Source organism: Coffea arabica, chromosome 3c (genome assembly GCF_036785885.1).
Source record: "Coffea arabica cultivar ET-39 chromosome 3c, Coffea Arabica ET-39 HiFi, whole genome shotgun sequence".
NCBI classification, from domain to species: Eukaryota; Viridiplantae; Streptophyta; class Magnoliopsida; order Gentianales; family Rubiaceae; genus Coffea; species Coffea arabica.
Genome location: NC_092314.1, coordinates 37,799,383 through 37,871,471, shown reverse-complemented (window position 1 = coordinate 37,871,471; position 72,089 = coordinate 37,799,383). Strand labels below are relative to the sequence as shown.

General features: G+C 34.1%; 4 protein-coding genes across 4 annotated transcripts in view; all 4 read left to right on the top strand.

Annotated features, from left to right (window-relative positions):
- Window positions 1-451, top strand: part of LOC113737615 (F-box/LRR-repeat protein At3g26922-like) — a 1,987-nt gene extending 1,536 nt beyond the window's left edge. The window contains exon 3 of the mRNA XM_027264816.2: window positions 1-451. This exon is cut by the window's left edge and continues 74 nt beyond it. Coding sequence (XP_027120617.2) covers window positions 1-451 — 451 coding nt within the window.
- Window positions 452-17,428: 16,977 nt separating this feature from the next.
- Window positions 17,429-19,415, top strand: LOC140037949 (F-box/LRR-repeat protein At3g26922-like). The gene is made up of 3 exons (XM_072083131.1): window positions 17,429-17,482; window positions 17,921-18,763; window positions 18,891-19,415. Exons 1-3 carry the CDS (start codon window positions 17,429-17,431, stop codon window positions 19,413-19,415), a joined length of 1,422 nt encoding a protein of 473 aa, XP_071939232.1.
- A 16,974-nt stretch (window positions 19,416-36,389) lies between these two features.
- Window positions 36,390-38,376, top strand: LOC140037948 (F-box/LRR-repeat protein At3g26922-like). Its single transcript, XM_072083130.1, has 3 exons — window positions 36,390-36,443; window positions 36,882-37,724; window positions 37,852-38,376. The coding sequence occupies exons 1-3, from the start codon at window positions 36,390-36,392 to the stop codon at window positions 38,374-38,376; spliced, it is 1,422 nt and encodes a 473-aa protein (XP_071939231.1).
- Window positions 38,377-55,350: 16,974 nt separating this feature from the next.
- LOC140037945 (F-box/LRR-repeat protein At3g26922-like) lies at window positions 55,351-57,337 on the top strand. The gene is made up of 3 exons (XM_072083129.1): window positions 55,351-55,404; window positions 55,843-56,685; window positions 56,813-57,337. The coding sequence occupies exons 1-3, from the start codon at window positions 55,351-55,353 to the stop codon at window positions 57,335-57,337; spliced, it is 1,422 nt and encodes a 473-aa protein (XP_071939230.1).
- Window positions 57,338-72,089: the final 14,752 nt, after the last annotated feature.

The following is a 72,089-nucleotide window of genomic DNA, read 5'->3' as shown; positions in this document are numbered from 1 at the left end:
TGTAGCAGTTGCCGATGAAAGTGCTCTCTTCTTCAGCTCCATCATAGGTGCATCTCCTGGACTAATTACGCTGACATTGAAGTATGACATTGATTGGGCAACAAGACACCAAACCTTATCAAATCCAGAAGTATTTAGAAACCAAGGAATGTTAGACGTGTGTGAGAAGGAGTGGGAAGAGCAAGCAAGGAGATACAGTCACAAGTGTCTCAACGTGATCGAATTTGTTGGTTGGGCTGGGATCAAGACCGATGTTCAGCTTGCCAATTATTTGCTCGAGACTGCCATTTCACTAGAGAAGATCATAGTTGATTGCCGAATTCCTCGTTATACTCGAACATCATGGAATGAAGAGCTCTGTCCAATGCCAGGGAACAGGGAAGCTGCTTTACTAAGTGCGAAGGAGCTTCAGAGGAAACTACCTCCCAGAGCCCAGTTGATTATAGTTTAGCGTTTGAAAATCCAATTCAACAGAGCTATTCTGTTGTTATTGAGACCGTCATGTTTGGAGTGCTTGTTTATGTGTAGTTTCTTTATGTAAAATCAATTTCGTTCAGTTGCAACAAATCCCCCTTTTATTCAGTTCTCCATCTCATTCGCTCTCTTTCTCCCTTTTTCTTTCAATAACATTGCTGAATTACATTGATAATTCCTCAAGATTCATCTCTTTCGTCAGAGTTCGGACATAGCTCAAATGTTAAAGCACTAATCATGCATGATATGATGATCATCAAGAAGTACAATATATGCTTGGTGGTAAAAAGAGGAACGGGTGTGATCCGAATCAGATGGATTTGCCATTGTCTTTATCACTGCCTGTGAGGCATGACAAAGAAGAAGAAGAAAATGAGAGTTCCGGCATGATGATCAAGAAGAAGTCCGAAATATCTGCAACGGTTCCAGCATGTGATTTGTTTGCGGGACGAAGCCAAAAGAATTAAGCCAAGCAAGAAGAACTAGATTTTAAGGAAATTGGGGCAAAAGCAGGGGCTTTTAACTGCAGATTCAAAGATGATGCCAAGCTTGTTGAGAAATGTGCCCCGTGTTGAAGATTCGGAGTTCCATGAACTTGAACAACTTATGGCTCCTATGGACGAGAAGGAAAAGAAGGTATTGGATCGAGGTAATCAGATCAGGAAGAGCAGTGCTAATCCTTCTTGTGACTTCTTGGTTGTAGTTGGTTTCTTTCTGTAAGCTTCATCAGTTTTCTAGATGACTTCAAACATGGGATTTGACTATCATGACCAATTGCCATACAGGCATTTCAACCTGTAGAAAGGTTTCTTTTTATATTAGTATTAGTTGTGAATTTATGTAAGCATGAAGAGTTCAAAAGAAAAATAATTTTCTTATATATTTGTGAATACTTATATTTTGTATCTAGGTTTTCAAGTAGTGTATTAATCTTTGAATAAATTATTAACTTTATATATAATTAAAAGCCAAAAACTATGCGTCTTTATTCAACTAAATATCAAAGATGCCAAAGCATATTTTCTTCACGAAGGGAAGTTTCTAGCAACATTAATGAAGTAACAATTAAAATAACACCAAATAAAATGATATATATGGATAAAATAAATTAAGTCAATTTATAAAAAAAAATAATAATAAAGTTTGTTAGAAGAGAGAGGAAAATGTAACAAAATATAATTAAAATTTATTTAAAATGATTAAGTTGTTAAAAGAGAGAAATTATGGAAAAAGAATTGGTTAGTGGAGAGTTGAATATGAACATGGGTAAAACCCGAATATCCATACGACTGATTAATTCGTTTTAATTAGGCATGCTAAATAGGAGACAAAAAAATGAGTAATTAAGTTTACGAGATTTATCGCTATTTCACTTGTCTCCCCCCAAACTTTTGAAATGCTCATATACCTCCCTTGATAGAAAGAATATTAGGACCTATTGCTGATAGAAGGTGTTACGGATTGACTACAGTACCATTTCTCTTTGGTGTTACTAAAGACACAATTTGACATAAAACATTTCTATGACAAATAAAAGAAAAAAATGTTATGGTATACAACCAGATTACAGCAATGGTGACAGATTATTTGCAGCAGCAGTGAACTAGTTCTTAACAAGAAATTGAATGGAACAGGAATTTGAAAGAAAATAATGAATTCGGCTTCTCATTAATAACTTGGGAAATCAATTACAGAAACAGAAACAACGGATTCAGAGTGAAGGGGAAAGAATGAAGCAAAAAATGTGAGAGAGAGAAAGGAGGGAGACTAGCAGAGCCAAGTCTCCTTTTACAACCAATTGGAAAAAATGACAAAACTTAGCTATCACTAGGATCCTTTGATGGCCATTTCCGGACTAACTAACTTCTAAACAGGCCAATAAGGTAAGGACATGTGGGATTCTAGAATAATCAGCTCCACTTGCTCATAACAGAAGCACAATTCAGTTGTGCTAGGAAAAGGCGTGGTTTTAAAGTCACGCCTTCTCCTTTCTTCAAGCTGATCGACACCGCCTTCTTTGTAAACTGGAACATGCCTTCTTCTTTTTTCAAGCTGGACTGGGAAGATCTCCCTGCAATTTCTCTACACTCCATGACAAAAAACAGAATTAATCTGAATCAAAAAACTTATTCGACTGTCTTTAGAAAATTGGGTTTACAAAGGCACGTTATTCTGACAAGACATACAAGACATCAAATTGGTTATATCTTATATCTACTCGTGAGTCATGGCACATTTTACGTTAATGAATTCATGATCAATAATTGGTAGGCAAGTGACAAGATGGTTGTGATTTTAATCTCATATGTTCTATTTTAACAAGTGATAAAGAATGAATAAGGAGGGGTTAAATCCGCATCCCACCATCTTAAATCTGCACAAGATACAACTTTTAATACTAATAGCATAAGTAATCAATTTACATGGCACAGGTGATTAATACATTAAAGGTGTAGATTTAGACGGTAGAGATGTGAATTTAATTCGTAACAACATGGTGCATGGTACATGTTTAGGTTATAAATAATTTACATGGTTCATGTTCTAATCACGCTTAGATGATATTGTTTAGGTTATAATCAGTTGTAGGTGGACAAGTAACATAAAACCTACACTTTTTTTAATACTTTTTATTATTGATCATGGAAATAATATGTTTATGATGTGGACAAATAGCCATTGAGTGATATAAAGGGATTTAGTTGCAACATAAACTATTAAATACAATAGTACATGGCTTAGATGTTGGACTTTTATTCTGTTCAGTTAGCATGAAAATTAGCCGTAACAAGAAGTAGCCATTGGTGCTTCTAATCATCTTAAGATTGCTCCTGTAAATGCTACATTATGCATAAAATTTCACCTATGCCCTATTTATTTATTTATTTTTGTATTTCAACTTTTAATTGACATAATATTTTCTTTAGAAAAATTGTTGGAGGAAATAAAAAGAGCATTCTTGGTACAAAATTCAATTCTCTATCCCAAAAACAGTTTTTTATTTCACATTTTGCAAAATTAGACCGATATATTACAAAATTATTCCAAATAAGAGGGGCATATGAGATTTTCAAAACTTCACAGAAACATGTGAAATTGTAACAAAACCTCACAGGAGGTTTCTAAAATTATCCCACAAACACATGTATTGACTCCATAAGAAGTACAGCTAACTAGTAGAGTAGTATTTAAGTAAAGATTGTGTTTTCCTCATCAGGCAGCTCTTTTCCCTAGAATTCGTTCCCATACCATGAAGACAAGTTCAAAAGCTTCACAATCGCAAACTTGTTCCAGTCATATAACCATTAGGATTAGAAGATAATTAACCATAACTTCTGTCCCGTTTAATTTATGGTGTTATGAAATAGCTTTAGTATGGGGCCAATTATATCTCTTCCTGACACATTTTGTACTTGCAACCAAAAAATCACAACTTCGGAAATTGTATTAATTAAAATCACTACTTATTAGGATTTGGGAATAAACTTTAATAGAAACGGTGGTATTTGATGCTTATTTTCAAAACAGAATCCAAACCAAAGCTGAGGACGACTGTACATCTTTATCTACATTTCTTTCTTACAACCGCATACTTTCTACTACAATTCTCTGCTTATTAAACCAAATCATCAGTCTTATACTCTCTGTAATCCAAACTTTTCTTCTGCAAACACCTTCCTCTCGCTTCCCCTCTTCTATCTCTCTTCATCTTCATTAAGTATTGATACAGAGAAACCTTTTCTCTTCTCCCATTTCCATCCCTTTTCAAGTTCTACTCTCCCCCTATTTCGAATCTTGATCTCTCAAGATTCAGTATCAAGGAGTTTTTTCCCTCCCTATATCAACAAAAAACAAAAAACAAGAAGCAGTTGTTTCTTGTGTCTGCATATCAACGAAAATGACCACTCCTATGAGCTTAAGGGATGACTATCCTACACTGAAACCCATATTGCTCCATCTTGCATGGTTGCTGAACCAACAAGAGACTCATTCACAGAAGATACAAGAGCTTGGGATGCAAATGAAATTGGCTACACGAAATCAGATCCCATATATCAAGAAAGATATCAAGAAGCATTCCGATCAATTCAAATTTTTCAAGAATCAATGGAATGGTATGGTAAATGGTGACTTAAGAGGCAAGATGAGAATAATTGGAGATAATCCTATTGGAGTGTTATCAGATGAACCATCTGATGTTCGGTGCGTTTGGGTACTGAGGAAATTAGGGACTTACACCCATGAAGTTGTTTACAGTCCCACCAACCCCCAAAAGAGTGCTATTCTTGATGAAGCTAGCAAGTACGGTATTCCGGTCAAAGAATTGAAATGTAGAGAATCCAGTGCAGAAGAGCTTGAGCAAGCTATTGAAGTAGACAAGGAAATCAGGAGGGAGAAATCGCGGAAATCACCAGATCATTGGCGGTACTCCAAGAGCTTTTAGGGCCGGACAGAAAATGCATTGCATTTTTGACGTTCAATTTTACGTCAATATTTATGTCTACACTGTGTTTTCAGGATATTTTACCCCAAAGTTTTGTTTCACAAACTTTTTCTTATTGTATCATCAAAAGAATTAGTTTTTAAATACCTCACAATAGTATGATGGATTTCCCAATTTATTCATTTGGGGTCAATTAGCTGATTTAACAGTGTTGCCTTTGGGGAAAATAACAAATATGTCTGCTGTAAGCATGATAGAATTCGTAAATGCTGATAGTGTAATTTGCTAAACTTATAAAATCAAAGGGAAAAATGCACTTTTCATCCTCAAAGTTGGGTTGATGACCAATTTCGGCCTCAAAGTTTCATCAAGAATACATTTCATCCTCAAAGTTCCTGAATTTTGGCCAATTAGGGACAATTGACAGAATAACATTCAATTTGGATGGAAAGTTACATGTGAGAAGTATGTTCTGTTAGAACCAACAAAAAAGGGATAAAACCCGTTCGGAAGTGCAGACACTAGTGTTATAACTTTTGGATTCTAAATTTTGTACCATTGCTTTATTTTATTTATGGTCCTTATTCAGTAGGAGCCATGTCAAGGACCACTTCGAATGCACTTTTGACAAGTCTATGCCTCTTCTTTTTTGATCGTTTTAGTTGGTTATATTAATTTGTTTACAATATCCAGTTTGGTTGCTACTTCGGATTGTTAAAATTTAAGGCAGAAAACTCTACCAACATTTTCCTTCTTACGTTATTGACATGTAAATCAGCATGAAGATAAAAACAGCTAGTGGTTTTTTTTTATATAATGCCTATTTTTGTTTGAAACTGAAAATCATACCCATAAATAACTTGTAGTTTTTTCAAATGGACGAAAGCAACAAATAGCTGATAGTTTATGGGAAATAAAAGAAGGCCATAAAGAATCCCATGCATAGCTAGTATTTTTTTCATTTCTAGAGAAGGTAAAAAAAGAAGTTATAAAGAGGTGATAATTTTTGGACAAGATAAATGAAAGGGATAATTTCAAAAACCTCCCCTTAAGGTTTCTGACAATTTCACTCACCTCCCTTAGTTTTGAATAATTACACTATTCTCCATTCATGCAGTAAAATGGCTATAATATCCTTCACTTATAGATAATTTCTAAAAAGCCTACAACTAAGACTAATCTTTCATTTTAAAACAACGGCTACCACATAAAACAAACTCTTATTCTCTCTCTTCGATCCTTTCTCTTATCTTTTCTCTCCTGTATTTCATAGTCCAATTTTTTCTATAGTCACCATCTACACAACCATCTAATACATCCCGAATCCTCATTATCATGGAAATAGATCCTCTCTTTTTTTTTTTTGTTTTCCTTTTTTGTAAGTATTATTGAATTGAAATTGCTAAATGACAAGTTGTCAAAGCATATTTATTGTCAAACTAAATGAAGATGAAAAGAATGGTGGTGATACAGAGTATAAACAAGAAAATAAAATGATAGCTAAAAAAGAAACATAGATTGAGGAAGATTACATTATTATACCAATTGTGCAAAAAAAAAAAAAAAGAATTTTGGTATACAAGAACTATAATCAAATTTGCCTAAAAACATAGAATGTGGTCTCTAATGTTGCTTTTGGTTGCTCCATGTTGGTATTTTTGGTGGGTTAGATTATTTTAGCATCAACAAGGTTGCATCCATTTTAATTGTTTGAATAATGACATTGGTCAATTTAGATGCAAAATTCAGGCAAAAAAATTTGAAGATAAAGATTAGGTTGAATGCAAATGTTAATTGTCATAATTGATTTGCACAGGAAACTTTAGAACTGCAAAGTTGGGCTTTCGAAATTATCAGAATATGAGGATTAAGTTAAAGTGGCTTATTGACTTCGTTAGGTTGGTAGTTATGCCGATTGCAGTAGTCACGATGTGGAAGAAATTCATGAGTGAGTTTTCCCCCTTTCTAACTAACAAAGGGGTATTTTAGGGTTTTTAGGACAAATTTAGTATAGTGGGTTTATATTGTTACTGAAATGCTAATGGTAGAGAAGGTAGGTGTAATCTTTTAAATTAGAGGGGACCTACCTGCAATAGTCAAAAACCTCCTCTGAGGTTTCTAAAATTATCCCTAAAATTAAAGTTATAAACATTTGGTAGTTTCTATACAAGATAAAGAAACAACAGCCTACCAGCTTTTTATGGCTTTCCTCTATTTTTGCAAATAGGGTTTCCTCTATTATATATTTTTTTGATAGGTAAAAAATAAAATTTAAATTAAATTAAATGGGCTGGGCTAATTTAATGCATTTGTATAGATACTCAAATCCAAGTAATCTATAACCCATAAATAAGTGGATGTCGACCATTTATGTCAACCTTCTTGCCAGCAAATGACTAGATTTAGAATGGTGAGGGTGGCTAGAAATTTTTTTACGACTACAACAAGTAGAGGAGCGGAGAGGACATAAATGAAGCAAGAACAGGTTTTACCCGTTTTTTGTTGGGTGCAAAGTTGGTTCTAACGGGGCATGCTTCTTACGTGCAGATTTCCGTCCAAATGGAGTGTTATTCTGTCAATTGTCCCTAATTTGCCAAAATTCAGGAACTTTGAGGATGAAATGTATTCTTGGTGAAACTTTGAGGACGAAATTGGTCATCAACCCAACCTTTGAGGATGAAAAGTGCATTTTTTCCTAAAATCAAATTCGACAGGATCATGTTGCTTTAATCTTACAAGTCCACCCATCTTGTTGTATGTGATCACCACACCCCATAACTTATCTGGTTTCAGTAAGCTGATGAAAAGAATTTTATTGTTACCGTATATCATGTGTTAGATAAGCAATATGGAGTATAAATATTTCACTACTATAAATTTAGTATCCAAAACTAGAAAATTAAATATTTAACTACTGTTTTTTTTCTTTTTTAATGTAGGCCACTAGTCAATTGTTTCGAGACTAGTCAATTGCCTCTTGTTGAGAAAATTGCTCCATGTTGAAGATTTGGAGTTGCATGAACTTGAACAACTTATGGCTGAGATGGAAGAGATACAAAAGAAGGTATTGGATCGAGCTAATCAGATCATGAAGAGCATTTTGCTGATCCTTCGGGTGACTCTGGAAAAGATTCAAGTATCTGAAATAGAGAGAACTCATCAGAAGCATAATTCTTGAATTTTTTTTGTTGGTTTGAGAGTTGAAAAAGTAGGGGATTTCAACTGCAACGATTTCGTTTACATATGCAGCACAGATTCTGATTAGTCATCTCTTGAAAAATTCGTAGTGTAAAATTCATCCATTCTTCTTCTTAAAGTTTCAACAGTTTGAAATTAGTTCCTTTGTTTCTCATGGAAGCTAGTCATAACACCAGTAGCATACAGTTTTTTTATGCCTAAGGGCATTAATTTGCAATCTGGCTATAAATGTAATAATAAAATGCACTAAGGAAACAGTTCAGGATGGTCTTTCCTACCTTCAACCAAGATAAAGGACTGTGCTACCACCAATTAAGGAATAGCTTTAAAAGTAAGACAAGCTGTTAAGGTCAAGGGACTTTTGTCTTATTATTGGATTTAATTCAAGGCAAATCATGTTCCTGTTACAATGCATTGCATTTTAACAGTCTATTTTATGTTAATATTTGCATCTAAACCGCATTTTTTTTGGATATTTTAGTCTAGTTCACTGACTTTTTACTTATTGTATCATCAAGAAATAGTTTTGAATATGTCATAATATTGTGATGAAATTTCCCAATTTATTCATTTGGTGCCAATGATTTACTAGTGTTGCCTTTGCGCCTAGCAAAGAGATTTATGGAAATTAAGAAATATGTCAGGTGTAATCACAAAAAAATTCATAGATAATGGAATAGTAAGTTGCTAAGACTATTAAATCAAATTCAATAGGACCGTGTTGCTTTATTCTTAGAAGTCTTCTCACCAAAACCCCTTCCTTGTTAGGCGATTACTATTTACCAAATGTGGGGATAGTGTAATATTTATATTTTAATATAAAGTGTAGATGGCCCTTATATAAGAGCACCGATGTTGGCTCCCTTTCCCAAATAAATATTCATCAACTTCAAGTTTGAATTAGGGTAAATATCTTCAAGCTCAAACTCAAATATATTAGTAGTTGAATTTGACTTGACTCATTGGCATCCTTACTGTGTATTTTATTTGGTTCATTTTGGTCAAATTACTATGTGCTATATGTGACAGGTGTCGACTCTGTACAATAATAAATAACTATTCGAGAAAAATACAAATTTTGCATATAGGGTGAGTAGGGTCAAATCCACAGGGATTGGAGATAATTCATTTCTTCTAGAGCTCAAAGTTCGTGGAATTTATATATAATTGAGGATAATTAAACAACTCAGATAAATTAAATAAAATATAAACTAAATGACAATTTAACAAAATTAAATCAATTATGGATAATCTCTAACCACGAAATATTTTCGAAAATGGTTCACTCAATTGATAATATATGTAATGATAATTTCATTTATTCGCTGATAAACAAGTTATAATTATCAAACACGCGATGACAGTCAACTTCTCCTTACTGTATTAGTGATCAAGGTATGACCGTTAATCACTTCTCTAGTCAAGAAATAACCCTAGGTACGATCATAGAGTTCAATTTTCCAATTGCCTTAAAAATTAAAGAAACCTGTTTTAACCAAATAACACGCTATGAGAGTTATTTTAAGTTAGCTCATATGCCCCCCTGACACAAACCCAATTATGCCAGTCACCACTAATTTAAATCAATTAAATAATTATGAATTTAACTGCTCTAACTAGTTTTAGGTAATTAGATTAAATTAAATATCGAGCGCCCTTGATATCCAAAAAAAATAATAACCATAATAAATTAAATCAAAGAACTTACAAATACCAGTAAATAAAAGAAATAAAAATAATCAACTCGATTTCACAATTTTTGATGAATCAAATCCTTTGTTGTTTCTTGACTAGAATAAGATGTTTAGCTCATTTTCATGGAAAACGCCACGCACAAAATATTGGAGCTTATTACTGCGGCCATTCTCCCCAAAAAGATGAGATGAATTCTTGAGGAAAAGAGAAAGAAGTCCATCGTTTGTTTTCTTCCTTAAAATAAAAACAATACAAAACCCAAAACTACTACTACCACTACTCTATTCGGCTCGAGAAACAAGAAAAATAAGGCAAAAGACAATACCTTTCTGGTCTTGCTTCCTAATATTAGTAAACTACTATTACTTAGCCGAATCAAAGTATAACAAATCTCATCCTATCAGAAAGGAAAGAATACGCCTCAATAGACAAAATAGCTAGCGTCCTAGTAGAAATCAAATACTATCTATCTGATGGAGCATCCGACTCTTGCAATTTCAATTCGAATTTTGGGGATCATGTGCCAAATCCCAATCTTTCCGGACATGTAGAGTTAGACCTTGACGTGCCTACGTCGAATTACGCAGAAATCTAGTAAAAATCATGTTTTTAATTCCTTTTTTGTTTCGGATCCTTGCAACCAACACAATTACCAAATATAAGTAGAATCCGTCAATTAATGCAATATTTGGTCGAAATTAAAGAGAAAACAATCATGAATTTTATGACAAAAATACAACCTATCAACTTCTCCCACACCTAAGTCATGCTTGTCCTCAAGCATGAGAATAACTAATGAAATACTACTAAGTCATTGAGTTCAAACAATGGTTATTACTCAAATTATCTATTGTCACGTTATAATTAAAATACATGTAAAGCATTAATGACTAATCTCTAAAAAATATCTCTCCGGTTAGCTTTTAAAACCCAAGACTTTTCCAATTCCCGATTAACTAATCTAAGAATATAAAATATTCAACCAACATTTGTCAGCAAATAGTTCGACTATTAAGCAAAATCTCAACATTAAGTTCCATGGATCAGCAGGCTAACAATTCATTCGCATTCTTCCACGTTTTTCACTACTAGCACATCTTTTTTTCTTTTCTAAAATATCCCTACACTTGAGTTTTTTTTTCACTTTTTTTTTTTTGAGGAATGTTTAGTCTTTAGCCATTCAAACCTTTTGACACGAAGTCTGATATCAGCCAAATAAAGGAACCCAGTTACTCAACTCTCATCACTTAAAAACCACATACTCATAGTAATCACCATTTTTTAATGTGAAAGTCGACATTTTTTGTGAAAACCCCCGATTACTAGGCAACGACAACTAGCGGAGTGCAGCCAAACATAATCCATAAATAAGTACCAAAATAAAACTAAAAACCACACGTCTTCTTCATTTTTCAAATATGGAGAACTATGGTTAATAGGTAAACCAATTTACATGAAAAATGTCAGAAAAATATTTACAATACCTAGAAAAGCTAACTAAAAATTGTAAAAGTTACAAAATCTAAAATATTTCCCAAAAAGACTCTCTTAAACTTAACCATGTCATCCTTAACGCGTCAAAGTATAAAATCTTAGCAATAGAAAATTTTGAGATGTCTAACCATCATTTATCAGGGACAATCACAAATATGCACAAAGATAGGCAAAAATTGGATAAAATTTGAAAAAAAAAAATCAAACAAAAAATTTTCCAACAAAAATGCCTACATTTGCATTTTTCTAATATACTTCTCCCCCTACACCTAAATCTTACATTGTTCTCAATGTAAGAAATAAAGAACAAAATATGAAGTAAAAGGGACAACGAAACTTCTCTGAAAACTGAGGGGGTAGCAATCGGCTACGAGTCTGGAGCAAAAGAAGGGTTGAATCCCACGTGATGAAAATAGATGTCCAAGTTCTTGCATCATGTTTGATGACACAAAATTGGCAGGGATGACGATGATGGCGCTGGGAGTAGCAAGCGACAGAGATGAGCGGTGAACAGGAGCCCTAGGTAGTCCGTCATGTAGCTGGAGAGTGGAAAGAGAGAAAGAAAAAAGAAAGAAAGGAAAGATAGAATGCAGAAAGAAAGAAAAAGCAAAAGAGAAGAAAAAAAGGAAAAGAAAGAAAAAGAAAGAGAGAAAAAGAGAATGGAAAAAGAAAAGTAAAAGGAAAAAGAAAAATCTTCTCTCTGTTTTTTTTTTACCCTTCTCACTGAAACAAGACGCTGGCACATCAAAAAGTGGAAGAGTCTTCCGACCATGACGTTGGGGTATTTCTTCCTAGTGCATGATCAGAAGGCGCGGGCACGTCAAAAAGACTGGGAGTCTTCTAACCTTACATTGTGAAATTTCTTTCCTAGCTCGTATTTAGAAAGCACGGGCACATCATAAAGACTGAGAGTTTTCTGATCATGACTTTGGGAATTTTCTTCCTTGCACATGTCCAAAAGGCGCAGACACGTCAATCTTAAAATTCTGCACTTGTGAAAATAATGGACCCGTAAGTCAAATGCAGATGTGCCTTGTGAAGGGCTAGTCTTTTGTCCACTAAATTAACACAATCAAAATCAAACACACAAAACACAAGAATTCTGAAACAAAAATAATAAAAATGAACTAAAAACTAATTGAGTTGCCTCCCAATAAATGCCTTTCTTTAATATTTTTTGCTAGACATAAAGTATCATTTCTTAATTCGGTTGTAATTCGAGCTTTCTTTCAATTCGTGGCATTTTTTCATTGAATGCAACATTCTTCTTTAACTTTTTGTATATTTTCACATTATAAGTTGCTTTCAACCCATGATGCTTGTTCGTAGCAACTTTCAATTTACCGCTACAATTAAATTCAGGAAATTCTCGCGCAAAAGGATTAATAGAATGAATGGAAAATACAGAATGAGAGTGAATAGGATGTGTCATTGTATCAAAAATATAAAAATGAACTACTTTTTCATCAAATTCCATTATAAGAGTACCCTTACTAACATCAATTTTAGTTTGGGAAGTACTCAAGAAGGGTCTTCCTAAGATAATGGGTGATGGACTTGGAGCACTTCTAACATCCATGTAAAGCACATAAAAATTAGCAAGAAAAATTAATTCATCTATTGGCACTAAAACATTTTCAATTACTCCATCCGGATAAGCAAATGTACGATCAGCCAATTGAATTATTACCCTTGTTTCTTTCAAAAGTCCTAAATTTAGAGAATCATACATTGATTTAAGCATCACGTTAATAGAAACCCCTAAATCTAGCATGACATTTGTAATTTTAGAATGTCCAATCTTACAAGGGATAGTAAACATATCTGGATCCTCACATTTAGGTGGCAGTTTTCTTTGTAAAATCGTTGAGACATTCTCACCTACCACGATCTGCTCATCCCCTCTCAATTTCTTCTTGTTGACACACAAGTTCTTAAAGAATTTAGTGTATTTTGGCACTTACTTGATCGCATCCAACAAAAGGATATTGATTGCTACCTTTCGAAACCTCTAGAATTTCTTTCTCTTTGTCTTGCTTTTCTGGCTTTTCCAACCTATTAGGAAAAGGCGGTGGATTAGATCTAACTTTAATTATAGAATCAGGAATTACCTCTGAATTCACATTTCTCATTCCTTCCTTTTGAAACTCCTTTTTTATCCGATTTTTATTCTTATCTTTTGAAGTCACGAGTTTGGGTCCCTTAACTTCGTTCCCACTTCTTAAGGTCATGGCGCTTACATTCTTCAGGTTCACTTCAGATAGAGATAGCAATTTTTCTTGAACTTGGGATTCCAGATGATTTGATTGATATTGCCATCTAACTTATTTATCTTTCATCTGATTAATTTAAGTCTTACTATTTTGCATGTCAGACTTCATTTTCTGTTGGAACCACATAGTGTTAGCAGTTAGTTCTTTCATCATATTTTCTAATGATGGGCTTGAATTGGAAGAAGGAGCTTGTGGTTGAGACTGATATTGTTGTTGGTACCCGTGTTGTCTGTTTGGCATAAAGTTCTGTTGTCTGTTTCCTCCATAGATGAGGTTCGGATGATCACTCCAACCTGGGTTATAGGTACTAGAGTATGGCTGATACTCCTCTCTTGGCACGGGCACGTGACTAGTCATATTTACATGTTCAACTCCTTCATCTTGTAATACTGGACACCTATTTGTGGGATGACTCGTGTCCTTACAAATGCCACATGCTTTGGCCTGCTGCAAATTTCTTACAGCCAACTGTCGAATAACCGAAGTTAATTTAGATAATTGTTGTTGAATTGATGAGCCATTTACCTCATTTACTCTGCGAGTATGGACATCCTTTCTTGTGCCAAATTGTTGAGAATTTTCTGCCATCCTTTTTATTAATTCCCAAGCTTCTTGAGGAGTATTATTCACCAAGGCACCTCCACTAGCAGCATCTAAAAAGCTTCTGTCTCTAAAGAGTAAACCCTCGTAGAAATACTGAATCAGCAATTGTTCACTTATCTGGTGCTGAAGGCATTAGTACACAGCTTCTTGAATCATTTCCAGTAGTCATAAAGAGACTCCTCAGGATGCTGTGTAATGCCATGTATCTCTTTCCTCAGACTGGCAGCTCTGGATGCAGGGAAATATTTTTCTAAAAACTTCTTCTTTAGCTGTGCCTAGGTTGTGATACAACCTGCTGGCAGATAGTACAACAAATCTTTTGTCGAATCCTTAAGAGAAAAAGGAAATGCTCTCATTTTTATCTGTTCTTCAATAATCCTAGGTCATACTTGTGCACACAACATCAAATTCTCGCAAATGCTTATGGGGTTCCTCACCTGAAAGACCATGAAAAGGCGGTAAAAGGTGAATTGTACTAGATTTTAATTCAAAAGGGGTATTATCAGCTAAAGCAGGAAAAGTGATGCAAAGTGGTTGTTGGTGTAAATTTGGGGTAGCCAACTCCCTCAAAGTTCAAGCATTAACCATGACGACGTATTCTTGATCAGAATCGCTCAAGATGGCACTAAAAGAATCCGCCAATTCGAGTTCTAAATGGAACCTCGGAGATGCAGCAATTGATTGCTCCTCTTTGTGTTTTCTAGTCTCCTTTCTTACTCTACATGGAATCTTCTCTATTTTAGAATCGAAAATTAATTCACCTGTACAAAAAAATGGGGCATAAAATAGAAAAGTACCAGAAAATTAAAAATAAAATGAATTTAAAAATATACAAATTAACTAACGCCAGTCCTCGACAACGGCGCCAAAAATTGATAGGTGTCGAGACTGTACAATAATGAATACCTATGAGAAAAATATAAATTTTGTATATAGGGTGAGAAGGATCAAATCCACAGGAACTGGGGATAATTCATTTCCTCTAAAGCTCAAAGTTTGGGAAATTTTTATATAATTGAGGATAATTAAACAATTCAAATAAATTAAATAAAATAAAAACTAAATGACAATTTAACAAAATTAAATCAATTATGAATAATCTCTAACCAAAAAATAATTTCGAAGATGATTCACTCAATTGATCATCGATGCAATGATAATTTCATTTATTCGCTGATAAATAAGTTATAATGGTCAAACATGCAATGATAATCAACTTCTCCTTACTATATCAGTGATCAAGGTACGACCATTAATCACTTCCCTAATCAAGAAATAACCCTAGGTACGATCATAGAGTTCAATTTCCCAATTGTCTTAAGAATTAAAGAAACCCTGTTTTAGCCAAATAACATGCTACGAGGGTTATTTTAAGTTAGTTCATATATCTCTCTGACACGAATCAAATCATACCAGTCACCACTAATTTAAAGTAATTAAACAATTACGGATTTAACTGCTCTAACTGGTTTTAGGTTATTAGTTTAAAATAAATATCAGACATCCTTGATATTTAAATAAAATAATAACCGTAAGAAATTAAATCAGAGAACATACGAATATCAGTAAATAAAAGACATAAAAATAATCAATTCGTTTTCACAATTTTAGATGAATCAATTATCCTCTGTTATTTCTTGACTAGAATAAGAAGTTTATCTCATCTCCATGGAAAACGCCACGCGCGAAATATTGGAGGTTATTGCTGCGGCCATGCTTCCCAAAAAGATGAGATGAATTCCCGAGGAAAAGAGAAAGAATTCCGTCCTTTCGTTTCTTCCTGAGAATAAGAACAATACAAAACCCAAAACTACTACAACTACTTTATTTGGCCTGAGAAAAAAAGATAAGATAAGGCAAACGATAATGCCTTTCTGTCCTTGCTTCCTAATATTAGTAAACTACTATTACTTAGCCGAATCAAAGTATAACAAATCTCATCTTATCCGAAAAGGAAGAATACTTCTCAACAAACAAAGTAGCTAGTGTCCTAGTTGAAATCAAATACTATCTATCTGATGGAGCATCCGACTCTTGCAACTTCAATTCGAATTTTAGAGATCATGTACCAAATCCCGATCTTCCCGGACATATAGAGTTAGACCTTGACATGCCTATGTCGAATTGCATAGAAATTTGGTAAAAATTATGTTTTTAGTCCCATTTTTCTCTCTCGATCCCTACAACCAACACAATTACCAAATAAAAGTAGTATCTGTCAATTAATGGAATATTTGGTTGAAATTAAAGGGAAAACAATTGTGAATTTTATGACAAAAATGTAACCTATCAATATGTGAAGTCAAAATCCAATCACCTTTTAATCCTGCTTTTTAGATAATGTGTTGTATACATACTACTTCATTACAGGATATAATTTGGTAGATTATGGATTTTGATTTTCTTTTTTATTAAAAATTTATAATTTAAATACAAACAGAAAGAACATAAATTAAATAATTATTCAAAATTAGAATCTATAATCAGTATAAGTAATCGAGTAAGAGTGACATTTCATAATTTGTATGACGCATTTTTTTAGTTATCTAAGATAAGAAATGCATGAATTTGTGTTAACGACTTACACAAAAAAAATGTATTTGTGTGATTTAAGATACAAAGAGATAATTTCCAACTCAGCAAATAGATTTTTAAGTAGCTAAGTATCAGCTCAACATCTCAAGTATATTGATAAATTTATATGTTGCTAGCCATAGAAAAATTGAGTACAAAATATTCGTACCCAAGAGCTTTTAGTGTTGATCACATGAATCACATTTTAGTGCAGTTAAAAAACAAGCTCCAAAAATACTTCGGAACTAGGGGGTTTGGGATCTGCCAACGTGATATTAGTGTTTTTTTTTTTTACTTACCATACATGCCTGAAAACTTATTACTAAAACAACGACTTTTATCAATACCTGTTCCCTATAAATAGAGGCTCTTTGCCATTTAGTAAAAATTGAAGGAAATAATTGTAATCATACGAAACCTCAAGGGTTGTCCGTGCAATTTATTGTTTTAACGGTTGGTTACCCACTTCTGCTTCAAATATGTATCCAAATCCGCAATTATTAAGGATTACTAATTCCTACTGCTATGAGGAAAAAGATTTCCCCACGCTAAGCTAACCAGGCTGATGGTTGGTTTTAAGGATCATTAAATCATCGATTGAAGTTTGGCTATTCTAAGTTCAACAAAAACGTCTTGAAGTTTGGCTATTGTAGCAGCTAATTGTGTGCATTCCATGGAGAAAAAGGCGAAGAAGGCCCGTAGTGCACCACCGCAGTCGCGCCAGATGGTGAAAGCTTCTCTCCTCTCGTCTCCCTTTTCTTTTGAGATTGTTTATTCATGAGTTTATCTTATTTGCCACACTGCTGCGTCTTGGGCTTATCTTATCTATCAGCTTCTTTAATTTTTAGGGGTTTTCATTGAAAAACAATCATAAAAAGATGAATTGTTCATTCTCCTTTGTTGCCTTTTAAATTATCAAGTACTTTGGAATATGAAATCACGTCTTCTTTCGCTAGCTATATATCCAATATTGGATATTGGCAGCGGGGGCATATTACTTTGCATGTTAATCTGCACCTGCGTTTTTGTAGATAAATATCTGATCAAAACTTGTATTTCTTACTATGTTGATTGTGTCTTAGAGACTAAGCTTTACTTTTTTTTTTTTTTAACTATACAACTTGTTCAAACCTGTCTTTTGAATGTGGAAATATTGCTTTTGCAGGATTGGATTGATCAGTTGCCGGAAGAAATTCTGGGAAACATATTGTCACGCATGGCGATGAAAGAGGCAACAAGGACAAGTATCCTTTCTCGTAGGTGGAGGAACCTCTGGAAAGTTTATGGTAGCCATTTGGATTTTGATGCATCGGAAACAATGCGGCTTATGTTCGATGGGGTTAAAGAACGCCACATCGAAGCACCAAAATATCGAGATTGGGTTAATCAAGTCTTAGATTCCCATGAAGGTTCATCATTAGAACGACTGAGAATTGCTTTTGACTTGGGCGGGTCATATATTTATGCAACTGCTGTTGATAAATGGATCGACTTTGCCATCGTGAAAAGAGTCCAAAGGCTTGAAGTGGATCTGACTGCAGCTGCCGGATGTTATACGTGTTCTGATAGTGTCTATACTTTCCCGTCCTGGTTGCTGGATTTACCTTCTGATTTTCCGAGTTTTGACAGACTAACAGTCCTGTGCTTGAAGTCTGTTTCGATAACTGAAGAAGATCTGGCATACTTCTTATCAACATGTCCTTTCCTCGAGCAACTAACGGTGGAAAATTCTTCCTCTCTGCAAAACTTCAGAGTTTCGGGTCAGTCACTCAAGTTGAAGCACTTGGAGATTGGATATTGCCAGAAGTTGCAGAATGTTGAGGTTTCAGCTGCAAGTCTTGTATCTTTCAAATACGCCGGGCCAAGGATAAACATATGCCTAATAGAAGTTCCAGAACTCGCTTTAGTTTCCTTTAGTAATCAATACTGTGAGAAGTTCATCATCAATTCTCCAAGTTCTTTGTATCTCTCTCGGCTGGAGAAACTGGAATTGGATCTGAGGTTCACGGTAATATCGATTAACAGTTTCTGCATTTTTATTTATGTGCTACTTGTTTGTCTTTGTTTCCTAAATTGTTCGCTAGTGCTGGTTTGCTTTTAACCATTAACTTCTGCTTTTAACATCTCGAGTGTAGGGTTCAGCAAGATGCGTAGGTTTTCCATCTAATTTTCCGAAATTCAGCAACCTTAAGCACTTGGAATTGAAATTTGTAGCAGTTGCCGATGAAAGTGCTCTCTTCTTCAGCTCCATCATAGGTGCATCTCCTGGACTAATTACGCTGACATTGAAGTATGACATTGATTGGGCAACAAGACACCAAACCTTATCAAATCCAGAAGTATTTAGAAACCAAGGAATGTTAGACGTGTGTGAGAAGGAGTGGGAAGAGCAAGCAAGGAGATACAGTCACAAGTGTCTCAACGTGATCGAATTTGTTGGTTGGGCTGGGATCAAGACCGATGTTCAGCTTGCCAATTATTTGCTCGAGACTGCCATTTCACTAGAGAAGATCATAGTTGATTGCCGAATTCCTCGTTATACTCGAACATCATGGAATGAAGAGCTCTGTCCAATGCCAGGGAACAGGGAAGCTGCTTTACTAAGTGCGAAGGAGCTTCAGAGGAAACTACCTCCCAGAGCCCAGTTGATTATAGTTTAGCGTTTGAAAATCCAATTCAACAGAGCTATTCTGTTGTTATTGAGACCGTCATGTTTGGAGTGCTTGTTTATGTGTAGTTTCTTTATGTAAAATCAATTTCGTTCAGTTGCAACAAATCCCCCTTTTATTCAGTTCTCCATCTCATTCGCTCTCTTTCTCCCTTTTTCTTTCAATAACATTGCTGAATTACATTGATAATTCCTCAAGATTCATCTCTTTCGTCAGAGTTCGGACATAGCTCAAATGTTAAAGCACTAATCATGCATGATATGATGATCATCAAGAAGTACAATATATGCTTGGTGGTAAAAAGAGGAACGGGTGTGATCCGAATCAGATGGATTTGCCATTGTCTTTATCACTGCCTGTGAGGCATGACAAAGAAGAAGAAGAAAATGAGAGTTCCGGCATGATGATCAAGAAGAAGTCCGAAATATCTGCAACGGTTCCAGCATGTGATTTGTTTGCGGGACGAAGCCAAAAGAATTAAGCCAAGCAAGAAGAACTAGATTTTAAGGAAATTGGGGCAAAAGCAGGGGCTTTTAACTGCAGATTCAAAGATGATGCCAAGCTTGTTGAGAAATGTGCCCCGTGTTGAAGATTCGGAGTTCCATGAACTTGAACAACTTATGGCTCCTATGGACGAGAAGGAAAAGAAGGTATTGGATCGAGGTAATCAGATCAGGAAGAGCAGTGCTAATCCTTCTGGTGACTTCTTGGTTGTAGTTGGTTTCTTTCTGTAAGCTTCATCAGTTTTCTAGATGACTTCAAACATGGGATTTGACTATCATGACCAATTGCCATACAGGCATTTCAACCTGTAGAAAGGTTTCTTTTTATATTAGTATTAGTTGTGAATTTATGTAAGCATGAAGAGTTCAAAAGAAAAATAATTTTCTTATATATTTGTGAATACTTATATTTTGTATCTAGGTTTTCAAGTAGTGTATTAATCTTTGAATAAATTATTAACTTTATATATAATTAAAAGCCAAAAACTATGCGTCTTTATTCAACTAAATATCAAAGATGCCAAAGCATATTTTCTTCACGAAGGGAAGTTTCTAGCAACATTAATGAAGTAACAATTAAAATAACACCAAATAAAATGATATATATGGATAAAATAAATTAAGTCAATTTATAAAAAAAAATAATAATAAAGTTTGTTAGAAGAGAGAGGAAAATGTAACAAAATATAATTAAAATTTATTTAAAATGATTAAGTTGTTAAAAGAGAGAAATTATGGAAAAAGAATTGGTTAGTGGAGAGTTGAATATGAACATGGGTAAAACCCGAATATCCATACGACTGATTAATTCGTTTTAATTAGGCATGCTAAATAGGAGACAAAAAAATGAGTAATTAAGTTTACGAGATTTATCGCTATTTCACTTGTCTCCCCCCAAACTTTTGAAATGCTCATATACCTCCCTTGATAGAAAGAATATTAGGACCTATTGCTGATAGAAGGTGTTACGGATTGACTACAGTACCATTTCTCTTTGGTGTTACTAAAGACACAATTTGACATAAAACATTTCTATGACAAATAAAAGAAAAAAATGTTATGGTATACAACCAGATTACAGCAATGGTGACAGATTATTTGCAGCAGCAGTGAACTAGTTCTTAACAAGAAATTGAATGGAACAGGAATTTGAAAGAAAATAATGAATTCGGCTTCTCATTAATAACTTGGGAAATCAATTACAGAAACAGAAACAACGGATTCAGAGTGAAGGGGAAAGAATGAAGCAAAAAATGTGAGAGAGAGAAAGGAGGGAGACTAGCAGAGCCAAGTCTCCTTTTACAACCAATTGGAAAAAATGACAAAACTTAGCTATCACTAGGATCCTTTGATGGCCATTTCCGGACTAACTAACTTCTAAACAGGCCAATAAGGTAAGGACATGTGGGATTCTAGAATAATCAGCTCCACTTGCTCATAACAGAAGCACAATTCAGTTGTGCTAGGAAAAGGCGTGGTTTTAAAGTCACGCCTTCTCCTTTCTTCAAGCTGATCGACACCGCCTTCTTTGTAAACTGGAACATGCCTTCTTCTTTTTTCAAGCTGGACTGGGAAGATCTCCCTGCAATTTCTCTACACTCCATGACAAAAAACAGAATTAATCTGAATCAAAAAACTTATTCGACTGTCTTTAGAAAATTGGGTTTACAAAGGCACGTTATTCTGACAAGACATACAAGACATCAAATTGGTTATATCTTATATCTACTCGTGAGTCATGGCACATTTTACGTTAATGAATTCATGATCAATAATTGGTAGGCAAGTGACAAGATGGTTGTGATTTTAATCTCATATGTTCTATTTTAACAAGTGATAAAGAATGAATAAGGAGGGGTTAAATCCGCATCCCACCATCTTAAATCTGCACAAGATACAACTTTTAATACTAATAGCATAAGTAATCAATTTACATGGCACAGGTGATTAATACATTAAAGGTGTAGATTTAGACGGTAGAGATGTGAATTTAATTCGTAACAACATGGTGCATGGTACATGTTTAGGTTATAAATAATTTACATGGTTCATGTTCTAATCACGCTTAGATGATATTGTTTAGGTTATAATCAGTTGTAGGTGGACAAGTAACATAAAACCTACACTTTTTTTAATACTTTTTATTATTGATCATGGAAATAATATGTTTATGATGTGGACAAATAGCCATTGAGTGATATAAAGGGATTTAGTTGCAACATAAACTATTAAATACAATAGTACATGGCTTAGATGTTGGACTTTTATTCTGTTCAGTTAGCATGAAAATTAGCCGTAACAAGAAGTAGCCATTGGTGCTTCTAATCATCTTAAGATTGCTCCTGTAAATGCTACATTATGCATAAAATTTCACCTATGCCCTATTTATTTATTTATTTTTGTATTTCAACTTTTAATTGACATAATATTTTCTTTAGAAAAATTGTTGGAGGAAATAAAAAGAGCATTCTTGGTACAAAATTCAATTCTCTATCCCAAAAACAGTTTTTTATTTCACATTTTGCAAAATTAGACCGATATATTACAAAATTATTCCAAATAAGAGGGGCATATGAGATTTTCAAAACTTCACAGAAACATGTGAAATTGTAACAAAACCTCACAGGAGGTTTCTAAAATTATCCCACAAACACATGTATTGACTCCATAAGAAGTACAGCTAACTAGTAGAGTAGTATTTAAGTAAAGATTGTGTTTTCCTCATCAGGCAGCTCTTTTCCCTAGAATTCGTTCCCATACCATGAAGACAAGTTCAAAAGCTTCACAATCGCAAACTTGTTCCAGTCATATAACCATTAGGATTAGAAGATAATTAACCATAACTTCTGTCCCGTTTAATTTATGGTGTTATGAAATAGCTTTAGTATGGGGCCAATTATATCTCTTCCTGACACATTTTGTACTTGCAACCAAAAAATCACAACTTCGGAAATTGTATTAATTAAAATCACTACTTATTAGGATTTGGGAATAAACTTTAATAGAAACGGTGGTATTTGATGCTTATTTTCAAAACAGAATCCAAACCAAAGCTGAGGACGACTGTACATCTTTATCTACATTTCTTTCTTACAACCGCATACTTTCTACTACAATTCTCTGCTTATTAAACCAAATCATCAGTCTTATACTCTCTGTAATCCAAACTTTTCTTCTGCAAACACCTTCCTCTCGCTTCCCCTCTTCTATCTCTCTTCATCTTCATTAAGTATTGATACAGAGAAACCTTTTCTCTTCTCCCATTTCCATCCCTTTTCAAGTTCTACTCTCCCCCTATTTCGAATCTTGATCTCTCAAGATTCAGTATCAAGGAGTTTTTTCCCTCCCTATATCAACAAAAAACAAAAAACAAGAAGCAGTTGTTTCTTGTGTCTGCATATCAACGAAAATGACCACTCCTATGAGCTTAAGGGATGACTATCCTACACTGAAACCCATATTGCTCCATCTTGCATGGTTGCTGAACCAACAAGAGACTCATTCACAGAAGATACAAGAGCTTGGGATGCAAATGAAATTGGCTACACGAAATCAGATCCCATATATCAAGAAAGATATCAAGAAGCATTCCGATCAATTCAAATTTTTCAAGAATCAATGGAATGGTATGGTAAATGGTGACTTAAGAGGCAAGATGAGAATAATTGGAGATAATCCTATTGGAGTGTTATCAGATGAACCATCTGATGTTCGGTGCGTTTGGGTACTGAGGAAATTAGGGACTTACACCCATGAAGTTGTTTACAGTCCCACCAACCCCCAAAAGAGTGCTATTCTTGATGAAGCTAGCAAGTACGGTATTCCGGTCAAAGAATTGAAATGTAGAGAATCCAGTGCAGAAGAGCTTGAGCAAGCTATTGAAGTAGACAAGGAAATCAGGAGGGAGAAATCGCGGAAATCACCAGATCATTGGCGGTACTCCAAGAGCTTTTAGGGCCGGACAGAAAATGCATTGCATTTTTGACGTTCAATTTTACGTCAATATTTATGTCTACACTGTGTTTTCAGGATATTTTACCCCAAAGTTTTGTTTCACAAACTTTTTCTTATTGTATCATCAAAAGAATTAGTTTTTAAATACCTCACAATAGTATGATGGATTTCCCAATTTATTCATTTGGGGTCAATTAGCTGATTTAACAGTGTTGCCTTTGGGGAAAATAACAAATATGTCTGCTGTAAGCATGATAGAATTCGTAAATGCTGATAGTGTAATTTGCTAAACTTATAAAATCAAAGGGAAAAATGCACTTTTCATCCTCAAAGTTGGGTTGATGACCAATTTCGGCCTCAAAGTTTCATCAAGAATACATTTCATCCTCAAAGTTCCTGAATTTTGGCCAATTAGGGACAATTGACAGAATAACATTCAATTTGGATGGAAAGTTACATGTGAGAAGTATGTTCTGTTAGAACCAACAAAAAAGGGATAAAACCCGTTCGGAAGTGCAGACACTAGTGTTATAACTTTTGGATTCTAAATTTTGTACCATTGCTTTATTTTATTTATGGTCCTTATTCAGTAGGAGCCATGTCAAGGACCACTTCGAATGCACTTTTGACAAGTCTATGCCTCTTCTTTTTTGATCGTTTTAGTTGGTTATATTAATTTGTTTACAATATCCAGTTTGGTTGCTACTTCGGATTGTTAAAATTTAAGGCAGAAAACTCTACCAACATTTTCCTTCTTACGTTATTGACATGTAAATCAGCATGAAGATAAAAACAGCTAGTGGTTTTTTTTTATATAATGCCTATTTTTGTTTGAAACTGAAAATCATACCCATAAATAACTTGTAGTTTTTTCAAATGGACGAAAGCAACAAATAGCTGATAGTTTATGGGAAATAAAAGAAGGCCATAAAGAATCCCATGCATAGCTAGTATTTTTTTCATTTCTAGAGAAGGTAAAAAAAGAAGTTATAAAGAGGTGATAATTTTTGGACAAGATAAATGAAAGGGATAATTTCAAAAACCTCCCCTTAAGGTTTCTGACAATTTCACTCACCTCCCTTAGTTTTGAATAATTACACTATTCTCCATTCATGCAGTAAAATGGCTATAATATCCTTCACTTATAGATAATTTCTAAAAAGCCTACAACTAAGACTAATCTTTCATTTTAAAACAACGGCTACCACATAAAACAAACTCTTATTCTCTCTCTTCGATCCTTTCTCTTATCTTTTCTCTCCTGTATTTCATAGTCCAATTTTTTCTATAGTCACCATCTACACAACCATCTAATACATCCCGAATCCTCATTATCATGGAAATAGATCCTCTCTTTTTTTTTTTGTTTTCCTTTTTTGTAAGTATTATTGAATTGAAATTGCTAAATGACAAGTTGTCAAAGCATATTTATTGTCAAACTAAATGAAGATGAAAAGAATGGTGGTGATACAGAGTATAAACAAGAAAATAAAATGATAGCTAAAAAAGAAACATAGATTGAGGAAGATTACATTATTATACCAATTGTGCAAAAAAAAAAAAAAAGAATTTTGGTATACAAGAACTATAATCAAATTTGCCTAAAAACATAGAATGTGGTCTCTAATGTTGCTTTTGGTTGCTCCATGTTGGTATTTTTGGTGGGTTAGATTATTTTAGCATCAACAAGGTTGCATCCATTTTAATTGTTTGAATAATGACATTGGTCAATTTAGATGCAAAATTCAGGCAAAAAAATTTGAAGATAAAGATTAGGTTGAATGCAAATGTTAATTGTCATAATTGATTTGCACAGGAAACTTTAGAACTGCAAAGTTGGGCTTTCGAAATTATCAGAATATGAGGATTAAGTTAAAGTGGCTTATTGACTTCGTTAGGTTGGTAGTTATGCCGATTGCAGTAGTCACGATGTGGAAGAAATTCATGAGTGAGTTTTCCCCCTTTCTAACTAACAAAGGGGTATTTTAGGGTTTTTAGGACAAATTTAGTATAGTGGGTTTATATTGTTACTGAAATGCTAATGGTAGAGAAGGTAGGTGTAATCTTTTAAATTAGAGGGGACCTACCTGCAATAGTCAAAAACCTCCTCTGAGGTTTCTAAAATTATCCCTAAAATTAAAGTTATAAACATTTGGTAGTTTCTATACAAGATAAAGAAACAACAGCCTACCAGCTTTTTATGGCTTTCCTCTATTTTTGCAAATAGGGTTTCCTCTATTATATATTTTTTTGATAGGTAAAAAATAAAATTTAAATTAAATTAAATGGGCTGGGCTAATTTAATGCATTTGTATAGATACTCAAATCCAAGTAATCTATAACCCATAAATAAGTGGATGTCGACCATTTATGTCAACCTTCTTGCCAGCAAATGACTAGATTTAGAATGGTGAGGGTGGCTAGAAATTTTTTTACGACTACAACAAGTAGAGGAGCGGAGAGGACATAAATGAAGCAAGAACAGGTTTTACCCGTTTTTTGTTGGGTGCAAAGTTGGTTCTAACGGGGCATGCTTCTTACGTGCAGATTTCCGTCCAAATGGAGTGTTATTCTGTCAATTGTCCCTAATTTGCCAAAATTCAGGAACTTTGAGGATGAAATGTATTCTTGGTGAAACTTTGAGGACGAAATTGGTCATCAACCCAACCTTTGAGGATGAAAAGTGCATTTTTTCCTAAAATCAAATTCGACAGGATCATGTTGCTTTAATCTTACAAGTCCACCCATCTTGTTGTATGTGATCACCACACCCCATAACTTATCTGGTTTCAGTAAGCTGATGAAAAGAATTTTATTGTTACCGTATATCATGTGTTAGATAAGCAATATGGAGTATAAATATTTCACTACTATAAATTTAGTATCCAAAACTAGAAAATTAAATATTTAACTACTGTTTTTTTTCTTTTTTAATGTAGGCCACTAGTCAATTGTTTCGAGACTAGTCAATTGCCTCTTGTTGAGAAAATTGCTCCATGTTGAAGATTTGGAGTTGCATGAACTTGAACAACTTATGGCTGAGATGGAAGAGATACAAAAGAAGGTATTGGATCGAGCTAATCAGATCATGAAGAGCATTTTGCTGATCCTTCGGGTGACTCTGGAAAAGATTCAAGTATCTGAAATAGAGAGAACTCATCAGAAGCATAATTCTTGAATTTTTTTTGTTGGTTTGAGAGTTGAAAAAGTAGGGGATTTCAACTGCAACGATTTCGTTTACATATGCAGCACAGATTCTGATTAGTCATCTCTTGAAAAATTCGTAGTGTAAAATTCATCCATTCTTCTTCTTAAAGTTTCAACAGTTTGAAATTAGTTCCTTTGTTTCTCATGGAAGCTAGTCATAACACCAGTAGCATACAGTTTTTTTATGCCTAAGGGCATTAATTTGCAATCTGGCTATAAATGTAATAATAAAATGCACTAAGGAAACAGTTCAGGATGGTCTTTCCTACCTTCAACCAAGATAAAGGACTGTGCTACCACCAATTAAGGAATAGCTTTAAAAGTAAGACAAGCTGTTAAGGTCAAGGGACTTTTGTCTTATTATTGGATTTAATTCAAGGCAAATCATGTTCCTGTTACAATGCATTGCATTTTAACAGTCTATTTTATGTTAATATTTGCATCTAAACCGCATTTTTTTTGGATATTTTAGTCTAGTTCACTGACTTTTTACTTATTGTATCATCAAGAAATAGTTTTGAATATGTCATAATATTGTGATGAAATTTCCCAATTTATTCATTTGGTGCCAATGATTTACTAGTGTTGCCTTTGCGCCTAGCAAAGAGATTTATGGAAATTAAGAAATATGTCAGGTGTAATCACAAAAAAATTCATAGATAATGGAATAGTAAGTTGCTAAGACTATTAAATCAAATTCAATAGGACCGTGTTGCTTTATTCTTAGAAGTCTTCTCACCAAAACCCCTTCCTTGTTAGGCGATTACTATTTACCAAATGTGGGGATAGTGTAATATTTATATTTTAATATAAAGTGTAGATGGCCCTTATATAAGAGCACCGATGTTGGCTCCCTTTCCCAAATAAATATTCATCAACTTCAAGTTTGAATTAGGGTAAATATCTTCAAGCTCAAACTCAAATATATTAGTAGTTGAATTTGACTTGACTCATTGGCATCCTTACTGTGTATTTTATTTGGTTCATTTTGGTCAAATTACTATGTGCTATATGTGACAGGTGTCGACTCTGTACAATAATAAATAACTATTCGAGAAAAATACAAATTTTGCATATAGGGTGAGTAGGGTCAAATCCACAGGGATTGGAGATAATTCATTTCTTCTAGAGCTCAAAGTTCGTGGAATTTATATATAATTGAGGATAATTAAACAACTCAGATAAATTAAATAAAATATAAACTAAATGACAATTTAACAAAATTAAATCAATTATGGATAATCTCTAACCACGAAATATTTTCGAAAATGGTTCACTCAATTGATAATATATGTAATGATAATTTCATTTATTCGCTGATAAACAAGTTATAATTATCAAACACGCGATGACAGTCAACTTCTCCTTACTGTATTAGTGATCAAGGTATGACCGTTAATCACTTCTCTAGTCAAGAAATAACCCTAGGTACGATCATAGAGTTCAATTTTCCAATTGCCTTAAAAATTAAAGAAACCTGTTTTAACCAAATAACACGCTATGAGAGTTATTTTAAGTTAGCTCATATGCCCCCCTGACACAAACCCAATTATGCCAGTCACCACTAATTTAAATCAATTAAATAATTATGAATTTAACTGCTCTAACTAGTTTTAGGTAATTAGATTAAATTAAATATCGAGCGCCCTTGATATCCAAAAAAAATAATAACCATAATAAATTAAATCAAAGAACTTACAAATACCAGTAAATAAAAGAAATAAAAATAATCAACTCGATTTCACAATTTTTGATGAATCAAATCCTTTGTTGTTTCTTGACTAGAATAAGATGTTTAGCTCATTTTCATGGAAAACGCCACGCACAAAATATTGGAGCTTATTACTGCGGCCATTCTCCCCAAAAAGATGAGATGAATTCTTGAGGAAAAGAGAAAGAAGTCCATCGTTTGTTTTCTTCCTTAAAATAAAAACAATACAAAACCCAAAACTACTACTACCACTACTCTATTCGGCTCGAGAAACAAGAAAAATAAGGCAAAAGACAATACCTTTCTGGTCTTGCTTCCTAATATTAGTAAACTACTATTACTTAGCCGAATCAAAGTATAACAAATCTCATCCTATCAGAAAGGAAAGAATACGCCTCAATAGACAAAATAGCTAGCGTCCTAGTAGAAATCAAATACTATCTATCTGATGGAGCATCCGACTCTTGCAATTTCAATTCGAATTTTGGGGATCATGTGCCAAATCCCAATCTTTCCGGACATGTAGAGTTAGACCTTGACGTGCCTACGTCGAATTACGCAGAAATCTAGTAAAAATCATGTTTTTAATTCCTTTTTTGTTTCGGATCCTTGCAACCAACACAATTACCAAATATAAGTAGAATCCGTCAATTAATGCAATATTTGGTCGAAATTAAAGAGAAAACAATCATGAATTTTATGACAAAAATACAACCTATCAACTTCTCCCACACCTAAGTCATGCTTGTCCTCAAGCATGAGAATAACTAATGAAATACTACTAAGTCATTGAGTTCAAACAATGGTTATTACTCAAATTATCTATTGTCACGTTATAATTAAAATACATGTAAAGCATTAATGACTAATCTCTAAAAAATATCTCTCCGGTTAGCTTTTAAAACCCAAGACTTTTCCAATTCCCGATTAACTAATCTAAGAATATAAAATATTCAACCAACATTTGTCAGCAAATAGTTCGACTATTAAGCAAAATCTCAACATTAAGTTCCATGGATCAGCAGGCTAACAATTCATTCGCATTCTTCCACGTTTTTCACTACTAGCACATCTTTTTTTCTTTTCTAAAATATCCCTACACTTGAGTTTTTTTTTCACTTTTTTTTTTTGAGGAATGTTTAGTCTTTAGCCATTCAAACCTTTTGACACAAAGTCTGATATCAGCCAAATAAAGGAACCCAGTTACTCAACTCTCATCACTTAAAAACCACATACTCATAGTAATCACCATTTTTTAATGTGAAAGTCGACATTTTTTGTGAAAACCCCCGATTACTAGGCAACGACAACTAGCGGAGTGCAGCCAAACATAATCCATAAATAAGTACCAAAATAAAACTAAAAACCACACGTCTTCTTCATTTTTCAAATATGGAGAACTATGGTTAATAGGTAAACCAATTTACATGAAAAATGTCAGAAAAATATTTACAATACCTAGAAAAGCTAACTAAAAATTGTAAAAGTTACAAAATCTAAAATATTTCCCAAAAAGACTCTCTTAAACTTAACCATGTCATCCTTAACGCGTCAAAGTATAAAATCTTAGCAATAGAAAATTTTGAGATGTCTAACCATCATTTATCAGGGACAATCACAAATATGCACAAAGATAGGCAAAAATTGGATAAAATTTGAAAAAAAAAAATCAAACAAAAAATTTTCCAACAAAAATGCCTACATTTGCATTTTTCTAATATACTTCTCCCCCTACACCTAAATCTTACATTGTTCTCAATGTAAGAAATAAAGAACAAAATATGAAGTAAAAGGGACAACGAAACTTCTCTGAAAACTGAGGGGGTAGCAATCGGCTACGAGTCTGGAGCAAAAGAAGGGTTGAATCCCACGTGATGAAAATAGATGTCCAAGTTCTTGCATCATGTTTGATGACACAAAATTGGCAGGGATGACGATGATGGCGCTGGGAGTAGCAAGCGACAGAGATGAGCGGTGAACAGGAGCCCTAGGTAGTCCGTCATGTAGCTGGAGAGTGGAAAGAGAGAAAGAAAAAAGAAAGAAAGGAAAGATAGAATGCAGAAAGAAAGAAAAAGCAAAAGAGAAGAAAAAAAGGAAAAGAAAGAAAAAGAAAGAGAGAAAAAGAGAATGGAAAAAGAAAAGTAAAAGGAAAAAGAAAAATCTTCTCTCTGTTTTTTTTTACCCTTCTCACTGAAACAAGACGCTGGCACATCAAAAAGTGGAAGAGTCTTCCGACCATGACGTTGGGGTATTTCTTCCTAGTGCATGATCAGAAGGCGCGGGCACGTCAAAAAGACTGGGAGTCTTCTAACCTTACATTGTGAAATTTCTTTCCTAGCTCGTATTTAGAAAGCACGGGCACATCATAAAGACTGAGAGTTTTCTGATCATGACTTTGGGAATTTTCTTCCTTGCACATGTCCAAAAGGCGCAGACACGTCAATCTTAAAATTCTGCACTTGTGAAAATAATGGACCCGTAAGTCAAATGCAGATGTGCCTTGTGAAGGGCTAGTCTTTTGTCCACTAAATTAACACAATCAAAATCAAACACACAAAACACAAGAATTCTGAAACAAAAATAATAAAAATGAACTAAAAACTAATTGAGTTGCCTCCCAATAAATGCCTTTCTTTAATATTTTTTGCTAGACATAAAGTATCATTTCTTAATTCGGTTGTAATTCGAGCTTTCTTTCAATTCGTGGCATTTTTTCATTGAATGCAACATTCTTCTTTAACTTTTTGTATATTTTCACATTATAAGTTGCTTTCAACCCATGATGCTTGTTCGTAGCAACTTTCAATTTACCGCTACAATTAAATTCAGGAAATTCTCGCGCAAAAGGATTAATAGAATGAATGGAAAATACAGAATGAGAGTGAATAGGATGTGTCATTGTATCAAAAATATAAAAATGAACTACTTTTTCATCAAATTCCATTATAAGAGTACCCTTACTAACATCAATTTTAGTTTGGGAAGTACTCAAGAAGGGTCTTCCTAAGATAATGGGTGATGGACTTGGAGCACTTCTAACATCCATGTAAAGCACATAAAAATTAGCAAGAAAAATTAATTCATCTATTGGCACTAAAACATTTTCAATTACTCCATCCGGATAAGCAAATGTACGATCAGCCAATTGAATTATTACCCTTGTTTCTTTCAAAAGTCCTAAATTTAGAGAATCATACATTGATTTAAGCATCACGTTAATAGAAACCCCTAAATCTAGCATGACATTTGTAATTTTAGAATGTCCAATCTTACAAGGGATAGTAAACATATCTGGATCCTCACATTTAGGTGGCAGTTTTCTTTGTAAAATCGTTGAGACATTCTCACCTACCACGATCTGCTCATCCCCTCTCAATTTCTTCTTGTTGACACACAAGTTCTTAAAGAATTTAGTGTATTTTGGCACTTACTTGATCGCATCCAACAAAAGGATATTGATTGCTACCTTTCGAAACCTCTAGAATTTCTTTCTCTTTGTCTTGCTTTTCTGGCTTTTCCAACCTATTAGGAAAAGGCGGTGGATTAGATCTAACTTTAATTATAGAATCAGGAATTACCTCTGAATTCACATTTCTCATTCCTTCCTTTTGAAACTCCTTTTTTATCCGATTTTTATTCTTATCTTTTGAAGTCACGAGTTTGGGTCCCTTAACTTCGTTCCCACTTCTTAAGGTCATGGCGCTTACATTCTTCAGGTTCACTTCAGATAGAGATAGCAATTTTTCTTGAACTTGGGATTCCAGATGATTTGATTGATATTGCCATCTAACTTATTTATCTTTCATCTGATTAATTTAAGTCTTACTATTTTGCATGTCAGACTTCATTTTCTGTTGGAACCACATAGTGTTAGCAGTTAGTTCTTTCATCATATTTTCTAATGATGGGCTTGAATTGGAAGAAGGAGCTTGTGGTTGAGACTGATATTGTTGTTGGTACCCGTGTTGTCTGTTTGGCATAAAGTTCTGTTGTCTGTTTCCTCCATAGATGAGGTTCGGATGATCACTCCAACCTGGGTTATAGGTACTAGAGTATGGCTGATACTCCTCTCTTGGCACGGGCACGTGACTAGTCATATTTACATGTTCAACTCCTTCATCTTGTAATACTGGACACCTATTTGTGGGATGACTCGTGTCCTTACAAATGCCACATGCTTTGGCCTGCTGCAAATTTCTTACAGCCAACTGTCGAATAACCGAAGTTAATTTAGATAATTGTTGTTGAATTGATGAGCCATTTACCTCATTTACTCTGCGAGTATGGACATCCTTTCTTGTGCCAAATTGTTGAGAATTTTCTGCCATCCTTTTTATTAATTCCCAAGCTTCTTGAGGAGTATTATTCACCAAGGCACCTCCACTAGCAGCATCTAAAAAGCTTCTGTCTCTAAAGAGTAAACCCTCGTAGAAATACTGAATCAGCAATTGTTCACTTATCTGGTGCTGAAGGCATTAGTACACAGCTTCTTGAATCATTTCCAGTAGTCATAAAGAGACTCCTCAGGATGCTGTGTAATGCCATGTATCTCTTTCCTCAGACTGGCAGCTCTGGATGCAGGGAAATATTTTTCTAAAAACTTCTTCTTTAGCTGTGCCTAGGTTGTGATACAACCTGCTGGCAGATAGTACAACAAATCTTTTGTCGAATCCTTAAGAGAAAAAGGAAATGCTCTCATTTTTATCTGTTCTTCAATAATCCTAGGTCATACTTGTGCACACAACATCAAATTCTCGCAAATGCTTATGGGGTTCCTCACCTGAAAGACCATGAAAAGGCGGTAAAAGGTGAATTGTACTAGATTTTAATTCAAAAGGGGTATTATCAGCTAAAGCAGGAAAAGTGATGCAAAGTGGTTGTTGGTGTAAATTTGGGGTAGCCAACTCCCTCAAAGTTCAAGCATTAACCATGACGACGTATTCTTGATCAGAATCGCTCAAGATGGCACTAAAAGAATCCGCCAATTCGAGTTCTAAATGGAACCTCGGAGATGCAGCAATTGATTGCTCCTCTTTGTGTTTTCTAGTCTCCTTTCTTACTCTACATGGAATCTTCTCTATTTTAGAATCGAAAATTAATTCACCTGTACAAAAAAATGGGGCATAAAATAGAAAAGTACCAGAAAATTAAAAATAAAATGAATTTAAAAATATACAAATTAACTAACGCCAGTCCTCGACAACGGCGCCAAAAATTGATAGGTGTCGAGACTGTACAATAATGAATACCTATGAGAAAAATATAAATTTTGTATATAGGGTGAGAAGGATCAAATCCACAGGAACTGGGGATAATTCATTTCCTCTAAAGCTCAAAGTTTGGGAAATTTTTATATAATTGAGGATAATTAAACAATTCAAATAAATTAAATAAAATAAAAACTAAATGACAATTTAACAAAATTAAATCAATTATGAATAATCTCTAACCAAAAAATAATTTCGAAGATGATTCACTCAATTGATCATCGATGCAATGATAATTTCATTTATTCGCTGATAAATAAGTTATAATGGTCAAACATGCAATGATAATCAACTTCTCCTTACTATATCAGTGATCAAGGTACGACCATTAATCACTTCCCTAATCAAGAAATAACCCTAGGTACGATCATAGAGTTCAATTTCCCAATTGTCTTAAGAATTAAAGAAACCCTGTTTTAGCCAAATAACATGCTACGAGGGTTATTTTAAGTTAGTTCATATATCTCTCTGACACGAATCAAATCATACCAGTCACCACTAATTTAAAGTAATTAAACAATTACGGATTTAACTGCTCTAACTGGTTTTAGGTTATTAGTTTAAAATAAATATCAGACATCCTTGATATTTAAATAAAATAATAACCGTAAGAAATTAAATCAGAGAACATACGAATATCAGTAAATAAAAGACATAAAAATAATCAATTCGTTTTCACAATTTTAGATGAATCAATTATCCTCTGTTATTTCTTGACTAGAATAAGAAGTTTATCTCATCTCCATGGAAAACGCCACGCGCGAAATATTGGAGGTTATTGCTGCGGCCATGCTTCCCAAAAAGATGAGATGAATTCCCGAGGAAAAGAGAAAGAATTCCGTCCTTTCGTTTCTTCCTGAGAATAAGAACAATACAAAACCCAAAACTACTACAACTACTTTATTTGGCCTGAGAAAAAAAGATAAGATAAGGCAAACGATAATGCCTTTCTGTCCTTGCTTCCTAATATTAGTAAACTACTATTACTTAGCCGAATCAAAGTATAACAAATCTCATCTTATCCGAAAAGGAAGAATACTTCTCAACAAACAAAGTAGCTAGTGTCCTAGTTGAAATCAAATACTATCTATCTGATGGAGCATCCGACTCTTGCAACTTCAATTCGAATTTTAGAGATCATGTACCAAATCCCGATCTTCCCGGACATATAGAGTTAGACCTTGACATGCCTATGTCGAATTGCATAGAAATTTGGTAAAAATTATGTTTTTAGTCCCATTTTTCTCTCTCGATCCCTACAACCAACACAATTACCAAATAAAAGTAGTATCTGTCAATTAATGGAATATTTGGTTGAAATTAAAGGGAAAACAATTGTGAATTTTATGACAAAAATGTAACCTATCAATATGTGAAGTCAAAATCCAATCACCTTTTAATCCTGCTTTTTAGATAATGTGTTGTATACATACTACTTCATTACAGGATATAATTTGGTAGATTATGGATTTTGATTTTCTTTTTTATTAAAAATTTATAATTTAAATACAAACAGAAAGAACATAAATTAAATAATTATTCAAAATTAGAATCTATAATCAGTATAAGTAATCGAGTAAGAGTGACATTTCATAATTTGTATGACGCATTTTTTTAGTTATCTAAGATAAGAAATGCATGAATTTGTGTTAACGACTTACACAAAAAAAATGTATTTGTGTGATTTAAGATACAAAGAGATAATTTCCAACTCAGCAAATAGATTTTTAAGTAGCTAAGTATCAGCTCAACATCTCAAGTATATTGATAAATTTATATGTTGCTAGCCATAGAAAAATTGAGTACAAAATATTCGTACCCAAGAGCTTTTAGTGTTGATCACATGAATCACATTTTAGTGCAGTTAAAAAACAAGCTCCAAAAATACTTCGGAACTAGGGGGTTTGGGATCTGCCAACGTGATATTAGTGTTTTTTTTTTTTACTTACCATACATGCCTGAAAACTTATTACTAAAACAACGACTTTTATCAATACCTGTTCCCTATAAATAGAGGCTCTTTGCCATTTAGTAAAAATTGAAGGAAATAATTGTAATCATACGAAACCTCAAGGGTTGTCCGTGCAATTTATTGTTTTAACGGTTGGTTACCCACTTCTGCTTCAAATATGTATCCAAATCCGCAATTATTAAGGATTACTAATTCCTACTGCTATGAGGAAAAAGATTTCCCCACGCTAAGCTAACCAGGCTGATGGTTGGTTTTAAGGATCATTAAATCATCGATTGAAGTTTGGCTATTCTAAGTTCAACAAAAACGTCTTGAAGTTTGGCTATTGTAGCAGCTAATTGTGTGCATTCCATGGAGAAAAAGGCGAAGAAGGCCCGTAGTGCACCACCGCAGTCGCGCCAGATGGTGAAAGCTTCTCTCCTCTCGTCTCCCTTTTCTTTTGAGATTGTTTATTCATGAGTTTATCTTATTTGCCACACTGCTGCGTCTTGGGCTTATCTTATCTATCAGCTTCTTTAATTTTTAGGGGTTTTCATTGAAAAACAATCATAAAAAGATGAATTGTTCATTCTCCTTTGTTGCCTTTTAAATTATCAAGTACTTTGGAATATGAAATCACGTCTTCTTTCGCTAGCTATATATCCAATATTGGATATTGGCAGCGGGGGCATATTACTTTGCATGTTAATCTGCACCTGCGTTTTTGTAGATAAATATCTGATCAAAACTTGTATTTCTTACTATGTTGATTGTGTCTTAGAGACTAAGCTTTACTTTTTTTTTTTTTTAACTATACAACTTGTTCAAACCTGTCTTTTGAATGTGGAAATATTGCTTTTGCAGGATTGGATTGATCAGTTGCCGGAAGAAATTCTGGGAAACATATTGTCACGCATGGCGATGAAAGAGGCAACAAGGACAAGTATCCTTTCTCGTAGGTGGAGGAACCTCTGGAAAGTTTATGGTAGCCATTTGGATTTTGATGCATCGGAAACAATGCGGCTTATGTTCGATGGGGTTAAAGAACGCCACATCGAAGCACCAAAATATCGAGATTGGGTTAATCAAGTCTTAGATTCCCATGAAGGTTCATCATTAGAACGACTGAGAATTGCTTTTGACTTGGGCGGGTCATATATTTATGCAACTGCTGTTGATAAATGGATCGACTTTGCCATCGTGAAAAGAGTCCAAAGGCTTGAAGTGGATCTGACTGCAGCTGCCGGATGTTATACGTGTTCTGATAGTGTCTATACTTTCCCGTCCTGGTTGCTGGATTTACCTTCTGATTTTCCGAGTTTTGACAGACTAACAGTCCTGTGCTTGAAGTCTGTTTCGATAACTGAAGAAGATCTGGCATACTTCTTATCAACATGTCCTTTCCTCGAGCAACTAACGGTGGAAAATTCTTCCTCTCTGCAAAACTTCAGAGTTTCGGGTCAGTCACTCAAGTTGAAGCACTTGGAGATTGGATATTGCCAGAAGTTGCAGAATGTTGAGGTTTCAGCTGCAAGTCTTGTATCTTTCAAATACGCCGGGCCAAGGATAAACATATGCCTAATAGAAGTTCCAGAACTCGCTTTAGTTTCCTTTAGTAATCAATACTGTGAGAAGTTCATCATCAATTCTCCAAGTTCTTTGTATCTCTCTCGGCTGGAGAAACTGGAATTGGATCTGAGGTTCACGGTAATATCGATTAACAGTTTCTGCATTTTTATTTATGTGCTACTTGTTTGTCTTTGTTTCCTAAATTGTTCGCTAGTGCTGGTTTGCTTTTAACCATTAACTTCTGCTTTTAACATCTCGAGTGTAGGGTTCAGCAAGATGCGTAGGTTTTCCATCTAATTTTCCGAAATTCAGCAACCTTAAGCACTTGGAATTGAAATTTGTAGCAGTTGCCGATGAAAGTGCTCTCTTCTTCAGCTCCATCATAGGTGCATCTCCTGGACTAATTACGCTGACATTGAAGTATGACATTGATTGGGCAACAAGACACCAAACCTTATCAAATCCAGAAGTATTTAGAAACCAAGGAATGTTAGACGTGTGTGAGAAGGAGTGGGAAGAGCAAGCAAGGAGATACAGTCACAAGTGTCTCAACGTGATCGAATTTGTTGGTTGGGCTGGGATCAAGACCGATGTTCAGCTTGCCAATTATTTGCTCGAGACTGCCATTTCACTAGAGAAGATCATAGTTGATTGCCGAATTCCTCGTTATACTCGAACATCATGGAATGAAGAGCTCTGTCCAATGCCAGGGAACAGGGAAGCTGCTTTACTAAGTGCGAAGGAGCTTCAGAGGAAACTACCTCCCAGAGCCCAGTTGATTATAGTTTAGCGTTTGAAAATCCAATTCAACAGAGCTATTCTGTTGTTATTGAGACCGTCATGTTTGGAGTGCTTGTTTATGTGTAGTTTCTTTATGTAAAATCAATTTCGTTCAGTTGCAACAAATCCCCCTTTTATTCAGTTCTCCATCTCATTCGCTCTCTTTCTCCCTTTTTCTTTCAATAACATTGCTGAATTACATTGATAATTCCTCAAGATTCATCTCTTTCGTCAGAGTTCGGACATAGCTCAAATGTTAAAGCACTAATCATGCATGATATGATGATCATCAAGAAGTACAATATATGCTTGGTGGTAAAAAGAGGAACGGGTGTGATCCGAATCAGATGGATTTGCCATTGTCTTTATCACTGCCTGTGAGGCATGACAAAGAAGAAGAAGAAAATGAGAGTTCCGGCATGATGATCAAGAAGAAGTCCGAAATATCTGCAACGGTTCCAGCATGTGATTTGTTTGCGGGACGAAGCCAAAAGAATTAAGCCAAGCAAGAAGAACTAGATTTTAAGGAAATTGGGGCAAAAGCAGGGGCTTTTAACTGCAGATTCAAAGATGATGCCAAGCTTGTTGAGAAATGTGCCCCGTGTTGAAGATTCGGAGTTCCATGAACTTGAACAACTTATGGCTCCTATGGACGAGAAGGAAAAGAAGGTATTGGATCGAGGTAATCAGATCAGGAAGAGCAGTGCTAATCCTTCTGGTGACTTCTTGGTTGTAGTTGGTTTCTTTCTGTAAGCTTCATCAGTTTTCTAGATGACTTCAAACATGGGATTTGACTATCATGACCAATTGCCATACAGGCATTTCAACCTGTAGAAAGGTTTCTTTTTATATTAGTATTAGTTGTGAATTTATGTAAGCATGAAGAGTTCAAAAGAAAAATAATTTTCTTATATATTTGTGAATACTTATATTTTGTATCTAGGTTTTCAAGTAGTGTATTAATCTTTGAATAAATTATTAACTTTATATATAATTAAAAGCCAAAAACTATGCGTCTTTATTCAACTAAATATCAAAGATGCCAAAGCATATTTTCTTCACGAAGGGAAGTTTCTAGCAACATTAATGAAGTAACAATTAAAATAACACCAAATAAAATGATATATATGGATAAAATAAATTAAGTCAATTTATAAAAAAAAATAATAATAAAGTTTGTTAGAAGAGAGAGGAAAATGTAACAAAATATAATTAAAATTTATTTAAAATGATTAAGTTGTTAAAAGAGAGAAATTATGGAAAAAGAATTGGTTAGTGGAGAGTTGAATATGAACATGGGTAAAACCCGAATATCCATACGACTGATTAATTCGTTTTAATTAGGCATGCTAAATAGGAGACAAAAAAATGAGTAATTAAGTTTACGAGATTTATCGCTATTTCACTTGTCTCCCCCCAAACTTTTGAAATGCTCATATACCTCCCTTGATAGAAAGAATATTAGGACCTATTGCTGATAGAAGGTGTTACGGATTGACTACAGTACCATTTCTCTTTGGTGTTACTAAAGACACAATTTGACATAAAACATTTCTATGACAAATAAAAGAAAAAAATGTTATGGTATACAACCAGATTACAGCAATGGTGACAGATTATTTGCAGCAGCAGTGAACTAGTTCTTAACAAGAAATTGAATGGAACAGGAATTTGAAAGAAAATAATGAATTCGGCTTCTCATTAATAACTTGGGAAATCAATTACAGAAACAGAAACAACGGATTCAGAGTGAAGGGGAAAGAATGAAGCAAAAAATGTGAGAGAGAGAAAGGAGGGAGACTAGCAGAGCCAAGTCTCCTTTTACAACCAATTGGAAAAAATGACAAAACTTAGCTATCACTAGGATCCTTTGATGGCCATTTCCGGACTAACTAACTTCTAAACAGGCCAATAAGGTAAGGACATGTGGGATTCTAGAATAATCAGCTCCACTTGCTCATAACAGAAGCACAATTCAGTTGTGCTAGGAAAAGGCGTGGTTTTAAAGTCACGCCTTCTCCTTTCTTCAAGCTGATCGACACCGCCTTCTTTGTAAACTGGAACATGCCTTCTTCTTTTTTCAAGCTGGACTGGGAAGATCTCCCTGCAATTTCTCTACACTCCATGACAAAAAACAGAATTAATCTGAATCAAAAAACTTATTCGACTGTCTTTAGAAAATTGGGTTTACAAAGGCACGTTATTCTGACAAGACATACAAGACATCAAATTGGTTATATCTTATATCTACTCGTGAGTCATGGCACATTTTACGTTAATGAATTCATGATCAATAATTGGTAGGCAAGTGACAAGATGGTTGTGATTTTAATCTCATATGTTCTATTTTAACAAGTGATAAAGAATGAATAAGGAGGGGTTAAATCCGCATCCCACCATCTTAAATCTGCACAAGATACAACTTTTAATACTAATAGCATAAGTAATCAATTTACATGGCACAGGTGATTAATACATTAAAGGTGTAGATTTAGACGGTAGAGATGTGAATTTAATTCGTAACAACATGGTGCATGGTACATGTTTAGGTTATAAATAATTTACATGGTTCATGTTCTAATCACGCTTAGATGATATTGTTTAGGTTATAATCAGTTGTAGGTGGACAAGTAACATAAAACCTACACTTTTTTTAATACTTTTTATTATTGATCATGGAAATAATATGTTTATGATGTGGACAAATAGCCATTGAGTGATATAAAGGGATTTAGTTGCAACATAAACTATTAAATACAATAGTACATGGCTTAGATGTTGGACTTTTATTCTGTTCAGTTAGCATGAAAATTAGCCGTAACAAGAAGTAGCCATTGGTGCTTCTAATCATCTTAAGATTGCTCCTGTAAATGCTACATTATGCATAAACTTTCACCTATGCCCTATTTATTTATTTATTTTTGTATTTCAACTTTTAATTGACATAATATTTTCTTTAGAAAAATTGTTGGAGGAAATAAAAAGAGCATTCTTGGTACAAAATTCAATTCTCTATCCCAAAAACAGTTTTTTATTTCACATTTTGCAAAATTAGACCGATATATTACAAAATTATTCCAAATAAGAGGGGCATATGAGATTTTCAAAACTTCACAGAAACATGTGAAATTGTAACAAAACCTCACAGGAGGTTTCTAAAATTATCCCACAAACACATGTATTGACTCCATAAGAAGTACAGCTAACTAGTAGAGTAGTATTTAAGTAAAGATTGTGTTTTCCTCATCAGGCAGCTCTTTTCCCTAGAATTCGTTCCCATACCATGAAGACAAGTTCAAAAGCTTCACAATCGCAAACTTGTTCCAGTCATATAACCATTAGGATTAGAAGATAATTAACCATAACTTCTGTCCCGTTTAATTTATGGTGTTATGAAATAGCTTTAGTATGGGGCCAATTATATCTCTTCCTGACACATTTTGTACTTGCAACCAAAAAATCACAACTTCGGAAATTGTATTAATTAAAATCACTACTTATTAGGATTTGGGAATAAACTTTAATAGAAACGGTGGTATTTGATGCTTATTTTCAAAACAGAATCCAAACCAAAGCTGAGGACGACTGTACATCTTTATCTACATTTCTTTCTTACAACCGCATACTTTCTACTACAATTCTCTGCTTATTAAACCAAATCATCAGTCTTATACTCTCTGTAATCCAAACTTTTCTTCTGCAAACACCTTCCTCTCGCTTCCCCTCTTCTATCTCTCTTCATCTTCATTAAGTATTGATACAGAGAAACCTTTTCTCTTCTCCCATTTCCATCCCTTTTCAAGTTCTACTCTCCCCCTATTTCGAATCTTGATCTCTCAAGATTCAGTATCAAGGAGTTTTTTCCCTCCCTATATCAACAAAAAACAAAAAACAAGAAGCAGTTGTTTCTTGTGTCTGCATATCAACGAAAATGACCACTCCTATGAGCTTAAGGGATGACTATCCTACACTGAAACCCATATTGCTCCATCTTGCATGGTTGCTGAACCAACAAGAGACTCATTCACAGAAGATACAAGAGCTTGGGATGCAAATGAAATTGGCTACACGAAATCAGATCCCATATATCAAGAAAGATATCAAGAAGCATTCCGATCAATTCAAATTTTTCAAGAATCAATGGAATGGTATGGTAAATGGTGACTTAAGAGGCAAGATGAGAATAATTGGAGATAATCCTATTGGAGTGTTATCAGATGAACCATCTGATGTTCGGTGCGTTTGGGTACTGAGGAAATTAGGGACTTACACCCATGAAGTTGTTTACAGTCCCACCAACCCCCAAAAGAGTGCTATTCTTGATGAAGCTAGCAAGTACGGTATTCCGGTCAAAGAATTGAAATGTAGAGAATCCAGTGCAGAAGAGCTTGAGCAAGCTATTGAAGTAGACAAGGAAATCAGGAGGGAGAAATCGCGGAAATCACCAGATCATTGGCGGTACTCCAAGAGCTTTTAGGGCCGGACAGAAAATGCATTGCATTTTTGACGTTCAATTTTACGTCAATATTTATGTCTACACTGTGTTTTCAGGATATTTTACCCCAAAGTTTTGTTTCACAAACTTTTTCTTATTGTATCATCAAAAAAATTAGTTTTTAAATACCTCACAATAGTATGATGGATTTCCCAATTTATTCATTTGGGGTCAATTAGCTGATTTAACAGTGTTGCCTTTGGGGAAAATAACAAATATGTCTGCTGTAAGCATGATAGAATTCGTAAATGCTGATAGTGTAATTTGCTAAACTTATAAAATCAAAGGGAAAAATGCACTTTTCATCCTCAAAGTTGGGTTGATGACCAATTTCGGCCTCAAAGTTTCATCAAGAATACATTTCATCCTCAAAGTTCCTGAATTTTGGCCAATTAGGGACAATTGACAGAATAACATTCAATTTGGATGGAAAGTTACATGTGAGAAGTATGTTCTGTTAGAACCAACAAAAAAGGGATAAAACCCGTTCGGAAGTGCAGACACTAGTGTTATAACTTTTGGATTCTAAATTTTGTACCATTGCTTTATTTTATTTATGGTCCTTATTCAGTAGGAGCCATGTCAAGGACCACTTCGAATGCACTTTTGACAAGTCTATGCCTCTTCTTTTTTGATCGTTTTAGTTGGTTATATTAATTTGTTTACAATATCCAGTTTGGTTGCTACTTCGGATTGTTAAAATTTAAGGCAGAAAACTCTACCAACATTTTCCTTCTTACGTTATTGACATGTAAATCAGCATGAAGATAAAAACAGCTAGTGGTTTTTTTTTATATAATGCCTATTTTTGTTTGAAACTGAAAATCATACCCATAAATAACTTGTAGTTTTTTCAAATGGACGAAAGCAACAAATAGCTGATAGTTTATGGGAAATAAAAGAAGGCCATAAAGAATCCCATGCATAGCTAGTATTTTTTTCATTTCTAGAGAAGGTAAAAAAAGAAGTTATAAAGAGGTGATAATTTTTGGACAAGATAAATGAAAGGGATAATTTCAAAAACCTCCCCTTAAGGTTTCTGACAATTTCACTCACCTCCCTTAGTTTTGAATAATTACACTATTCTCCATTCATGCAGTAAAATGGCTATAATATCCTTCACTTATAGATAATTTCTAAAAAGCCTACAACTAAGACTAATCTTTCATTTTAAAACAACGGCTACCACATAAAACAAACTCTTATTCTCTCTCTTCGATCCTTTCTCTTATCTTTTCTCTCCTGTATTTCATAGTCCAATTTTTTCTATAGTCACCATCTACACAACCATCTAATACATCCCGAATCCTCATTATCATGGAAATAGATCCTCTCTTTTTTTTTTTGTTTTCCTTTTTTGTAAGTATTATTGAATTGAAATTGCTAAATGACAAGTTGTCAAAGCATATTTATTGTCAAACTAAATGAAGATGAAAAGAATGGTGGTGATACAGAGTATAAACAAGAAAATAAAATGATAGCTAAAAAAGAAACATAGATTGAGGAAGATTACATTATTATACCAATTGTGCAAAAAAAAAAAAAAAGAATTTTGGTATACAAGAACTATAATCAAATTTGCCTAAAAACATAGAATGTGGTCTCTAATGTTGCTTTTGGTTGCTCCATGTTGGTATTTTTGGTGGGTTAGATTATTTTAGCATCAACAAGGTTGCATCCATTTTAATTGTTTGAATAATGACATTGGTCAATTTAGATGCAAAATTCAGGCAAAAAAATTTGAAGATAAAGATTAGGTTGAATGCAAATGTTAATTGTCATAATTGATTTGCACAGGAAACTTTAGAACTGCAAAGTTGGGCTTTCGAAATTATCAGAATATGAGGATTAAGTTAAAGTGGCTTATTGACTTCGTTAGGTTGGTAGTTATGCCGATTGCAGTAGTCACGATGTGGAAGAAATTCATGAGTGAGTTTTCCCCCTTTCTAACTAACAAAGGGGTATTTTAGGGTTTTTAGGACAAATTTAGTATAGTGGGTTTATATTGTTACTGAAATGCTAATGGTAGAGAAGGTAGGTGTAATCTTTTAAATTAGAGGGGACCTACCTGCAATAGTCAAAAACCTCCTCTGAGGTTTCTAAAATTATCCCTAAAATTAAAGTTATAAACATTTGGTAGTTTCTATACAAGATAAAGAAACAACAGCCTACCAGCTTTTTATGGCTTTCCTCTATTTTTGCAAATAGGGTTTCCTCTATTATATATTTTTTTGATAGGTAAAAAATAAAATTTAAATTAAATTAAATGGGCTGGGCTAATTTAATGCATTTGTATAGATACTCAAATCCAAGTAATCTATAACCCATAAATAAGTGGATGTCGACCATTTATGTCAACCTTCTTGCCAGCAAATGACTAGATTTAGAATGGTGAGGGTGGCTAGAAATTTTTTTACGACTACAACAAGTAGAGGAGCGGAGAGGACATAAATGAAGCAAGAACAGGTTTTACCCGTTTTTTGTTGGGTGCAAAGTTGGTTCTAACGGGGCATGCTTCTTACGTGCAGATTTCCGTCCAAATGGAGTGTTATTCTGTCAATTGTCCCTAATTTGCCAAAATTCAGGAACTTTGAGGATGAAATGTATTCTTGGTGAAACTTTGAGGACGAAATTGGTCATCAACCCAACCTTTGAGGATGAAAAGTGCATTTTTTCCTAAAATCAAATTCGACAGGATCATGTTGCTTTAATCTTACAAGTCCACCCATCTTGTTGTATGTGATCACCACACCCCATAACTTATCTGGTTTCAGTAAGCTGATGAAAAGAATTTTATTGTTACCGTATATCATGTGTTAGATAAGCAATATGGAGTATAAATATTTCACTACTATAAATTTAGTATCCAAAACTAGAAAATTAAATATTTAACTACTGTTTTTTTTCTTTTTTAATGTAGGCCACTAGTCAATTGTTTCGAGACTAGTCAATTGCCTCTTGTTGAGAAAATTGCTCCATGTTGAAGATTTGGAGTTGCATGAACTTGAACAACTTATGGCTGAGATGGAAGAGATACAAAAGAAGGTATTGGATCGAGCTAATCAGATCATGAAGAGCATTTTGCTGATCCTTCGGGTGACTCTGGAAAAGATTCAAGTATCTGAAATAGAGAGAACTCATCAGAAGCATAATTCTTGAATTTTTTTTGTTGGTTTGAGAGTTGAAAAAGTAGGGGATTTCAACTGCAACGATTTCGTTTACATATGCAGCACAGATTCTGATTAGTCATCTCTTGAAAAATTCGTAGTGTAAAATTCATCCATTCTTCTTCTTAAAGTTTCAACAGTTTGAAATTAGTTCCTTTGTTTCTCATGGAAGCTAGTCATAACACCAGTAGCATACAGTTTTTTTATGCCTAAGGGCATTAATTTGCAATCTGGCTATAAATGTAATAATAAAATGCACTAAGGAAACAGTTCAGGATGGTCTTTCCTACCTTCAACCAAGATAAAGGACTGTGCTACCACCAATTAAGGAATAGCTTTAAAAGTAAGACAAGCTGTTAAGGTCAAGGGACTTTTGTCTTATTATTGGATTTAATTCAAGGCAAATCATGTTCCTGTTACAATGCATTGCATTTTAACAGTCTATTTTATGTTAATATTTGCATCTAAACCGCATTTTTTTTGGATATTTTAGTCTAGTTCACTGACTTTTTACTTATTGTATCATCAAGAAATAGTTTTGAATATGTCATAATATTGTGATGAAATTTCCCAATTTATTCATTTGGTGCCAATGATTTACTAGTGTTGCCTTTGCGCCTAGCAAAGAGATTTATGGAAATTAAGAAATATGTCAGGTGTAATCACAAAAAAATTCATAGATAATGGAATAGTAAGTTGCTAAGACTATTAAATCAAATTCAATAGGACCGTGTTGCTTTATTCTTAGAAGTCTTCTCACCAAAACCCCTTCCTTGTTAGGCGATTACTATTTACCAAATGTGGGGATAGTGTAATATTTATATTTTAATATAAAGTGTAGATGGCCCTTATATAAGAGCACCGATGTTGGCTCCCTTTCCCAAATAAATATTCATCAACTTCAAGTTTGAATTAGGGTAAATATCTTCAAGCTCAAACTCAAATATATTAGTAGTTGAATTTGACTTGACTCATTGGCATCCTTACTGTGTATTTTATTTGGTTCATTTTGGTCAAATTACTATGTGCTATATGTGACAGGTGTCGACTCTGTACAATAATAAATAACTATTCGAGAAAAATACAAATTTTGCATATAGGGTGAGTAGGGTCAAATCCACAGGGATTGGAGATAATTCATTTCTTCTAGAGCTCAAAGTTCGTGGAATTTATATATAATTGAGGATAATTAAACAACTCAGATAAATTAAATAAAATATAAACTAAATGACAATTTAACAAAATTAAATCAATTATGGATAATCTCTAACCACGAAATATTTTCGAAAATGGTTCACTCAATTGATAATATATGTAATGATAATTTCATTTATTCGCTGATAAACAAGTTATAATTATCAAACACGCGATGACAGTCAACTTCTCCTTACTGTATTAGTGATCAAGGTATGACCGTTAATCACTTCTCTAGTCAAGAAATAACCCTAGGTACGATCATAGAGTTCAATTTTCCAATTGCCTTAAAAATTAAAGAAACCTGTTTTAACCAAATAACACGCTATGAGAGTTATTTTAAGTTAGCTCATATGCCCCCCTGACACAAACCCAATTATGCCAGTCACCACTAATTTAAATCAATTAAATAATTATGAATTTAACTGCTCTAACTAGTTTTAGGTAATTAGATTAAATTAAATATCGAGCGCCCTTGATATCCAAAAAAAATAATAACCATAATAAATTAAATCAAAGAACTTACAAATACCAGTAAATAAAAGAAATAAAAATAATCAACTCGATTTCACAATTTTTGATGAATCAAATCCTTTGTTGTTTCTTGACTAGAATAAGATGTTTAGCTCATTTTCATGGAAAACGCCACGCACAAAATATTGGAGCTTATTACTGCGGCCATTCTCCCCAAAAAGATGAGATGAATTCTTGAGGAAAAGAGAAAGAAGTCCATCGTTTGTTTTCTTCCTTAAAATAAAAACAATACAAAACCCAAAACTACTACTACCACTACTCTATTCGGCTCGAGAAACAAGAAAAATAAGGCAAAAGACAATACCTTTCTGGTCTTGCTTCCTAATATTAGTAAACTACTATTACTTAGCCGAATCAAAGTATAACAAATCTCATCCTATCAGAAAGGAAAGAATACGCCTCAATAGACAAAATAGCTAGCGTCCTAGTAGAAATCAAATACTATCTATCTGATGGAGCATCCGACTCTTGCAATTTCAATTCGAATTTTGGGGATCATGTGCCAAATCCCAATCTTTCCGGACATGTAGAGTTAGACCTTGACGTGCCTACGTCGAATTACGCAGAAATCTAGTAAAAATCATGTTTTTAATTCCTTTTTTGTTTCGGATCCTTGCAACCAACACAATTACCAAATATAAGTAGAATCCGTCAATTAATGCAATATTTGGTCGAAATTAAAGAGAAAACAATCATGAATTTTATGACAAAAATACAACCTATCAACTTCTCCCACACCTAAGTCATGCTTGTCCTCAAGCATGAGAATAACTAATGAAATACTACTAAGTCATTGAGTTCAAACAATGGTTATTACTCAAATTATCTATTGTCACGTTATAATTAAAATACATGTAAAGCATTAATGACTAATCTCTAAAAAATATCTCTCCGGTTAGCTTTTAAAACCCAAGACTTTTCCAATTCCCGATTAACTAATCTAAGAATATAAAATATTCAACCAACATTTGTCAGCAAATAGTTCGACTATTAAGCAAAATCTCAACATTAAGTTCCATGGATCAGCAGGCTAACAATTCATTCGCATTCTTCCACGTTTTTCACTACTAGCACATCTTTTTTTCTTTTCTAAAATATCCCTACACTTGAGTTTTTTTTTCACTTTTTTTTTTTGAGGAATGTTTAGTCTTTAGCCATTCAAACCTTTTGACACAAAGTCTGATATCAGCCAAATAAAGGAACCCAGTTACTCAACTCTCATCACTTAAAAACCACATACTCATAGTAATCACCATTTTTTAATGTGAAAGTCGACATTTTTTGTGAAAACCCCCGATTACTAGGCAACGACAACTAGCGGAGTGCAGCCAAACATAATCCATAAATAAGTACCAAAATAAAACTAAAAACCACACGTCTTCTTCATTTTTCAAATATGGAGAACTATGGTTAATAGGTAAACCAATTTACATGAAAAATGTCAGAAAAATATTTACAATACCTAGAAAAGCTAACTAAAAATTGTAAAAGTTACAAAATCTAAAATATTTCCCAAAAAGACTCTCTTAAACTTAACCATGTCATCCTTAACGCGTCAAAGTATAAAATCTTAGCAATAGAAAATTTTGAGATGTCTAACCATCATTTATCAGGGACAATCACAAATATGCACAAAGATAGGCAAAAATTGGATAAAATTTGAAAAAAAAAAATCAAACAAAAAATTTTCCAACAAAAATGCCTACATTTGCATTTTTCTAATATACTTCTCCCCCTACACCTAAATCTTACATTGTTCTCAATGTAAGAAATAAAGAACAAAATATGAAGTAAAAGGGACAACGAAACTTCTCTGAAAACTGAGGGGGTAGCAATCGGCTACGAGTCTGGAGCAAAAGAAGGGTTGAATCCCACGTGATGAAAATAGATGTCCAAGTTCTTGCATCATGTTTGATGACACAAAATTGGCAGGGATGACGATGATGGCGCTGGGAGTAGCAAGCGACAGAGATGAGCGGTGAACAGGAGCCCTAGGTAGTCCGTCATGTAGCTGGAGAGTGGAAAGAGAGAAAGAAAAAAGAAAGAAAGGAAAGATAGAATGCAGAAAGAAAGAAAAAGCAAAAGAGAAGAAAAAAAGGAAAAGAAAGAAAAAGAAAGAGAGAAAAAGAGAATGGAAAAAGAAAAGTAAAAGGAAAAAGAAAAATCTTCTCTCTGTTTTTTTTTACCCTTCTCACTGAAACAAGACGCTGGCACATCAAAAAGTGGAAGAGTCTTCCGACCATGACGTTGGGGTATTTCTTCCTAGTGCATGATCAGAAGGCGCGGGCACGTCAAAAAGACTGGGAGTCTTCTAACCTTACATTGTGAAATTTCTTTCCTAGCTCGTATTTAGAAAGCACGGGCACATCATAAAGACTGAGAGTTTTCTGATCATGACTTTGGGAATTTTCTTCCTTGCACATGTCCAAAAGGCGCAGACACGTCAATCTTAAAATTCTGCACTTGTGAAAATAATGGACCCGTAAGTCAAATGCAGATGTGCCTTGTGAAGGGCTAGTCTTTTGTCCACTAAATTAACACAATCAAAATCAAACACACAAAACACAAGAATTCTGAAACAAAAATAATAAAAATGAACTAAAAACTAATTGAGTTGCCTCCCAATAAATGCCTTTCTTTAATATTTTTTGCTAGACATAAAGTATCATTTCTTAATTCGGTTGTAATTCGAGCTTTCTTTCAATTCGTGGCATTTTTTCATTGAATGCAACATTCTTCTTTAACTTTTTGTATATTTTCACATTATAAGTTGCTTTCAACCCATGATGCTTGTTCGTAGCAACTTTCAATTTACCGCTACAATTAAATTCAGGAAATTCTCGCGCAAAAGGATTAATAGAATGAATGGAAAATACAGAATGAGAGTGAATAGGATGTGTCATTGTATCAAAAATATAAAAATGAACTACTTTTTCATCAAATTCCATTATAAGAGTACCCTTACTAACATCAATTTTAGTTTGGGAAGTACTCAAGAAGGGTCTTCCTAAGATAATGGGTGATGGACTTGGAGCACTTCTAACATCCATGTAAAGCACATAAAAATTAGCAAGAAAAATTAATTCATCTATTGGCACTAAAACATTTTCAATTACTCCATCCGGATAAGCAAATGTACGATCAGCCAATTGAATTATTACCCTTGTTTCTTTCAAAAGTCCTAAATTTAGAGAATCATACATTGATTTAAGCATCACGTTAATAGAAACCCCTAAATCTAGCATGACATTTGTAATTTTAGAATGTCCAATCTTACAAGGGATAGTAAACATATCTGGATCCTCACATTTAGGTGGCAGTTTTCTTTGTAAAATCGTTGAGACATTCTCACCTACCACGATCTGCTCATCCCCTCTCAATTTCTTCTTGTTGACACACAAGTTCTTAAAGAATTTAGTGTATTTTGGCACTTACTTGATCGCATCCAACAAAAGGATATTGATTGCTACCTTTCGAAACCTCTAGAATTTCTTTCTCTTTGTCTTGCTTTTCTGGCTTTTCCAACCTATTAGGAAAAGGCGGTGGATTAGATCTAACTTTAATTATAGAATCAGGAATTACCTCTGAATTCACATTTCTCATTCCTTCCTTTTGAAACTCCTTTTTTATCCGATTTTTATTCTTATCTTTTGAAGTCACGAGTTTGGGTCCCTTAACTTCGTTCCCACTTCTTAAGGTCATGGCGCTTACATTCTTCAGGTTCACTTCAGATAGAGATAGCAATTTTTCTTGAACTTGGGATTCCAGATGATTTGATTGATATTGCCATCTAACTTATTTATCTTTCATCTGATTAATTTAAGTCTTACTATTTTGCATGTCAGACTTCATTTTCTGTTGGAACCACATAGTGTTAGCAGTTAGTTCTTTCATCATATTTTCTAATGATGGGCTTGAATTGGAAGAAGGAGCTTGTGGTTGAGACTGATATTGTTGTTGGTACCCGTGTTGTCTGTTTGGCATAAAGTTCTGTTGTCTGTTTCCTCCATAGATGAGGTTCGGATGATCACTCCAACCTGGGTTATAGGTACTAGAGTATGGCTGATACTCCTCTCTTGGCACGGGCACGTGACTAGTCATATTTACATGTTCAACTCCTTCATCTTGTAATACTGGACACCTATTTGTGGGATGACTCGTGTCCTTACAAATGCCACATGCTTTGGCCTGCTGCAAATTTCTTACAGCCAACTGTCGAATAACCGAAGTTAATTTAGATAATTGTTGTTGAATTGATGAGCCATTTACCTCATTTACTCTGCGAGTATGGACATCCTTTCTTGTGCCAAATTGTTGAGAATTTTCTGCCATCCTTTTTATTAATTCCCAAGCTTCTTGAGGAGTATTATTCACCAAGGCACCTCCACTAGCAGCATCTAAAAAGCTTCTGTCTCTAAAGAGTAAACCCTCGTAGAAATACTGAATCAGCAATTGTTCACTTATCTGGTGCTGAAGGCATTAGTACACAGCTTCTTGAATCATTTCCAGTAGTCATAAAGAGACTCCTCAGGATGCTGTGTAATGCCATGTATCTCTTTCCTCAGACTGGCAGCTCTGGATGCAGGGAAATATTTTTCTAAAAACTTCTTCTTTAGCTGTGCCTAGGTTGTGATACAACCTGCTGGCAGATAGTACAACAAATCTTTTGTCGAATCCTTAAGAGAAAAAGGAAATGCTCTCATTTTAATCTGTTCTTCAATAATCCTAGGTCATACTTGTGCACACAACATCAAATTCTCGCAAATGCTTACGGGGTTCCTCACCTGAAAGACCATGAAAAGGCGGTAAAAGGTGAATTGTACTAGATTTTAATTCAAAAGGGGTATTATCAGCTAAAGCAGGAAAAGTGATGCAAAATGGTTGTTGGTGTAAATTTGGGGTAGCCAACTCCCTCAAAGTTCAAGCATTAACCATGACGACGTATTCTTGATCAGAATCGCTCAAGATGGCACTAAAAGAATCCGCCAATTCGAGTTCTAAATGGAACCTCGGAGATGCAGCAATTGATTGCTCCTCTTTGTGTTTTCTAGTCTCCTTTCTTACTCTACATGGAATCTTCTCTATTTTAGAATCGAAAATTAATTCACCTGTACAAAAAAATGGGGCATAAAATAGAAAAGTACCAGAAAATTAAAAATAAAATGAATTTAAAAATATACAAATTAACTAACGCCAGTCCTCGACAACGGCGCCAAAAATTGATAGGTGTCGAGACTGTACAATAATGAATACCTATGAGAAAAATATAAATTTTGTATATAGGGTGAGAAGGATCAAATCCACAGGAACTGGGGATAATTCATTTCCTCTAAAGCTCAAAGTTTGGGAAATTTTTATATAATTGAGGATAATTAAACAATTCAAATAAATTAAATAAAATAAAAACTAAATGACAATTTAACAAAATTAAATCAATTATGAATAATCTCTAACCAAAAAATAATTTCGAAGATGATTCACTCAATTGATCATCGATGCAATGATAATTTCATTTATTCGCTGATAAATAAGTTATAATGGTCAAACATGCAATGATAATCAACTTCTCCTTACTATATCAGTGATCAAGGTACGACCATTAATCACTTCCCTAATCAAGAAATAACCCTAGGTACGATCATAGAGTTCAATTTCCCAATTGTCTTAAGAATTAAAGAAACCCTGTTTTAGCCAAATAACATGCTACGAGGGTTATTTTAAGTTAGTTCATATATCTCTCTGACACGAATCAAATCATACCAGTCACCACTAATTTAAAGTAATTAAACAATTACGGATTTAACTGCTCTAACTGGTTTTAGGTTATTAGTTTAAAATAAATATCAGACATCCTTGATATTTAAATAAAATAATAACCGTAAGAAATTAAATCAGAGAACATACGAATATCAGTAAATAAAAGACATAAAAATAATCAATTCGTTTTCACAATTTTAGATGAATCAATTATCCTCTGTTATTTCTTGACTAGAATAAGAAGTTTATCTCATCTCCATGGAAAACGCCACGCGCGAAATATTGGAGGTTATTGCTGCGGCCATGCTTCCCAAAAAGATGAGATGAATTCCCGAGGAAAAGAGAAAGAATTCCGTCCTTTCGTTTCTTCCTGAGAATAAGAACAATACAAAACCCAAAACTACTACAACTACTTTATTTGGCCTGAGAAAAAAAGATAAGATAAGGCAAACGATAATGCCTTTCTGTCCTTGCTTCCTAATATTAGTAAACTACTATTACTTAGCCGAATCAAAGTATAACAAATCTCATCTTATCCGAAAAGGAAGAATACTTCTCAACAAACAAAGTAGCTAGTGTCCTAGTTGAAATCAAATACTATCTATCTGATGGAGCATCCGACTCTTGCAACTTCAATTCGAATTTTAGAGATCATGTACCAAATCCCGATCTTCCCGGACATATAGAGTTAGACCTTGACATGCCTATGTCGAATTGCATAGAAATTTGGTAAAAATTATGTTTTTAGTCCCATTTTTCTCTCTCGATCCCTACAACCAACACAATTACCAAATAAAAGTAGTATCTGTCAATTAATGGAATATTTGGTTGAAATTAAAGGGAAAACAATTGTGAATTTTATGACAAAAATGTAACCTATCAATATGTGAAGTCAAAATCCAATCACCTTTTAATCCTGCTTTTTAGATAATGTGTTGTATACATACTACTTCATTACAGGATATAATTTGGTAGATTATGGATTTTGATTTTCTTTTTTATTAAAAATTTATAATTTAAATACAAACAGAAAGAACATAAATTAAATAATTATTCAAAATTAGAATCTATAATCAGTATAAGTAATCGAGTAAGAGTGACATTTCATAATTTGTATGACGCATTTTTTTAGTTATCTAAGATAAGAAATGCATGAATTTGTGTTAACGACTTACACAAAAAAAATGTATTTGTGTGATTTAAGATACAAAGAGATAATTTCCAACTCAGCAAATAGATTTTTAAGTAGCTAAGTATCAGCTCAACATCTCAAGTATATTGATAAATTTATATGTTGCTAGCCATAGAAAAATTGAGTACAAAATATTCGTACCCAAGAGCTTTTAGTGTTGATCACATGAATCACATTTTAGTGCAGTTAAAAAACAAGCTCCAAAAATACTTCGGAACTAGGGGGTTTGGGATCTGCCAACGTGATATTAGTGTTTTTTTTTTTTACTTACCATACATGCCTGAAAACTTATTACTAAAACAACGACTTTTATCAATACCTGTTCCCTATAAATAGAGGCTCTTTGCCATTTAGTAAAAATTGAAGGAAATAATTGTAATCATACGAAACCTCAAGGGTTGTCCGTGCAATTTATTGTTTTAACGGTTGGTTACCCACTTCTGCTTCAAATATGTATCCAAATCCGCAATTATTAAGGATTACTAATTCCTACTGCTATGAGGAAAAAGATTTCCCCACGCTAAGCTAACCAGGCTGATGGTTGGTTTTAAGGATCATTAAATCATCGATTGAAGTTTGGCTATTCTAAGTTCAACAAAAACGTCTTGAAGTTTGGCTATTGTAGCAGCTAATTGTGTGCATTCCATGGAGAAAAAGGCGAAGAAGGCCCGTAGTGCACCACCGCAGTCGCGCCAGATGGTGAAAGCTTCTCTCCTCTCGTCTCCCTTTTCTTTTGAGATTGTTTATTCATGAGTTTATCTTATTTGCCACACTGCTGCGTCTTGGGCTTATCTTATCTATCAGCTTCTTTAATTTTTAGGGGTTTTCATTGAAAAACAATCATAAAAAGATGAATTGTTCATTCTCCTTTGTTGCCTTTTAAATTATCAAGTACTTTGGAATATGAAATCACGTCTTCTTTCGCTAGCTATATATCCAATATTGGATATTGGCAGCGGGGGCATATTACTTTGCATGTTAATCTGCACCTGCGTTTTTGTAGATAAATATCTGATCAAAACTTGTATTTCTTACTATGTTGATTGTGTCTTAGAGACTAAGCTTTACTTTTTTTTTTTTTTAACTATACAACTTGTTCAAACCTGTCTTTTGAATGTGGAAATATTGCTTTTGCAGGATTGGATTGATCAGTTGCCGGAAGAAATTCTGGGAAACATATTGTCACGCATGGCGATGAAAGAGGCAACAAGGACAAGTATCCTTTCTCGTAGGTGGAGGAACCTCTGGAAAGTTTATGGTAGCCATTTGGATTTTGATGCATCGGAAACAATGCGGCTTATGTTCGATGGGGTTAAAGAACGCCACATCGAAGCACCAAAATATCGAGATTGGGTTAATCAAGTCTTAGATTCCCATGAAGGTTCATCATTAGAACGACTGAGAATTGCTTTTGACTTGGGCGGGTCATATATTTATGCAACTGCTGTTGATAAATGGATCGACTTTGCCATCGTGAAAAGAGTCCAAAGGCTTGAAGTGGATCTGACTGCAGCTGCCGGATGTTATACGTGTTCTGATAGTGTCTATACTTTCCCGTCCTGGTTGCTGGATTTACCTTCTGATTTTCCGAGTTTTGACAGACTAACAGTCCTGTGCTTGAAGTCTGTTTCGATAACTGAAGAAGATCTGGCATACTTCTTATCAACATGTCCTTTCCTCGAGCAACTAACGGTGGAAAATTCTTCCTCTCTGCAAAACTTCAGAGTTTCGGGTCAGTCACTCAAGTTGAAGCACTTGGAGATTGGATATTGCCAGAAGTTGCAGAATGTTGAGGTTTCAGCTGCAAGTCTTGTATCTTTCAAATACGCCGGGCCAAGGATAAACATATGCCTAATAGAAGTTCCAGAACTCGCTTTAGTTTCCTTTAGTAATCAATACTGTGAGAAGTTCATCATCAATTCTCCAAGTTCTTTGTATCTCTCTCGGCTGGAGAAACTGGAATTGGATCTGAGGTTCACGGTAATATCGATTAACAGTTTCTGCATTTTTATTTATGTGCTACTTGTTTGTCTTTGTTTCCTAAATTGTTCGCTAGTGCTGGTTTGCTTTTAACCATTAACTTCTGCTTTTAACATCTCGAGTGTAGGGTTCAGCAAGATGCGTAGGTTTTCCATCTAATTTTCCGAAATTCAGCAACCTTAAGCACTTGGAATTGAAATTTGTAGCAGTTGCCGATGAAAGTGCTCTCTTCTTCAGCTCCATCATAGGTGCATCTCCTGGACTAATTACGCTGACATTGAAGTATGACATTGATTGGGCAACAAGACACCAAACCTTATCAAATCCAGAAGTATTTAGAAACCAAGGAATGTTAGACGTGTGTGAGAAGGAGTGGGAAGAGCAAGCAAGGAGATACAGTCACAAGTGTCTCAACGTGATCGAATTTGTTGGTTGGGCTGGGATCAAGACCGATGTTCAGCTTGCCAATTATTTGCTCGAGACTGCCATTTCACTAGAGAAGATCATAGTTGATTGCCGAATTCCTCGTTATACTCGAACATCATGGAATGAAGAGCTCTGTCCAATGCCAGGGAACAGGGAAGCTGCTTTACTAAGTGCGAAGGAGCTTCAGAGGAAACTACCTCCCAGAGCCCAGTTGATTATAGTTTAGCGTTTGAAAATCCAATTCAACAGAGCTATTCTGTTGTTATTGAGACCGTCATGTTTGGAGTGCTTGTTTATGTGTAGTTTCTTTATGTAAAATCAATTTCGTTCAGTTGCAACAAATCCCCCTTTTATTCAGTTCTCCATCTCATTCGCTCTCTTTCTCCCTTTTTCTTTCAATAACATTGCTGAATTACATTGATAATTCCTCAAGATTCATCTCTTTCGTCAGAGTTCGGACATAGCTCAAATGTTAAAGCACTAATCATGCATGATATGATGATCATCAAGAAGTACAATATATGCTTGGTGGTAAAAAGAGGAACGGGTGTGATCCGAATCAGATGGATTTGCCATTGTCTTTATCACTGCCTGTGAGGCATGACAAAGAAGAAGAAGAAAATGAGAGTTCCGGCATGATGATCAAGAAGAAGTCCGAAATATCTGCAACGGTTCCAGCATGTGATTTGTTTGCGGGACGAAGCCAAAAGAATTAAGCCAAGCAAGAAGAACTAGATTTTAAGGAAATTGGGGCAAAAGCAGGGGCTTTTAACTGCAGATTCAAAGATGATGCCAAGCTTGTTGAGAAATGTGCCCCGTGTTGAAGATTCGGAGTTCCATGAACTTGAACAACTTATGGCTCCTATGGACGAGAAGGAAAAGAAGGTATTGGATCGAGGTAATCAGATCAGGAAGAGCAGTGCTAATCCTTCTTGTGACTTCTTGGTTGTAGTTGGTTTCTTTCTGTAAGCTTCATCAGTTTTCTAGATGACTTCAAACATGGGATTTGACTATCATGACCAATTGCCATACAGGCATTTCAACCTGTAGAAAGGTTTCTTTTTATATTAGTATTAGTTGTGAATTTATGTAAGCATGAAGAGTTCAAAAGAAAAATAATTTTCTTATATATTTGTGAATACTTATATTTTGTATCTAGGTTTTCAAGTAGTGTATTAATCTTTGAATAAATTATTAACTTTATATATAATTAAAAGCCAAAAACTATGCGTCTTTATTCAACTAAATATCAAAGATGCCAAAGCATATTTTCTTCACGAAGGGAAGTTTCTAGCAACATTAATGAAGTAACAATTAAAATAACACCAAATAAAATGATATATATGGATAAAATAAATTAAGTCAATTTATAAAAAAAAATAATAATAAAGTTTGTTAGAAGAGAGAGGAAAATGTAACAAAATATAATTAAAATTTATTTAAAATGATTAAGTTGTTAAAAGAGAGAAATTATGGAAAAAGAATTGGTTAGTGGAGAGTTGAATATGAACATGGGTAAAACCCGAATATCCATACGACTGATTAATTCGTTTTAATTAGGCATGCTAAATAGGAGACAAAAAAATGAGTAATTAAGTTTACGAGATTTATCGCTATTTCACTTGTCTCCCCCCAAACTTTTGAAATGCTCATATACCTCCCTTGATAGAAAGAATATTAGGACCTATTGCTGATAGAAGGTGTTACGGATTGACTACAGTACCATTTCTCTTTGGTGTTACTAAAGACACAATTTGACATAAAACATTTCTATGACAAATAAAAGAAAAAAATGTTATGGTATACAACCAGATTACAGCAATGGTGACAGATTATTTGCAGCAGCAGTGAACTAGTTCTTAACAAGAAATTGAATGGAACAGGAATTTGAAAGAAAATAATGAATTCGGCTTCTCATTAATAACTTGGGAAATCAATTACAGAAACAGAAACAACGGATTCAGAGTGAAGGGGAAAGAATGAAGCAAAAAATGTGAGAGAGAGAAAGGAGGGAGACTAGCAGAGCCAAGTCTCCTTTTACAACCAATTGGAAAAAATGACAAAACTTAGCTATCACTAGGATCCTTTGATGGCCATTTCCGGACTAACTAACTTCTAAACAGGCCAATAAGGTAAGGACATGTGGGATTCTAGAATAATCAGCTCCACTTGCTCATAACAGAAGCACAATTCAGTTGTGCTAGGAAAAGGCGTGGTTTTAAAGTCACGCCTTCTCCTTTCTTCAAGCTGATCGACACCGCCTTCTTTGTAAACTGGAACATGCCTTCTTCTTTTTTCAAGCTGGACTGGGAAGATCTCCCTGCAATTTCTCTACACTCCATGACAAAAAACAGAATTAATCTGAATCAAAAAACTTATTCGACTGTCTTTAGAAAATTGGGTTTACAAAGGCACGTTATTCTGACAAGACATACAAGACATCAAATTGGTTATATCTTATATCTACTCGTGAGTCATGGCACATTTTACGTTAATGAATTCATGATCAATAATTGGTAGGCAAGTGACAAGATGGTTGTGATTTTAATCTCATATGTTCTATTTTAACAAGTGATAAAGAATGAATAAGGAGGGGTTAAATCCGCATCCCACCATCTTAAATCTGCACAAGATACAACTTTTAATACTAATAGCATAAGTAATCAATTTACATGGCACAGGTGATTAATACATTAAAGGTGTAGATTTAGACGGTAGAGATGTGAATTTAATTCGTAACAACATGGTGCATGGTACATGTTTAGGTTATAAATAATTTACATGGTTCATGTTCTAATCACGCTTAGATGATATTGTTTAGGTTATAATCAGTTGTAGGTGGACAAGTAACATAAAACCTACACTTTTTTTAATACTTTTTATTATTGATCATGGAAATAATATGTTTATGATGTGGACAAATAGCCATTGAGTGATATAAAGGGATTTAGTTGCAACATAAACTATTAAATACAATAGTACATGGCTTAGATGTTGGACTTTTATTCTGTTCAGTTAGCATGAAAATTAGCCGTAACAAGAAGTAGCCATTGGTGCTTCTAATCATCTTAAGATTGCTCCTGTAAATGCTACATTATGCATAAAATTTCACCTATGCCCTATTTATTTATTTATTTTTGTATTTCAACTTTTAATTGACATAATATTTTCTTTAGAAAAATTGTTGGAGGAAATAAAAAGAGCATTCTTGGTACAAAATTCAATTCTCTATCCCAAAAACAGTTTTTTATTTCACATTTTGCAAAATTAGACCGATATATTACAAAATTATTCCAAATAAGAGGGGCATATGAGATTTTCAAAACTTCACAGAAACATGTGAAATTGTAACAAAACCTCACAGGAGGTTTCTAAAATTATCCCACAAACACATGTATTGACTCCATAAGAAGTACAGCTAACTAGTAGAGTAGTATTTAAGTAAAGATTGTGTTTTCCTCATCAGGCAGCTCTTTTCCCTAGAATTCGTTCCCATACCATGAAGACAAGTTCAAAAGCTTCACAATCGCAAACTTGTTCCAGTCATATAACCATTAGGATTAGAAGATAATTAACCATAACTTCTGTCCCGTTTAATTTATGGTGTTATGAAATAGCTTTAGTATGGGGCCAATTATATCTCTTCCTGACACATTTTGTACTTGCAACCAAAAAATCACAACTTCGGAAATTGTATTAATTAAAATCACTACTTATTAGGATTTGGGAATAAACTTTAATAGAAACGGTGGTATTTGATGCTTATTTTCAAAACAGAATCCAAACCAAAGCTGAGGACGACTGTACATCTTTATCTACATTTCTTTCTTACAACCGCATACTTTCTACTACAATTCTCTGCTTATTAAACCAAATCATCAGTCTTATACTCTCTGTAATCCAAACTTTTCTTCTGCAAACACCTTCCTCTCGCTTCCCCTCTTCTATCTCTCTTCATCTTCATTAAGTATTGATACAGAGAAACCTTTTCTCTTCTCCCATTTCCATCCCTTTTCAAGTTCTACTCTCCCCCTATTTCGAATCTTGATCTCTCAAGATTCAGTATCAAGGAGTTTTTTCCCTCCCTATATCAACAAAAAACAAAAAACAAGAAGCAGTTGTTTCTTGTGTCTGCATATCAACGAAAATGACCACTCCTATGAGCTTAAGGGATGACTATCCTACACTGAAACCCATATTGCTCCATCTTGCATGGTTGCTGAACCAACAAGAGACTCATTCACAGAAGATACAAGAGCTTGGGATGCAAATGAAATTGGCTACACGAAATCAGATCCCATATATCAAGAAAGATATCAAGAAGCATTCCGATCAATTCAAATTTTTCAAGAATCAATGGAATGGTATGGTAAATGGTGACTTAAGAGGCAAGATGAGAATAATTGGAGATAATCCTATTGGAGTGTTATCAGATGAACCATCTGATGTTCGGTGCGTTTGGGTACTGAGGAAATTAGGGACTTACACCCATGAAGTTGTTTACAGTCCCACCAACCCCCAAAAGAGTGCTATTCTTGATGAAGCTAGCAAGTACGGTATTCCGGTCAAAGAATTGAAATGTAGAGAATCCAGTGCAGAAGAGCTTGAGCAAGCTATTGAAGTAGACAAGGAAATCAGGAGGGAGAAATCGCGGAAATCACCAGATCATTGGCGGTACTCCAAGAGCTTTTAGGGCCGGACAGAAAATGCATTGCATTTTTGACGTTCAATTTTACGTCAATATTTATGTCTACACTGTGTTTTCAGGATATTTTACCCCAAAGTTTTGTTTCACAAACTTTTTCTTATTGTATCATCAAAAGAATTAGTTTTTAAATACCTCACAATAGTATGATGGATTTCCCAATTTATTCATTTGGGGTCAATTAGCTGATTTAACAGTGTTGCCTTTGGGGAAAATAACAAATATGTCTGCTGTAAGCATGATAGAATTCGTAAATGCTGATAGTGTAATTTGCTAAACTTATAAAATCAAAGGGAAAAATGCACTTTTCATCCTCAAAGTTGGGTTGATGACCAATTTCGGCCTCAAAGTTTCATCAAGAATACATTTCATCCTCAAAGTTCCTGAATTTTGGCCAATTAGGGACAATTGACAGAATAACATTCAATTTGGATGGAAAGTTACATGTGAGAAGTATGTTCTGTTAGAACCAACAAAAAAGGGATAAAACCCGTTCGGAAGTGCAGACACTAGTGTTATAACTTTTGGATTCTAAATTTTGTACCATTGCTTTATTTTATTTATGGTCCTTATTCAGTAGGAGCCATGTCAAGGACCACTTCGAATGCACTTTTGACAAGTCTATGCCTCTTCTTTTTTGATCGTTTTAGTTGGTTATATTAATTTGTTTACAATATCCAGTTTGGTTGCTACTTCGGATTGTTAAAATTTAAGGCAGAAAACTCTACCAACATTTTCCTTCTTACGTTATTGACATGTAAATCAGCATGAAGATAAAAACAGCTAGTGGTTTTTTTTTATATAATGCCTATTTTTGTTTGAAACTGAAAATCATACCCATAAATAACTTGTAGTTTTTTCAAATGGACGAAAGCAACAAATAGCTGATAGTTTATGGGAAATAAAAGAAGGCCATAAAGAATCCCATGCATAGCTAGTATTTTTTTCATTTCTAGAGAAGGTAAAAAAAGAAGTTATAAAGAGGTGATAATTTTTGGACAAGATAAATGAAAGGGATAATTTCAAAAACCTCCCCTTAAGGTTTCTGACAATTTCACTCACCTCCCTTAGTTTTGAATAATTACACTATTCTCCATTCATGCAGTAAAATGGCTATAATATCCTTCACTTATAGATAATTTCTAAAAAGCCTACAACTAAGACTAATCTTTCATTTTAAAACAACGGCTACCACATAAAACAAACTCTTATTCTCTCTCTTCGATCCTTTCTCTTATCTTTTCTCTCCTGTATTTCATAGTCCAATTTTTTCTATAGTCACCATCTACACAACCATCTAATACATCCCGAATCCTCATTATCATGGAAATAGATCCTCTCTTTTTTTTTTTGTTTTCCTTTTTTGTAAGTATTATTGAATTGAAATTGCTAAATGACAAGTTGTCAAAGCATATTTATTGTCAAACTAAATGAAGATGAAAAGAATGGTGGTGATACAGAGTATAAACAAGAAAATAAAATGATAGCTAAAAAAGAAACATAGATTGAGGAAGATTACATTATTATACCAATTGTGCAAAAAAAAAAAAAAAGAATTTTGGTATACAAGAACTATAATCAAATTTGCCTAAAAACATAGAATGTGGTCTCTAATGTTGCTTTTGGTTGCTCCATGTTGGTATTTTTGGTGGGTTAGATTATTTTAGCATCAACAAGGTTGCATCCATTTTAATTGTTTGAATAATGACATTGGTCAATTTAGATGCAAAATTCAGGCAAAAAAATTTGAAGATAAAGATTAGGTTGAATGCAAATGTTAATTGTCATAATTGATTTGCACAGGAAACTTTAGAACTGCAAAGTTGGGCTTTCGAAATTATCAGAATATGAGGATTAAGTTAAAGTGGCTTATTGACTTCGTTAGGTTGGTAGTTATGCCGATTGCAGTAGTCACGATGTGGAAGAAATTCATGAGTGAGTTTTCCCCCTTTCTAACTAACAAAGGGGTATTTTAGGGTTTTTAGGACAAATTTAGTATAGTGGGTTTATATTGTTACTGAAATGCTAATGGTAGAGAAGGTAGGTGTAATCTTTTAAATTAGAGGGGACCTACCTGCAATAGTCAAAAACCTCCTCTGAGGTTTCTAAAATTATCCCTAAAATTAAAGTTATAAACATTTGGTAGTTTCTATACAAGATAAAGAAACAACAGCCTACCAGCTTTTTATGGCTTTCCTCTATTTTTGCAAATAGGGTTTCCTCTATTATATATTTTTTTGATAGGTAAAAAATAAAATTTAAATTAAATTAAATGGGCTGGGCTAATTTAATGCATTTGTATAGATACTCAAATCCAAGTAATCTATAACCCATAAATAAGTGGATGTCGACCATTTATGTCAACCTTCTTGCCAGCAAATGACTAGATTTAGAATGGTGAGGGTGGCTAGAAATTTTTTTACGACTACAACAAGTAGAGGAGCGGAGAGGACATAAATGAAGCAAGAACAGGTTTTACCCGTTTTTTGTTGGGTGCAAAGTTGGTTCTAACGGGGCATGCTTCTTACGTGCAGATTTCCGTCCAAATGGAGTGTTATTCTGTCAATTGTCCCTAATTTGCCAAAATTCAGGAACTTTGAGGATGAAATGTATTCTTGGTGAAACTTTGAGGACGAAATTGGTCATCAACCCAACCTTTGAGGATGAAAAGTGCATTTTTTCCTAAAATCAAATTCGACAGGATCATGTTGCTTTAATCTTACAAGTCCACCCATCTTGTTGTATGTGATCACCACACCCCATAACTTATCTGGTTTCAGTAAGCTGATGAAAAGAATTTTATTGTTACCGTATATCATGTGTTAGATAAGCAATATGGAGTATAAATATTTCACTACTATAAATTTAGTATCCAAAACTAGAAAATTAAATATTTAACTACTGTTTTTTTTCTTTTTTAATGTAGGCCACTAGTCAATTGTTTCGAGACTAGTCAATTGCCTCTTGTTGAGAAAATTGCTCCATGTTGAAGATTTGGAGTTGCATGAACTTGAACAACTTATGGCTGAGATGGAAGAGATACAAAAGAAGGTATTGGATCGAGCTAATCAGATCATGAAGAGCATTTTGCTGATCCTTCGGGTGACTCTGGAAAAGATTCAAGTATCTGAAATAGAGAGAACTCATCAGAAGCATAATTCTTGAATTTTTTTTGTTGGTTTGAGAGTTGAAAAAGTAGGGGATTTCAACTGCAACGATTTCGTTTACATATGCAGCACAGATTCTGATTAGTCATCTCTTGAAAAATTCGTAGTGTAAAATTCATCCATTCTTCTTCTTAAAGTTTCAACAGTTTGAAATTAGTTCCTTTGTTTCTCATGGAAGCTAGTCATAACACCAGTAGCATACAGTTTTTTTATGCCTAAGGGCATTAATTTGCAATCTGGCTATAAATGTAATAATAAAATGCACTAAGGAAACAGTTCAGGATGGTCTTTCCTACCTTCAACCAAGATAAAGGACTGTGCTACCACCAATTAAGGAATAGCTTTAAAAGTAAGACAAGCTGTTAAGGTCAAGGGACTTTTGTCTTATTATTGGATTTAATTCAAGGCAAATCATGTTCCTGTTACAATGCATTGCATTTTAACAGTCTATTTTATGTTAATATTTGCATCTAAACCGCATTTTTTTTGGATATTTTAGTCTAGTTCACTGACTTTTTACTTATTGTATCATCAAGAAATAGTTTTGAATATGTCATAATATTGTGATGAAATTTCCCAATTTATTCATTTGGTGCCAATGATTTACTAGTGTTGCCTTTGCGCCTAGCAAAGAGATTTATGGAAATTAAGAAATATGTCAGGTGTAATCACAAAAAAATTCATAGATAATGGAATAGTAAGTTGCTAAGACTATTAAATCAAATTCAATAGGACCGTGTTGCTTTATTCTTAGAAGTCTTCTCACCAAAACCCCTTCCTTGTTAGGCGATTACTATTTACCAAATGTGGGGATAGTGTAATATTTATATTTTAATATAAAGTGTAGATGGCCCTTATATAAGAGCACCGATGTTGGCTCCCTTTCCCAAATAAATATTCATCAACTTCAAGTTTGAATTAGGGTAAATATCTTCAAGCTCAAACTCAAATATATTAGTAGTTGAATTTGACTTGACTCATTGGCATCCTTACTGTGTATTTTATTTGGTTCATTTTGGTCAAATTACTATGTGCTATATGTGACAGGTGTCGACTCTGTACAATAATAAATAACTATTCGAGAAAAATACAAATTTTGCATATAGGGTGAGTAGGGTCAAATCCACAGGGATTGGAGATAATTCATTTCTTCTAGAGCTCAAAGTTCGTGGAATTTATATATAATTGAGGATAATTAAACAACTCAGATAAATTAAATAAAATATAAACTAAATGACAATTTAACAAAATTAAATCAATTATGGATAATCTCTAACCACGAAATATTTTCGAAAATGGTTCACTCAATTGATAATATATGTAATGATAATTTCATTTATTCGCTGATAAACAAGTTATAATTATCAAACACGCGATGACAGTCAACTTCTCCTTACTGTATTAGTGATCAAGGTATGACCGTTAATCACTTCTCTAGTCAAGAAATAACCCTAGGTACGATCATAGAGTTCAATTTTCCAATTGCCTTAAAAATTAAAGAAACCTGTTTTAACCAAATAACACGCTATGAGAGTTATTTTAAGTTAGCTCATATGCCCCCCTGACACAAACCCAATTATGCCAGTCACCACTAATTTAAATCAATTAAATAATTATGAATTTAACTGCTCTAACTAGTTTTAGGTAATTAGATTAAATTAAATATCGAGCGCCCTTGATATCCAAAAAAAATAATAACCATAATAAATTAAATCAAAGAACTTACAAATACCAGTAAATAAAAGAAATAAAAATAATCAACTCGATTTCACAATTTTTGATGAATCAAATCCTTTGTTGTTTCTTGACTAGAATAAGATGTTTAGCTCATTTTCATGGAAAACGCCACGCACAAAATATTGGAGCTTATTACTGCGGCCATTCTCCCCAAAAAGATGAGATGAATTCTTGAGGAAAAGAGAAAGAAGTCCATCGTTTGTTTTCTTCCTTAAAATAAAAACAATACAAAACCCAAAACTACTACTACCACTACTCTATTCGGCTCGAGAAACAAGAAAAATAAGGCAAAAGACAATACCTTTCTGGTCTTGCTTCCTAATATTAGTAAACTACTATTACTTAGCCGAATCAAAGTATAACAAATCTCATCCTATCAGAAAGGAAAGAATACGCCTCAATAGACAAAATAGCTAGCGTCCTAGTAGAAATCAAATACTATCTATCTGATGGAGCATCCGACTCTTGCAATTTCAATTCGAATTTTGGGGATCATGTGCCAAATCCCAATCTTTCCGGACATGTAGAGTTAGACCTTGACGTGCCTACGTCGAATTACGCAGAAATCTAGTAAAAATCATGTTTTTAATTCCTTTTTTGTTTCGGATCCTTGCAACCAACACAATTACCAAATATAAGTAGAATCCGTCAATTAATGCAATATTTGGTCGAAATTAAAGAGAAAACAATCATGAATTTTATGACAAAAATACAACCTATCAACTTCTCCCACACCTAAGTCATGCTTGTCCTCAAGCATGAGAATAACTAATGAAATACTACTAAGTCATTGAGTTCAAACAATGGTTATTACTCAAATTATCTATTGTCACGTTATAATTAAAATACATGTAAAGCATTAATGACTAATCTCTAAAAAATATCTCTCCGGTTAGCTTTTAAAACCCAAGACTTTTCCAATTCCCGATTAACTAATCTAAGAATATAAAATATTCAACCAACATTTGTCAGCAAATAGTTCGACTATTAAGCAAAATCTCAACATTAAGTTCCATGGATCAGCAGGCTAACAATTCATTCGCATTCTTCCACGTTTTTCACTACTAGCACATCTTTTTTTCTTTTCTAAAATATCCCTACACTTGAGTTTTTTTTTCACTTTTTTTTTTTGAGGAATGTTTAGTCTTTAGCCATTCAAACCTTTTGACACGAAGTCTGATATCAGCCAAATAAAGGAACCCAGTTACTCAACTCTCATCACTTAAAAACCACATACTCATAGTAATCACCATTTTTTAATGTGAAAGTCGACATTTTTGGTGAAAACCCCCGATTACTAGGCAACGACAACTAGCGGAGTGCAGCCAAACATAATCCATAAATAAGTACCAAAATAAAACTAAAAACCACACGTCTTCTTCATTTTTCAAATATGGAGAACTATGGTTAATAGGTAAACCAATTTACATGAAAAATGTCAGAAAAATATTTACAATACCTAGAAAAGCTAACTAAAAATTGTAAAAGTTACAAAATCTAAAATATTTCCCAAAAAGACTCTCTTAAACTTAACCATGTCATCCTTAACGCGTCAAAGTATAAAATCTTAGCAATAGAAAATTTTGAGATGTCTAACCATCATTTATCAGGGACAATCACAAATATGCACAAAGATAGGCAAAAATTGGATAAAATTTGAAAAAAAAAAATCAAACAAAAAATTTTCCAACAAAAATGCCTACATTTGCATTTTTCTAATATACTTCTCCCCCTACACCTAAATCTTACATTGTTCTCAATGTAAGAAATAAAGAACAAAATATGAAGTAAAAGGGACAACGAAACTTCTCTGAAAACTGAGGGGGTAGCAATCGGCTACGAGTCTGGAGCAAAAGAAGGGTTGAATCCCACGTGATGAAAATAGATGTCCAAGTTCTTGCATCATGTTTGATGACACAAAATTGGCAGGGATGACGATGATGGCGCTGGGAGTAGCAAGCGACAGAGATGAGCGGTGAACAGGAGCCCTAGGTAGTCCGTCATGTAGCTGGAGAGTGGAAAGAGAGAAAGAAAAAAGAAAGAAAGGAAAGATAGAATGCAGAAAGAAAGAAAAAGCAAAAGAGAAGAAAAAAAGGAAAAGAAAGAAAAAGAAAGAGAGAAAAAGAGAATGGAAAAAGAAAAGTAAAAGGAAAAAGAAAAATCTTCTCTCTGTTTTTTTTTTACCCTTCTCACTGAAACAAGACGCTGGCACATCAAAAAGTGGAAGAGTCTTCCGACCATGACGTTGGGGTATTTCTTCCTAGTGCATGATCAGAAGGCGCGGGCACGTCAAAAAGACTGGGAGTCTTCTAACCTTACATTGTGAAATTTCTTTCCTAGCTCGTATTTAGAAAGCACGGGCACATCATAAAGACTGAGAGTTTTCTGATCATGACTTTGGGAATTTTCTTCCTTGCACATGTCCAAAAGGCGCAGACACGTCAATCTTAAAATTCTGCACTTGTGAAAATAATGGACCCGTAAGTCAAATGCAGATGTGCCTTGTGAAGGGCTAGTCTTTTGTCCACTAAATTAACACAATCAAAATCAAACACACAAAACACAAGAATTCTGAAACAAAAATAATAAAAATGAACTAAAAACTAATTGAGTTGCCTCCCAATAAATGCCTTTCTTTAATATTTTTTGCTAGACATAAAGTATCATTTCTTAATTCGGTTGTAATTCGAGCTTTCTTTCAATTCGTGGCATTTTTTCATTGAATGCAACATTCTTCTTTAACTTTTTGTATATTTTCACATTATAAGTTGCTTTCAACCCATGATGCTTGTTCGTAGCAACTTTCAATTTACCGCTACAATTAAATTCAGGAAATTCTCGCGCAAAAGGATTAATAGAATGAATGGAAAATACAGAATGAGAGTGAATAGGATGTGTCATTGTATCAAAAATATAAAAATGAACTACTTTTTCATCAAATTCCATTATAAGAGTACCCTTACTAACATCAATTTTAGTTTGGGAAGTACTCAAGAAGGGTCTTCCTAAGATAATGGGTGATGGACTTGGAGCACTTCTAACATCCATGTAAAGCACATAAAAATTAGCAAGAAAAATTAATTCATCTATTGGCACTAAAACATTTTCAATTACTCCATCCGGATAAGCAAATGTACGATCAGCCAATTGAATTATTACCCTTGTTTCTTTCAAAAGTCCTAAATTTAGAGAATCATACATTGATTTAAGCATCACGTTAATAGAAACCCCTAAATCTAGCATGACATTTGTAATTTTAGAATGTCCAATCTTACAAGGGATAGTAAACATATCTGGATCCTCACATTTAGGTGGCAGTTTTCTTTGTAAAATCGTTGAGACATTCTCACCTACCACGATCTGCTCATCCCCTCTCAATTTCTTCTTGTTGACACACAAGTTCTTAAAGAATTTAGTGTATTTTGGCACTTACTTGATCGCATCCAACAAAAGGATATTGATTGCTACCTTTCGAAACCTCTAGAATTTCTTTCTCTTTGTCTTGCTTTTCTGGCTTTTCCAACCTATTAGGAAAAGGCGGTGGATTAGATCTAACTTTAATTATAGAATCAGGAATTACCTCTGAATTCACATTTCTCATTCCTTCCTTTTGAAACTCCTTTTTTATCCGATTTTTATTCTTATCTTTTGAAGTCACGAGTTTGGGTCCCTTAACTTCGTTCTCACTTCTTAAGGTCATGGCGCTTACATTCTTCAGGTTCACTTCAGATAGAGATAGCAATTTTTCTTGAACTTGGGATTCCAGATGATTTGATTGATATTGCCATCTAACTTATTTATCTTTCATCTGATTAATTTAAGTCTTACTATTTTGCATGTCAGACTTCATTTTCTGTTGGAACCACATAGTGTTAGCAGTTAGTTCTTTCATCATATTTTCTAATGATGGGCTTGAATTGGAAGAAGGAGCTTGTGGTTGAGACTAATATTGTTGTTGGTACCCGTGTTGTCTGTTTGGCATAAAGTTCTGTTGTCTGTTTCCTCCATAGATGAGGTTCGGATGATCACTCCAACCTGGGTTATAGGTACTAGAGTATGGCTGATACTCCTCTCTTGGCACGGGCACGTGACTAGTCATATTTACATGTTCAACTCCTTCATCTTGTAATACTGGACACCTATTTGTGGGATGACTCGTGTCCTTACAAATGCCACATGCTTTGGCCTGCTGCAAATTTCCTACAGCCAACTGTCGAATAATCGAAGTTAATTTAGATAATTGTTGTTGAATTGATGAGCCATTTACCTCATTTACTCTGCGAGTATGGACATCCTTTCTTGTGCCAAATTGTTGAGAATTTTCTGCCATCCTTTTTATTAATTCCCAAGTTTCTTGAGGAGTATTATTCACCCAGGCACCTCCACTAGTAGCATCTAAAAAGCTTCTGTCTCTAAAGAGTAAACCCTTATAGAAATACTGAAGCAGCAATTGTTCACTTATCAGGTGCTGAAGGCATCTAGTACACAGCTTCTTGAATCTTTTCCAGTAGTCATAAAGAGACTCCTCAGGATGCTGTGTAATGCCATGTATCTCTTTCCTCAGACTGGCAGCTCTGGATGCAGGAAAATATTTTTCTAAAAACTTCTTCTTTAGCTGTGCCTAGGTTGTGATACAACCTGCTGCCAGATAGTACAACAAATCTTTTATCGAATCCTTAAGAGAAAAAGGAAATGCTCTCATTTTTATCTGTTCTTCAATAATCCTAGGGGGTTTCATACTTGTTCACACAATATCAAATTCTCGCAAATGCTTATGGGGTTCCTCATCTGGAAGACCATGAAAAGGCGGTAAAAGGTGAATTGGACTAGATTTTAATTCAAAAGGGGTATTATCAGCTAAAGCAGGAAAAGTAATGCAAAGTGGTTGTTGGTGTAAATTTTGGGTAGCCAACTCCCTCAAAGGTCGAGCATTAACCATGACGACGTATTCTTGATCAGAATCGCTCAAGATGGCACTAAAAGAATCCGCCAATTCGAGTTCTAAATGGAACCTCGGAGATGCAACAATTGATTGCTCCTCTTTGTGTTTTCTAGTCTTCTTTCTTACTATATATGGAATCTTCTCTATTTTAGGATCGGAAATTAATTCACCTGTACAAAAAAATGGAGAATAAAATAGAAAAGTATCAGAAAATTAAAAATAAAATGAATTTAAAAAGAAACAAATTAACTAACGCCAGTCCTCGACAACGGCGCCAAAAATTGATAGGTGTCGAGACTGTACAATAATGAATACCTATGAGAAAAATATAAATTTTGTATATAGGGTGAGAAGGATCAAATCCACAGGAACTGGGGATAATTCATTTCCTCTAAAGCTCAAAGTTTGGGAAATTTTTATATAATTG

Excerpts from the sequence above, each read along its gene's own strand:
- LOC140037949 (XM_072083131.1), top strand. The coding sequence starts at position 17,429 with ATGGAGAAAAAGGCGAAGAAGGCCCGTAGTGCACCACCGCAGTCGCGC. Across the intron at positions 17,483-17,920 it reads CACCGCAGTCGCGCCAGATG|GATTGGATTGATCAGTTGCC; the intron begins GTGAAAGCTTCT and ends TTGCTTTTGCAG. Across the intron at positions 18,764-18,890 it reads AATTGGATCTGAGGTTCACG|GGTTCAGCAAGATGCGTAGG; the intron begins GTAATATCGATT and ends TCTCGAGTGTAG.
- LOC140037948 (XM_072083130.1), top strand. The coding sequence starts at position 36,390 with ATGGAGAAAAAGGCGAAGAAGGCCCGTAGTGCACCACCGCAGTCGCGC. Across the intron at positions 36,444-36,881 it reads CACCGCAGTCGCGCCAGATG|GATTGGATTGATCAGTTGCC; the intron begins GTGAAAGCTTCT and ends TTGCTTTTGCAG. Across the intron at positions 37,725-37,851 it reads AATTGGATCTGAGGTTCACG|GGTTCAGCAAGATGCGTAGG; the intron begins GTAATATCGATT and ends TCTCGAGTGTAG.
- LOC140037945 (XM_072083129.1), top strand. The coding sequence starts at position 55,351 with ATGGAGAAAAAGGCGAAGAAGGCCCGTAGTGCACCACCGCAGTCGCGC. Across the intron at positions 55,405-55,842 it reads CACCGCAGTCGCGCCAGATG|GATTGGATTGATCAGTTGCC; the intron begins GTGAAAGCTTCT and ends TTGCTTTTGCAG. Across the intron at positions 56,686-56,812 it reads AATTGGATCTGAGGTTCACG|GGTTCAGCAAGATGCGTAGG; the intron begins GTAATATCGATT and ends TCTCGAGTGTAG.